The sequence below is a fragment of the Coregonus clupeaformis genome, unplaced genomic scaffold (assembly GCF_020615455.1).
Source record: "Coregonus clupeaformis isolate EN_2021a unplaced genomic scaffold, ASM2061545v1 scaf0028, whole genome shotgun sequence".
Classification (NCBI taxonomy): domain Eukaryota; kingdom Metazoa; phylum Chordata; class Actinopteri; order Salmoniformes; family Salmonidae; genus Coregonus; species Coregonus clupeaformis.
The window spans coordinates 1,092,395-1,164,483 of record NW_025533483.1 but is presented as its reverse complement, the minus strand read 5'-3'; the positions used below and the strand labels follow the sequence as shown (position 1 = coordinate 1,164,483).

At 43.9% G+C, this 72,089-nt stretch overlaps 2 protein-coding genes across 2 annotated transcripts in view; one reads left to right on the top strand and one right to left on the bottom strand.

The window, feature by feature from the left end:
* nit2 (nitrilase family, member 2) overlaps positions 1 to 16,644 on the top strand; it is a 38,707-nt gene extending 22,063 nt beyond the window's left edge. Inside the window, exons 9-10 of the mRNA XM_041889513.2 lie at positions 2,314 to 2,369; positions 15,915 to 16,644. Coding sequence (XP_041745447.1) covers positions 2,314 to 2,369; positions 15,915 to 16,009 — 151 coding nt within the window. The 3' untranslated portion in view covers positions 16,010 to 16,644. The remainder of the gene's footprint in view (positions 1 to 2,313; positions 2,370 to 15,914) is intronic.
* A 13,469-nt stretch (positions 16,645 to 30,113) lies between these two features.
* plcxd1 (phosphatidylinositol-specific phospholipase C, X domain containing 1) lies at positions 30,114 to 60,354 on the bottom strand. Its single transcript, XM_045212598.1, has 6 exons — positions 60,350 to 60,354; positions 60,072 to 60,258; positions 58,956 to 59,084; positions 58,601 to 58,648; positions 34,313 to 34,493; positions 30,114 to 30,654 (listed from the first exon to the last, which is right to left on the bottom strand). Exons 1-6 carry the CDS (start codon positions 60,352 to 60,354, stop codon positions 30,386 to 30,388), a joined length of 819 nt encoding a protein of 272 aa, XP_045068533.1. The 3' UTR covers positions 30,114 to 30,385.
* Positions 60,355 to 72,089: the final 11,735 nt, after the last annotated feature.

Below are 72,089 nucleotides of genomic sequence, written 5' to 3'. Positions count from 1 at the left end.
TCGTTAGCCCCTGGTGAGTACTAAGGAGAGTCTGGGGTCACAGCACTGTCGTTAGCCCCTGGTGAGTACTAGAGAGCCTGGGGTCACAGCACTGTTGTTAGCCCCTGGTGAGTACTAGACAGCCTGGGGTCACAGCACTGTCGTTAGCCCCTGGTGAGTACTAGAGAGCCTGGGGTCACAGCACTGTCGTTAGCCCCTGGTGAGTACTAGAGAGCCTGGGGTCACAGCACTGTCGTTAGCCCCTGGTGAGTACTAGAGAGCCTGGGGTCACAGCACTGTCGTTAGCCCCTGGTGAGTACTAAGGAGAGTCTGGGGTCACAGCACTGTCGTTAGCCCCTGGTGAGTACTAGAGAGCCTGGGGTCACAGCACTGTCGTTAGCCCCTGGTGAGTACTAAGGAGAGCCTGGGGTCACAGGTCGTTAGCCCCTGGTGAGTACTAGAGAGCCTGGGGTCACAGCACTGTCGTTAGCCCCTGGTGAGTACTAGAGAGCCTGGGGTCACAGCACTGTCGTTAGCCCCTGGTGAGTACTAGAGAGCCTGGGGTCACAGCACTGTCGTTAGCCCCTGGTGAGTACTAAGGAGAGTCTGGGGTCACAGCACTGTCGTTAGCCCCTGGTGAGTACTAGAGAGCCTGGGGTCACAGCACTGTCGTTAGCCCCTGGTGAGTACTAAGGAGAGTCTGGGGTCACAGCACTGTCGTTAGCCCCTGGTGAGTACTAGAGAGCCTGGGGTCACAGCACTGTCGTTAGCCCCTGGTGAGTACTAAGGAGAGCCTGGGGTCACAGCACTGTCGTTAGCCCCTGGTGAGTACTAAGGAGAGCCTGGGGTCACAGCACTGTCGTTAGCCCCTGGTGAGTACTAGACAGCCTGGGGTCACAGCACTGTCGTTAGCCCCTGGTGAGTACTAGACAGCTTGGGGTCACAGCACTGTCGTTAGCCCCTGGTGAGTACTAGAGAGCCTGGGGTCACAGCACTGTCGTTAGCCCCTGGTGAGTACTAAGGAGAGTCTGGGGTCACAGCACTGTCGTTAGCCCCTGGTGAGTACTAGAGAGCCTGGGGTCACAGCACTGTTGTTAGCCCCTGGTGAGTACTAGACAGCCTGGGGTCACAGCACTGTCGTTAGCCCCTGGTGAGTACTAGAGAGCCTGGGGTCACAGCACTGTCGTTAGCCCCTGGTGAGTACTAGAGAGCCTGGGGTCACAGCACTGTCGTTAGCCCCTGGTGAGTACTAGAGAGCCTGGGGTCACAGCACTGTTGTTAGCCCCTGGTGAGTACTAGACAGCCTGGGGTCACAGCACTGTTGTTAGCCCCTGGTGAGTACTAGAGAGCCTAGGGTCACAGCACTGTCGTTAGCCCCTGGTGAGTACTAAGGAGAGTCTGGGGTCACAGCACTGTCGTTAGCCCCTGGTGAGTACTAGAGAGCCTGGGGTCACAGCACTGTCGTTAGCCCCTGGTGAGTACTAGAGAGCCTGGGGTCACAGCACTGTTGTTAGCCCCTGGTGAGTACTAGAGAGCCTAGGGTCACAGCACTGTCGTTAGCCCCTGGTGAGTACTAAGGAGAGTCTGGGGTCACAGCACTGTCGTTAGCCCCTGGTGAGTACTAGAGAGCCTGGGGTCACAGCACTGTTGTTAGCCCCTGGTGAGTACTAGACAGCCTGGGGTCACAGCACTGTCGTTAGCCCCTGGTGAGTACTAGACAGCCTGGGGTCACAGCACTGTCGTTAGCCCCTGGTGAGTACTAAGGAGAGCCTGGGGTCACAGCACTGTCGTTAGCCCCTGGTGAGTACTAGAGAGCCTGGGGTCACAGCACTGTCGTTAGCCCCTGGTGAGTACTAGAGAGCCTGGGGTCACAGCACTGTCGTTAGCCCCTGGTGAGTACTAGAGAGCCTGGGGTCACAGCACTGTCGTTAGCCCCTGGTGAGTACTAAGGAGAGCCTGGGGGTCACAGCACTGTCGTTAGCCCTGGTGAGTACTAAGGAGAGCCTGGGGTCACAGCACTGTCGTTAGCCCCTGGTGAGTACTAGAGAGCCTGGGGTCACAGCACTGTCGTTAGCCCCTGGTGAGTACTAAGGAGAGTCTGGGGTCACAGCACTGTCGTTAGCCCCTGGTGAGTACTAGACAGCACATACTGTAGTGTGTAATGCCACGTGCAGTGTCTGTAATCACACTGTATTTCCTGTAGGTGCCAATATTTTTTCTCTCTGTGGTTTTCACATTGCCATGGAGGCCAGTCATGTCCTGTGTACAGAATGTGTTTTATTGGATGTGTGATGTGATTGAAAGCATTTATAACGGTAACATCTATCATGACAGGGGAGAGGTGATATCTAAGGCAGGGTCTGAAGAGGCTGTTGTTTACGCAGACATTGGTGAGTGGTGCCAGAGTGGTCCTAAACCTCTTTGTGAGTGGTTCAGTGTGGTTGAGTGGTCCTTAACCTCTTTGTGAGTGGTTCAGTGTGGTTGAGTGGTCCTTAACCTCTTTGTGAGTGGTTCAGTGTGGTTGAGTGGTCCTAAACCTCTTTGTGAGTGGTTCAGTGTGGTTGAGTGGTCCTTAACCTCTTTGTGAGTTGTTCAGTGTGGTTGAGTGGTCCTAAACCTCTTTGTGAGTGGTTCAGTGTGGTTGAGTGGTCCTAAACCTCTTTGTGAGTGGTTCAGTGTGGTTGAGTGGTCCTTAACCTCTTTGTGAGTGGTTCAGTGTGGTTGAGTGGTCCTTAACCTCTTTGTGAGTGGTTCAGTGTGGTTGAGTGTTCCTTAACCTCTTTGTGAGTGGTTTAGTGTGGTTGAGTGGTGCTTAACCTCTTTGTGAGTGGTCAGTGTGGTTGAGTGGTCCTTAACCTCTTTGTGAGTTGTTCAGTGTGGTTGAGTGGCCCTTAACCTCTTTGTGAGTGGTTCAGTGTGGTTGAGTGGTCCTAAACCTCTTTGTGAGTGGTTCAGTGTGGTTGAGTGGTCCTAAACCTCTTTGTGAGTGGTTCAGTGTGGTTGAGTGGTCCTAAACCTCTTTGTGAGTGGTTCCGTGTGGTTGAGTGGTCCTAAATCTCTTGTGACTAATGTAACTGTAGTTTGAGCCAGCACTATTGTCCACTGTGACTAACGTAACTGTAGTTTGAGCCAGCACTAATATCCACTGTGACTAAAGTAACTGTAGTTTGAGCCAGCACTATTATCCACTGTGACTAACGTAACTGTAGTTTGAGCCAGCACTATTGTCCACTGTGACTAACGTAACTGTAGTTTGAGCCAGCACTAATATCCACTGTGACTAAAGTAACTGTAGTTTGAGCCAGCACTATTATCCACTGTGACTAACGTAACTGTAGTTTGAGCCAGCACTATTATCCACTGTGACTAACGTAACTGTAGTTTGAACCAGCACTAATATCCACTGTGACTAATGTAACTGTAGTTTGAGCCAGCACTAATATCCATTGTGACTAACGTAACTGTAGTTTGAGCCAGCACTAATATCCACTGTGACTAACGTACCTGTAGTTTGAGCCAGCACTATTATCCACTGTGACTAACGTAACTGTAGTTTGAACCAGCACTAATATCCACTGTGACTAACGTAACTGTAGTTTGAGCCAGCACTAATATCCATTGTGACTAACGTAACTGTAGATTGAGCCAGCACTAATGTCCACTGTGACTAACGTAACTGTAGTTTGAGCCAGCACTAATATCCACTGTGACTAACGTAACTGTAGTTTGAGCCAGCACTATTATCCACTGTGACTAACGTAACTGTAGTTTGAGCCAGCACTATTATCCACTGTGACTAATGTAACTGTAGTTTGAGCCAGCACTAATATCCACTGTGACTAACGTAACTGTAGTTTGAGCCAGCACTAATATCCACTGTGACTAACGTAACTGTAGTTTGAGCCAGCACTATTATCCACTGTGACTAACGTAACTGTAGTTTGAGCCAGCACTATTATCCACTGTGACTAACGTAACTGTAGTTTGAACCATCACTAATATCCACTGTGACTAATGTAACTGTAGTTTGAGCCAGCACTAATATCCGTTGGACTAACGTAACTGTAGATTGAGCCAGCACTAATGTCCACTGTGACTAACGTAACTGTAGATTGAGCCAGCACTAATATCCACTGTGACTAACGTAACTGTAGTTTGAGCCAGCACTAATATCCATTGTGACTAACGTAACTGTAGTTTGAACCAGCACTAATATCCACTGTGACTAATGTAACTGTAGTTTGAGCCAGCACTAATATCCACTGTGACTAACGTAACTGTAGTTTGAGCCAGCACTAATATCCATTGACTAATGTAACTGTAGTTTGAACCAGCACTAATATCCACTGTGACTAACGTAACTGTAGTTTGAACCAGCACTAATATCCACTGTGACTAACGTAACTGTAGTTTGAGCCAGCACTATTATCCACTGTGACTAATGTAACTGTAGTTTGAGCCAGCACTAATATCCACTGTGACTAACGTAACTGTAGTTTGAGCCAGCACTAATATCCATTGACTAATGTAGCTGTAGTTTGAGCCAGCACTATTATCCATTGACTAATGTAGCTGTAGTTTGAGCCAGCACTAATATCCATTGACTAATGTAGCTGTAGTTTGAGCCAGCACTAATATCCATTGACTAATGTAGCTGTAGTTTGAGCCAGCACTATTATCCACTGTGACTAACGTAACTGTAGTTTGAGCCAGCACTAATATCCACTGTGACTAACGTAACTGTAGTTTGAGCCAGCACTAATATCCATTGACTAATGTAGCTGTAGTTTGAGCCAGCACTATTATCCATTGACTAATGTAGCTGTAGTTTGAGCCAGCACTAATATCCATTGACTAATGTAGCTGTAGTTTGAGCCAGCACTAATATCCACTGTGACTAACGTAACTGTAGTTTGAGCCAGCACTATTATCCATTGACTAATGTAGCTGTAGTTTGAGCCAGCACTAATATCCATTGACTAATGTAACTGTAGTTTGAACCAGCACTAATATCCACTGTGACTAACGTAACTGTAGTTTGAACCAGCACTAATATCCATTGACTAATGTAGCTGTAGTTTGAGCCAGCACTAATATCCATTGACTAATGTAACTGTAGTTTGAACCAGCACTATTATCCATTGACTAATGTAGCTGTAGTTTGAGCCAGCACTAATATCCACTGTGACTAACGTAACTGTAGTTTGAGCCAGCACTAATATCCACTGTGACTAACGTAACTGTAGTTTGAGCCAGCACTAATATCCATTGTGACTAACGTAACTGTAGTTTGAACCAGCACTAATATCCACTGTGACTAACGTAACTGTAGTTTGAGCCAGCACTAATATCCATTGTGACTAACGTAACTGTAGTTTGAGCCAGCACTATTATCCACTGTGACTAACGTAACTGTAGTTTGAGCCAGCACTATTATCCATTGTGACTAATGTAACTGTAGTTTGAGCCAGCACTAACATCCACTGTGACTAACGTAACTGTAGTTTGAGCCAGCACTAACATCCACTGTGACTAACGTAACTGTAGTTTGAGCCAGCACTAATATCCATTGTGACTAACGTAACTGTAGTTTGAACCAGCACTAATATCCACTGTGACTAACGTAACTGTAGTTTGAACCAGCACTAATATCCACCGTGACTAACGTAACTGTAGTTTGAGCCAGCACTAATATCCATTGTGACTAACGTAACTGTAGTTTGAGCCAGCACTAATATCCACTGTGACTAATGTAACTGTAGTTTGAGCCAGCACTAATATCCACTGTGACTAATGTAACTGTAGTTTGAGCCAGCACTATTATCCATTGACTAATGTAACTGTAATTTGAGCCAGCACTATTATCCATTGACTAATGTAACTGTAGTTTGAACCAGCACTAATATCCATTGACTAATGTAACTGTAATTTGAGCCAGCACTATTATCCATTGACTAATGTAGCTGTAGTTTGAACCAGCACTAATATCCATTGACTAATGTAGCTGTAGTTTGAGCCAGCACTAATATCCATTGACTAATGTAGCTGTAGTTTGAACCAGCACTATTATCCATTGACTAATGTAGCTGTAGTTTGAACCAGCACTATTATCCATTGACTAATGTAGCTGTAGTTTGAACCAGCACTAATATCCACTGTGACTAACGTAACTGTAGTTTGAACCAGCACTAATATCCACTGTGACTAACGTAACTGTCAGTTTGAACCAGCACTAATATCCACTGTGACTAACGTAACTGTAGTTTGAGCCAGCACTAATATCCATTGTGACTAACGTAACTGTAGTTTGAGCCAGCACTAATATCCACTGTGACTAACGTAACTGTAGTTTGAACCAGCACTAATATCCACTGTGACTAACGTAACTGTAGTTTGAGCCAGCACTAATATCCATTGTGACTAACGTAACTGTAGTTTGAACCAGCACTAATATCCACTGTGACTAACGTAACTGTAGTTTGAACCAGCACTAATATCCACTGTGACTAACGTAACTGTAGTTTCGAACCAGCACTAATATCCACTGTGACTAACGTAACTGTAGTTTGAGCCAGCACTAATATCCACTGTGACTAACGTAACTGTAGTTTGAGCCAGCACTAATATCCACTGTGACTAATGTAGCTGTAGTTTGAACCAGCACTAATATCCACTGTGACTAACGTAACTGTAGTTTGAACCAGCACTAATATCCACTGTGACTAACGTAACTGTAGTTTGAGCCAGCACTAATATCCATTGACTAATGTAACTGTAGTTTGAACCAGCACTAATATCCACTGTGACTAACGTAACTGTAGTTTGAACCAGCACTAATATCCACTGTGACTAACGTAACTGTAGTTTGAGCCAGCACTATTATCCACTGTGACTAATGTAACTGTAGTTTGAGCCAGCACTAATATCCACTGTGACTAATGTAACTGTAGTTTGAGCCAGCACTAATATCCACTGTGACTAATGTAACTGTAGTTTGAGCCAGCACTATTATCCATTGACTAATGTAACTGTAATTTGAGCCAGCACTATTATCCATTGACTAATGTAGCTGTAGTTTGAGCCAGCACTATTATCCATTGACTAATGTAACTGTAATTTGAGCCAGCACTAATATCCACTGTGACTAACGTAACTGTAGTTTGAACCAGCACTAATATCCATTGACTAATGTAGCTGTAGTTTGAGCCAGCACTAATATCCATTGACTAATGTAACTGTAGTTTGAACCAGCACTATTATCCATTGACTAATGTAGCTGTAGTTTGAGCCAGCACTAATATCCACTGTGACTAACGTAACTGTAGTTTGAGCCAGCACTAATATCCACTGTGACTAACGTAACTGTAGTTTGAGCCAGCACTAATATCCATTGTGACTAACGTAACTGTAGTTTGAACCAGCACTAATATCCACTGTGACTAACGTAACTGTAGTTTGAGCCAGCACTAATATCCATTGTGACTAACGTAACTGTAGTTTGAGCCAGCACTATTATCCACTGTGACTAACGTAACTGTAGTTTGAGCCAGCACTATTATCCATTGTGACTAATGTAACTGTAGTTTGAGCCAGCACTAACATCCACTGTGACTAACGTAACTGTAGTTTGAGCCAGCACTAACATCCACTGTGACTAACGTAACTGTAGTTTGAGCCAGCACTAATATCCATTGTGACTAACGTAACTGTAGTTTGAACCAGCACTAATATCCACTGTGACTAACGTAACTGTAGTTTGAACCAGCACTAATATCCACTGTGACTAACGTAACTGTAGTTTGAGCCAGCACTAATATCCATTGTGACTAACGTAACTGTAGTTTGAGCCAGCACTAATATCCACTGTGACTAATGTAACTGTAGTTTGAGCCAGCACTAATATCCACTGTGACTAATGTAACTGTAGTTTGAGCCAGCACTATTATCCATTGACTAATGTAACTGTAATTTGAGCCAGCACTATTATCCATTGACTAATGTAACTGTAGTTTGAACCAGCACTAATATCCATTGACTAATGTAACTGTAATTTGAGCCAGCACTATTATCCATTGACTAATGTAGCTGTAGTTTGAACCAGCACTAATATCCATTGACTAATGTAGCTGTAGTTTGAGCCAGCACTAATATCCATTGACTAATGTAGCTGTAGTTTGAACCAGCACTATTATCCATTGACTAATGTAGCTGTAGTTTGAACCAGCACTATTATCCATTGACTAATGTAGCTGTAGTTTGAACCAGCACTAATATCCACTGTGACTAACGTAACTGTAGTTTGAACCAGCACTAATATCCACTGTGACTAACGTAACTGTAGTTTGAACCAGCACTAATATCCACTGTGACTAACGTAACTGTAGTTTGAGCCAGCACTAATATCCATTGTGACTAACGTGAACTGTAGTTTGAGCCAGCACTAATATCCACTGTGACTAACGTAACTGTAGTTTGAACCAGCACTAATATCCACTGTGACTAACGTAACTGTAGTTTGAGCCAGCACTAATATCCATTGTGACTAACGTAACTGTAGTTTGAACCAGCACTAATATCCACTGTGACTAACGTAACTGTAGTTTGAACCAGCACTAATATCCACTGTGACTAACGTAACTGTAGTTTGAACCAGCACTAATATCCACTGTGACTAACGTAACTGTAGTTTGAGCCAGCACTAATATCCACTGTGACTAACGTAACTGTAGTTTGAGCCAGCACTAATATCCACTGTGACTAATGTAGCTGTAGTTTGAACCAGCACTAATATCCACTGTGACTAACGTAACTGTAGTTTGAACCAGCACTAATATCCACTGTGACTAACGTAACTGTAGTTTGAGCCAGCACTAATATCCACTGTGACTAATGTAGCTGTAGTTTGAACCAGCACTAATATCCACTGTGACTAACGTAACTGTAGTTTGAACCAGCACTAATATCCACTGTGACTAACGTAACTGTAGTTTGAGCCAGCACTAATATCCATTGACTAATGTAACTGTAGTTTGAACCAGCACTAATATCCACTGTGACTAACGTAACTGTAGTTTGAACCAGCACTAATATCCACTGTGACTAACGTAACTGTAGTTTGAGCCAGCACTATTATCCACTGTGACTAATGTAACTGTAGTTTGAGCCAGCACTAATATCCACTGTGACTAATGTAACTGTAGTTTGAGCCAGCACTAATATCCACTGTGACTAATGTAACTGTAGTTTGAGCCAGCACTATTATCCATTGACTAATGTAACTGTAATTTGAGCCAGCACTATTATCCATTGACTAATGTAGCTGTGAGTTTGAGCCAGCACTATTATCCATTGACTAATGTAACTGTAATTTGAGCCAGCACTAATATCCACTGTGACTAACGTAACTGTAGTTTGAACCAGCACTAATATCCATTGACTAATGTAGCTGTAGTTTGAGCCAGCACTAATATCCATTGACTAATGTAACTGTAGTTTGAACCAGCACTATTATCCATTGACTAATGTAGCTGTAGTTTGAGCCAGCACTAATATCCACTGTGACTAACGTAACTGTAGTTTGAGCCAGCACTAATATCCACTGTGACTAACGTAACTGTAGTTTGAGCCAGCACTAATATCCATTGTGACTAACGTAACTGTAGTTTGAACCAGCACTAATATCCACTGTGACTAACGTAACTGTAGTTTGAGCCAGCACTAATATCCATTGTGACTAACGTAACTGTAGTTTGAGCCAGCACTATTATCCACTGTGACTAACGTAACTGTAGTTTGAGCCAGCACTATTATCCATTGTGACTAATGTAACTGTAGTTTGAGCCAAGCACTAACATCCACTGTGACTAACGTAACTGTAGTTTGAGCCAGCACTAACATCCACTGTGACTAACGTAACTGTAGTTTGAGCCAGCACTAATATCCATTGTGACTAACGTAACTGTAGTTTGAACCAGCACTAATATCCACTGTGACTAACGTAACTGTAGTTTGAACCAGCACTAATATCCACTGCTGACTAACGTAACTGTAGTTTGAGCCAGCACTAATATCCATTGTGACTAACGTAACTGTAGTTTGAGCCAGCACTAATATCCACTGTGACTAATGTAACTGTAGTTTGAGCCAGCACTAATATCCACTGTGACTAATGTAACTGTAGTTTGAGCCAGCACTATTATCCATTGACTAATGTAACTGTAATTTGAGCCAGCACTATTATCCATTGACTAATGTAACTGTAGTTTGAACCAGCACTAATATCCATTGACTAATGTAACTGTAATTTGAGCCAGCACTATTATCCATTGACTAATGTGGCTGTAGTTTGAACCAGCACTAATATCCATTGACTAATGTAGCTGTAGTTTGAGCCAGCACTAATATCCATTGACTAATGTAGCTGTAGTTTGAACCAGCACTATTATCCAGTGACTAATGTAGCTGTAGTTTGAACCAGCACTATTATCCATTGACTAATGTAGCTGTAGTTTGAACCAGCACTAATATCCACTGTGACTAACGTAACTGTAGTTTGAACCAGCACTAATATCCACTGTGACTAACGTAACTGTAGTTTGAACCAGCACTAATATCCACTGTGACTAACGTAACTGTAGTTTGAGCCAGCACTAATATCCATTGTGACTAACGTAACTGTAGTTTGAGCCAGCACTAATATCCACTGTGACTAACGTAACTGTAGTTTGAACCAGCACTAATATCCACTGTGACTAACGTAACTGTAGTTTGAGCCAGCACTAATATCCATTGTGACTAACGTAACTGTAGTTTGAACCAGCACTAATATCCACTGTGACTAACGTAACTGTAGTTTGAACCAGCACTAATATCCACTGTGACTAACGTAACTGTAGTTTGAACCAGCACTAATATCCACTGTGACTAACGTAACTGTAGTTTGAGCCAGCACTAATATCCACTGTGACTAACGTAACTGTAGTTTGAGCCAGCACTAATATCCACTGTGACTAATGTAGCTGTAGTTTGAACCAGCACTAATATCCACTGTGACTAACGTAACTGTAGTTTGAACCAGCACTAATATCCACTGTGACTAACGTAACTGTAGTTTGAGCCAGCACTAATATCCATTGACTAATGTAACTGTAGTTTGAACCAGCACTAATATCCACTGTGACTAACGTAACTGTAGTTTGAGCCAGCACTATTATCCATTGACTAATGTAACTGTAATTTGAGCCAGCACTATTATCCATTGACTAATGTAGCTGTAGTTTGAGCCAGCACTATTATCCATTGACTAATGTAACTGTAATTTGAGCCAGCACTATTATCCATTGACTAATGTAGCTGTAGTTTGAACCAGCACTAATATCCATTGACTAATGTAGCTGTAGTTTGAGCCAGCACTAATATCCATTGACTAATGTAGCTGTAGTTTGAACCAGCACTATTATCCATTGACTAATGTAGCTGTAGTTTGAACCAGCACTAATATCCACTGTGACTAATGTAGCTGTAGTTTGAACCAGCACTAATATCCACTGTGACTAACGTAACTGTAGTTTGAACCAGCACTAATATCCACTGTGACTAACGTAACTGTAGTTTGAGCCAGCACTAATATCCATTGACTAATGTAGCTGTAGTTTGAGCCAGCACTAATATCCATTGACTAATGTAGCTGTAGTTTGAGCCAGCACTAATATCCATTGTGACTAACGTAACTGTAGTTTGAGCCAGCACTAATATCCATTGTGACTAACGTAACTGTAGTTTGAGCCAGCACTAATATCCACTGTGACTAACGTAACTGTAGTTTGAACCAGCACTAATATCCACTGTGACTAACGTAACTGTAGTTTGAGCCAGCACTAATATCCATTGTGACTAACGTAACTGTAGTTTGAACCAGCACTAATATCCACTGTGACTAACGTAACTGTAGTTTGAACCAGCACTAATATCCACTGTGACTAACGTAACTGTAGTTTGAACCAGCACTAATATCCACTGTGACTAACGTAACTGTAGTTTGAGCCAGCACTAATATCCACTGTGACTAACGTAACTGTAGTTTGAGCCAGCACTAATATCCATTGACTAATGTAGCTGTAGTTTGAGCCAGCACTAATATCCACTGTGACTAACGTAGCTGTGGTTTGAACCAGCACTAATATCCACTGTGACTAACGTAACTGTAGTTTGAACCAGCACTAATATCCACTGTGACTAACGTAACTGTAGTTTGAGCCAGCACTAATATCCATTGACTAATGTAACTGTAGTTTGAACCAGCACTAATATCCACTGTGACTAACGTAACTGTAGTTTGAACCAGCACTAATATCCACTGTGACTAACGTAACTGTAGTTTGAGCCAGCACTATTATCCACTGTGACTAATGTAACTGTAGTTTGAGCCAGCACTAATATCCACTGTGACTAACGTAACTGTAGTTTGAGCCAGCACTAATATCCATTGACTAATGTAGCTGTAGTTTGAGCCAGCACTATTATCCATTGACTAATGTAGCTGTAGTTTGAGCCAGCACTAATATCCATTGACTAATGTAGCTGTAGTTTGAGCCAGCACTAATATCCATTGACTAATGTAGCTGTAGTTTGAGCCAGCACTATTATCCACTGTGACTAAAGTAACTGTAGTTTGAGCCAGCACTAATATCCACTGTGACTAACGTAACTGTAGTTTGAGCCAGCACTAATATCCAGTGACTAATGTAGCTGTAGTTTGAGCCAGCACTATTATCCATTGACTAATGTAGCTGTAGTTTGAGCCAGCACTAATATCCATTGACTAATGTAGCTGTAGTTTGAGCCAGCACTAATATCCACTGTGACTAACGTAACTGTAGTTTGAGCCAGCACTATTATCCATTGACTAATGTAGCTGTAGTTTTGAGCCAGCACTAATATCCATTGACTAATGTAACTGTAGTTTGAACCAGCACTAATATCCACTGTGACTAACGTAACTGTAGTTTGAACCAGCACTAATATCCATTGACTAATGTAGCTGTAGTTTGAGCCAGCACTAATATCCATTGACTAATGTAACTGTAGTTTGAACCAGCACTATTATCCATTGACTAATGTAGCTGTAGTTTGAGCCAGCACTAATATCCACTGTGACTAACGTAACTGTAGTTTGAGCCAGCACTAATATCCACTGTGACTAACGTAACTGTAGTTTGAGCCAGCACTAATATCCATTGTGACTAACGTAACTGTAGTTTGAACCAGCACTAATATCCACTGTGACTAACGTAACTGTAGTTTGAGCCAGCACTAATATCCATTGTGACTAACGTAACTGTAGTTTGAGCCAGCACTATTATCCACTGTGACTAACGAACTGTAGTTTGAGCCAGCACTATTATCCATTGTGACTAATGTAACTGTAGTTTGAGCCAGCACTAACATCCACTGTGACTAACGTAACTGTAGTTTGAGCCAGCACTAACATCCACTGTGACTAACGTAACTGTAGTTTGAGCCAGCACTAATATCCATTGTGACTAACGTAACTGTAGTTTGAACCAGCACTAATATCCACTGTGACTAACGTAACTGTAGTTTGAACCAGCACTAATATCCACTGTGACTAACGTAACTGTAGTTTGAGCCAGCACTAATATCCATTGTGACTAACGTAACTGTAGTTTGAGCCAGCACTAATATCCACTGTGACTAATGTAACTGTAGTTTGAGCCAGCACTAATATCCACTGTGACTAATGTAACTGTAGTTTGAGCCAGCACCATATTATCCATTGACTAATGTAACTGTAATTTGAGCCAGCACTATTATCCATTGACTAATGTAACTGTAGTTTGAACCAGCACTAATATCCATTGACTAATGTAACTGTAATTTGAGCCAGCACTATTATCCATTGACTAATGTGGCTGTAGTTTGAACCAGCACTAATATCCATTGACTAATGTAGCTGTAGTTTGAGCCAGCACTAATATCCATTGACTAATGTAGCTGTAGTTTGAACCAGCACTATTATCCATTGACTAATGTAGCTGTAGTTTGAACCAGCACTATTATCCATTGACTAATGTAGCTGTAGTTTGAACCAGCACTAATATCCACTGTGACTAACGTAACTGTAGTTTGAACCAGCACTAATATCCACTGTGACTAACGTAACTGTAGTTTGAACCAGCACTAATATCCACTGTGACTAACGTAACTGTAGTTTGAGCCAGCACTAATATCCATTGTGACTAACGTAACTGTAGTTTGAGCCAGCACTAATATCCACTGTGACTAACGTAACTGTAGTTTGAACCAGCACTAATATCCACTGTGACTAACGTAACTGTAGTTTGAGCCAGCACTAATATCCATTGTGACTAACGTAACTGTAGTTTGAACCAGCACTAATATCCACTGTGACTAACGTAACTGTAGTTTGAACCAGCACTAATATCCACTGTGACTAACGTGAACTGTAGTTTGAACCAGCACTAATATCCACTGTGACTAACGTAACTGTAGTTTGAGCCAGCACTAATATCCACTGTGACTAACGTAACTTTGTAGTTTGAGCCAGCACTAATATCCACTGTGACTAATGTAGCTGTAGTTTGAACCAGCACTAATATCCACATGTGACTAACGTAACTGTAGTTTGAACCAGCACTAATATCCACTGTGACTAACGTAACTGTAGTTTGAGCCAGCACTAATATCCATTGACTAATGTAACTGTAGTTTGAACCAGCACTAATATCCACTGTGACTAACGTAACTGTAGTTTGAACCAGCACTAATATCCACTGTGACTAACGTAACTGTAGTTTGAGCCAGCACTATTATCCACTGTGACTAATGTAACTGTAGTTTGAGCCAGCACTAATATCCACTGTGACTAATGTAACTGTAGTTTGAACCAGCACTAATATCCACTGTGACTAACGTAACTGTAGTTTGAGCCAGCACTATTATCCACTGTGACTAATGTAACTGTAGTTTGAGCCAGCACTAATATCCACTGTGACTAATGTAACTGTAGTTTGAGCCAGCACTAATATCCACTGTGACTAATGTAACTGTAGTTTGAGCCAGCACTATTATCCATCGACTAATGTAACTGTAATTTGAGCCAGCACTATTATCCATTGACTAATGTAGCTGTAGTTTGAGCCAGCACTATTATCCATTGACTAATGTAACTGTAATTTGAGCCAGCACTATTATCCATTGACTAATGTAGCTGTAGTTTGAACCAGCACTAATATCCATTGACTAATGTAGCTGTAGTTTGAGCCAGCACTAATATCCATTGACTAATGTAGCTGTAGTTTGAACCAGCACTATTATCCATTGACTAATGTAGCTGTAGTTTGAACCAGCACTAATATCCACTGTGACTAATGTAGCTGTAGTTTGAACCAGCACTAATATCCACTGTGACTAACGTAACTGTAGTTTGAACCAGCACTAATATCCACTGTGACTAACGTAACTGTAGTTTGAGCCAGCACTAATATCCATTGACTAATGTAGCTGTAGTTTGAGCCAGCACTAATATCCATTGACTAATGTAGCTGTAGTTTGAGCCAGCACTAATATCCATTGACTAATGTAGCTGTAGTTTGAGCCAGCACTAATATCCATTGACTAATGTAGCTGTAGTTTGAGCCAGCACTAATATCCATTGACTAATGTAGCTGTAGTTTGAGCCAGCACTAATATCCATTGACTAATGTAGCTGTAGTTTGAGCCAGCACTAATATCCATTGACTAATGTAGCTGTAGTTTGAGCCAGCACTAATATCCATTGACTAATGTAGCTGTAGTTTGAGCCAGCACTAATATCCATTGACTAATGTAGCTGTAGTTCACTTTAGCTTATCAGTGTCCTGACCTCTCCCTATGTTGTCTGTGCGTTTTTTCAGACCTGCAGTATTTGGCCAACGTTCGTCAACAGATCCCCATCACAGCCCAACGCCGCAGTGACATCTACACAGTGAACGCAGTGCAGGAGGGATGAACTTTAACCCCTGAACCCTGACCTCTTAGCTATGATACAAACTGAGCCAATCTGAGCCAATCAGGAGTTACAGTAAACAGACCTGTCTATTCTTGGTGTGAAACACATGCCTCTGTAATGTGGAGAAATTGATGGATGAAGAATATGAGTGTTGGCTACACAGCTGTTCGTGCCTACAATACATGATTCAGCTGTGACTGACAATGCAGTAGTAGTAGTAGTAGCAGTAGCAGTAGCAGTAGTAGTGGTGGTAGTGGTAGTAGTAGTAGTAGTAGGAGTAGTAGTAGTAGTAGTAGTAGTAGTAATAGTAGCAGCAGCAGTAGTAGTAGTAGTAGTAGTAGTAGTGGTAGTAGTAGTAGTAGTAGTAGTAGTAGCGGTAGTAGTAGTAGTAGTAGTAGTAGTAGTAGCAGCAGAAGCTGTGGAATCAGTGAGATATTCTGTCACAATCACTAATCACTAATCAGTAAATGCAGTCAGAGGTGATTTTGAAGGTGTGTGTAATAAAGCACATCATCTTAGATGGACCCATCTTACACCACAGGATGCCCTCTAATTTACACAAAGCTTTATATTCTTTGTATAACACGTCTCATCAGTTCCCAAATCTACATTCAAATAAATCTAGTTGAATTCAATTCATTTTTGCCAAGAAATACTCCTTGTGTCTGCTCTGTTGTTCTCCTTGTTCTGTGAGTTAGACAGACAACCTGGTTTAAAACATCAGCTATTCTGACCATCACCAGTGGCTGTTGACTATTTCAAAGTAATGACAAATAATAATATGCCATTTAGCAGATGCTTTTTCTTTTGTTAAATTTTTTGTGTATGGGTGCTCCCGGGGAATCGAACCCACTACCTTGGCGTTACAAGTGCTGTGCTCTACCAGCTGAGCTACAGATGACCACAAATAATCTCAAGCTGTTTCAATCTCTTCATCATGACAAGATCAAAACACGTCAACCATACAGACGAGATGAGATACATCACAACTGGTTTGTCTCTTCTTTTATTGCTGCAGGAAACACTTATCTGTCTATAACAAAGATCCTTATTGCTGCAAGAGGTATTGACTGACCTTCATGTCTTAAAGTACGGTAATGATGGACTGTCGTTTCTCTTTGCTTATTTGAGCTGTTCTTGCCATAATATGGACTTGGTCTTTTACTAAATAGGGCTATCTTCTGTATACCCCCCCTACCTTGCCACAACACAACTGATTGGCTCAAATGCATTAAGAAGGAAAAAAATTCCACAAATTAACTTTTAAGAAGGCACACCTGTTCATTTTTGTATTTGTATTTATTAAGGATCCCCGTTAGCTGCGGCCAAGGCAGCAGCTACTCTTGGTGACTACCTCATGAAGCTGGTTGAGAGAATGCCAAGAGTGTGCAAAGCTGTCATCAAGGCAAAGGGTGGCTATTTGAAGAATCTCAAACATAAAATATATTTAGATTTTTTTAAACACTTCTTTGGTTACTACATGATTCCATATGTGTTATTTCATAGTTTTGATGTCTTCACTATTATTCTACAATGTAAAAAAATAGAAAAAATAAAGAAAAACCCTTGAATGAGTAGGTGTGTCCAAACTTTTGACTGGTAGTGTATGTATGTATATATGTACAGTGAGGGAAAAAATGTATTTGATCCCCTGATGATTTTGTATGTTTGCCCACTGACAAAGAAATGATCAGTCTATCATTTTAATGGTAGGTTTATTTGAACAGTGAGAGACAGAATAACAACAACAAAATCCAGAAAAACGCATGTCAAAAATGTTATAAATTGATTTGCATTTTAATGAGGAAAATAAGTATTTGACCCCCTCTCAATCAGAAAGATTTCTGGCTCCCAGGTGTCTTTTATACAGGTAACAAACAGATTAGGAGCACACTCTTAAAGGGAGTGCTCCTAATCTCAGTTTGTTACCTGTATAAAAGACACCTGTCCACAGAAGCAATTAATCAATCAGATTCCAAACTCTCCACGGTGGGGATGGTGTTCTTGGGGTCATAGGCAGCATTCCTCCTCCTCCAAACACGGCGAGTTGAGTTGATGCCAAAGAGCTCGATTTTTTTTCACTGCATAGTGTGTTACCAATTGTTTTCTTGGTGACTATGGTCCCAGCTGCCTTGAGATCATTGACAAGATCCTCCCGTGTAGTTATGGGCTGATTCCTCACCGTTCTCATGATCATTGCAACACCACGAGGTGAGATCTCGCATGGAGCCCCAGGCCGAGGGAGATTGACAGTTATTTTGTGTTTCTTCCATTTGCAAATAATCGCACCAACTGTTAACTGTTGTCACCTTTTCACCAAGCTGCTTGGCGATGGTCTTGTAGCCCATTCCAGCCTTGTGTAGGTCTACAATCTTGTCCCTGACATCCTTGGAGAGCTCTTTGGTCTTGGCCATGGTGGAGAGTTTGGAATCTGATTGATTGCTTCTGTGGACAGGTGTCTTTTATACAGGTAACAAGCTGAGATTAGGAGCACTCCCTTAAGAGTGTGCTCCTAATCTCAGCTCATCCTGTATAAAAGACACCTGGGAGCCAGAAATCTTTCTGATTGAGAGGGTCAAATACTTATTTCCCTCATTAAAATGCAAATCAATTTATAACATTTTTGACATGCGTTTTTCTGGATTTTTTTGTTGTTATTCTGTCTCTCACTGTTCAAATAAACCTACCATTAAAATGATAGACTGATCATTTCTTTGTCAGTGAGCAAATGTACAAAATCAGCAGGGGATCAAATACTTTTTTTCCCTCACTGTATACACATACACATACACACATATATACATACATACATACAAACACATAAATCAAATAAAATCAAATAAAATTGTATTGGCCACATGCGCCGAATACAAGAGGTGCAGACATTACAGTGAAATGCTTACTTACAGCCCTTAACCAACAGTGCATTTATTTTTTATAAAAAAGTAGAATAAAACAACAAAAAAGTGTTGAGAAAAAAGCAGAAGTAAAATAAAATAACAGTATGGAGGCTATATACAGGGGGGTACCGTTGCAGAGTCAATGTGCGGGGGCACCGGCTAGTTGAGGTAGTTGAAGTAATATGTACATGTGGGTAGAGTTAAAGTGACTATGCATAAATAATTAACAGAGTAGCAGCAGCGTAAAAAGATGGGGTGGGGGGGCAGTGCAAATAGTCTGGGTAGCCATGATTAGCTGTTCAAGAGTCTTATGGCTTGGGGGTAGAAGCTGTTGAGAAGTCTTTTGGACCTAGACTTGGCACTCCGATACGCTTGCCGTGGCGGTAGCAGAGAGAACAGTGTATGACTAGGGTGGCTGGAGTCTTTGACAATTTTGAGGGCCTTCCTCTGACACCGCCTGGTATAGAGGTCCTGGATGGCAGGAAGCTTGGCCCTAGTGATGTACTGGGCCGTACGCACTACCCTCTGTAGTGCCTTGCGGTCGGAGGCCAAGCAGTTGCCATACCAGGCGGTGATGTAACCAGTCAGGATGCTCTCGATGGTGCAGCTGTGCAGAATTTTTTGAGGATCTGAGGACCCATGCCAAATCTTTTCAGTCTCCTGAGGGGGAATAGGCTTTGTCGTGCCCTCTTCACGACTATCTTGGTGTGTTTGGACCATGATAGTTTGTTGGTGATGTGGACACCAAGGAACTTGAAGCTCTCAACCTGTTCCACTACAGCCCGTCGATGAGAATGGGGGCGTGCTCAGTCCTCTTTTTTTCCTGTAGTCCACAATCATCTCCTTTGTCTTGGTCACGTTGAGGGAGAGGTTGTTATCCTGGCACCACACGGCCAGGTCTCTGACCTCCTCCCCTATAGGCTGTCTCATCGTTGTCGGTGATCAGGCCTACCACTGTTGTGTCGTCGGCAAAGCTTAATGATGGTGTTGGATTCGTGCCTGGCCATGCAGTCATGGGTGAACAGGGAGTACAGGAGGGGACTGAGCACGCACCCCTGAGGGGCCCCCATGTTGAGGATCAGTGTGGCAGATGTGTTGTTACCTACCCTTACCACCTGGAGGCGGCCCGTCAGGAAGTCCAGGATCCAGTTGCAGAAGGAGGTGTTTAGTCCCAGGATCCTTAGCTTAGTGATGAGCTTTGAGGGCACTATGGTGTTGAACGCTGAGCTGTAGTCAATGAATAGCATTCTCACATAGATGTTCCTCTTGTCCAGGTGGGAAAGGTGTGGAGTGCAATAGAGATTGCATCATCTGTGGATCTGTTGGGGCGGTATGCAAATTGGAGTGGGTCTAGGGTTTCTGGGATAATAGTGTTTACATTTACATTTACATCATTTAGCAGACGCTCTTATCCAGAGCCACTTACAAATAGGTGCATTCACCTTATGATAGCCAGTGGGATAACCACTTTACAAATGTTTATTTTTATTTTTTTATTTTTTTAGGGGGGGGTAGAAGGATTACTTTATCCTATCCCAGGTATTCCTTAAAGAGGTGGGGTTTCAAATGTCTCCGGAAGGTGGTGAGTGACTCCGCTGTCCTGGCGTCGTGAGGGAGCTTGTTCCACCATTGGGGTGCCAGAGCAGCGAACAGTTTTGACTGGGCTGAGCGGGAACTATGCTTCCGCAGAGGAAGGGAGCCAGCAGGCCAGAGGTGGATGAACGCAGTGCCCTCGTTTGGGTGTAGGGACTGATCAGAGCCTGAAGGTACGGAGGTGCCGTTCCCCTCACGGCTCCATAGGCAAGCACCATGGTCTTGTAACAGATGCGAGCTTCAACTGGAAGCCAGTGGAGTGTGCGGAGGAGCGGGGTGACGTGAGAGAACTTGGGAAGGTTGAACACCAGACGGGCTCTGCGGCATTCTGGATGAGTTGTAGGGTTTAATGGCACAGGCAGGGAGCCCAGCCAACAGCGAGTTGCAGTAATCCAGACGGGAGATGACAAGTGCCTGGATTAGGACCTGTGCCGTGTTGATGTGAGCCATGACCAGCCTTTCAAAGCACTTCATGGCTACAGACGTCAGTGTTACGGGTTGGTAGTCATTTAGGCAGGTTATCTTAGAGTCCTTGGGCACGGGGACTATGGTGGTCTGCTTGAAACATGTTGGTATTACAGACTCAGTCAGGGACATGTTGAAAATGTCAGTGAAGACACTTGCCAGTTGGTCAGCACATGCTCTGAGTACACGTCCTGGTAATCCGTCTGGCCCTGCGGCCTTGTGAATGTTGACCTGCTTAAAAGTCTTACTCACATCAGCTACGGAGAGCGTGATCACATAGTCATCCGGAACAGCTGGTGCTCTCATGCATGCTTCAGTGTTGCTTGCATCGAAGCGAGCATAGAAGTGGTTTAGCTCGTCTGGAAGTCTTGTGTCACTGGGCAGCTCACGGCTGTGCTTCCCTTTGTAGTCTGTAATAGTTTTCAAGCCCTGCCACATCCGACGAGCGTCAGAGCCGGTGTAGTACGATTCAATCTTAGTCCTGTATTGACTCTTTGCCTGTTTGATGGTTCATCGGAGGGCATAGCGGGATTTCTTATAAGCGTCCGGGTTAGAGTCCCGCTCCTTGAAAGCGGCAGCTCTACCCTTTAGCTCAGTGCGGATGTTTCCTGTAATCCATGGCTTCTGGTTGGGGTATGTACGTACGATCACTGTGGGGACGACATCATCGATGCACTTATTGATGAAGCCAGTGACTGATGTGGTGTACTCCTTAATGCTATCTGAAGAATCCCGGAACATGTTCCAGTCTGTGCTAGCAAAACAGCACATACATATCCTTTAAGAAAATATATATATTCCCCTTTATTACTTTCCAACCCCGCCACCCTTTCCCCACTTGGAGTAAACTAGTGAACAACAACGCTTAGGCCTCTACTTCCAGCCCATACCCACTATCTACATTTTATGGACACAGTCAATTTTACAATAATTACATTTTGTTTGTTCTTTCTCCTGAACTTCTTCTACTCTCAATATCTCCGATAATTTTTATAATGTCCATCCGGTTTGCATCTATATGCCATATCTTTCTAACTGTGCTCCTTCACAAAAGCTCCCAACCTACAACCCATACACTTATTATGGACACAGCGTGCCTACATTATTAGTTATCTTGTTATTGTTTGTTGTTAGTTGTTATTAGTCCCATCCTTCAATTCCATTCAACACCTCCCATCTATCTTTTAACACCATCCATATAGGATTTCAACTTGCTAAATATATTTCAACTGTACTGTGATGTCTTGTGATGTCGTGTCTGTCTGAGTGTTAGTAGTGCGTTGTTTAAAGGTCTGCATGACCTGTCCTGTCTGAGCGTTAGTAGTGCGTTGTTTAAAGGTCTGCATGACCTGTCCTGTCTGAGCGTTAGTAGTGTGTTGTTTAAAGGTCTGCATGACCTGACCTGTCTGTCTGAGTGTTAGTAGTGCGTTGTTTAAAGGTCTGCATGACCTGACCTGTCTGAGTGTTAGTAGTGCGTTGTTTAAAGGTCTGCATGACCTGACCTGTCTGAGTGTTAGTAGTGTGTTGTTTAAAGGTCTGCATGACCTGTCCTGTCTGAGCGTTAGTAGTGCGTTGTTTAAAGGTCTGCATGACCTGACCTGTCTGTCTGAGTGTTAGTAGTGCGTTGTTTAAAGGTCTGCGTGACCTGACCTGTCTGAGTGTTAGTAGTGCGTTGTTTAAAGGTCTGCATGACCTGACCTGTATGTCTGAGTGTTAGTAGTGTGTTGTTTAAAGGTCTGCGTGACCTGACCTGTCTGAGTGTTAGTAGTGTGTTGTTTAAAGGTCTGCATGACCTGACCTGTCTGAGTGTTAGTAGTGCGTTGTTTAAAGGTCTGCATGACCTGTCCTGTCTGAGTGTTAGTAGTGCGTTGTTTAAAGGTCTGCATGACCTGACCTGTCTGTCTGAGTGTTATTAGTGCGTTGTTTAAAGGTCTGCATGACCTGACCTGTCTGTCTGAGTGTTAGTAGTGTGTTGTTTAAAGGTCTGCATGACCTGACCTGTCTGTCTGAGTGTTAGTAGTGCGTTGTTTAAAGGTCTGCATGACCTGACCTGTCTGAGTGTTAGTAGTGCGTTGTTTAAAGGTCTGCATGACCTGACCTGTCTGAGTGTTAGTAGTGTGTTGTTTAAAGGTCTGCATGACCTGACCTGTCTGAGTGTTAGTAGTGCGTTGTTTAAAGGTCTGCGTGACCTGACCTGTCTGAGTGTTAGTAGTGTGTTGTTTAAAGGTCTGCATGACCTGACCTGTCTGAGTGTTAGTAGTGCGTTGTTGAAAGGTCTGCATGACCTGACCTGTCTGAGTGTTAGTAGTGCGTTGTTTAAAGGTCTGCATGACCTGACCTGTCTGAGTGTTAGTAGTGTGTTGTTTAAAGGTCTGCATGACCTGACCTGTCTGAGTGTTAGTAGTGCGTTGTTTAAAGGTCTGCATGACCTGACCTGTCTGAGTGTTAGTAGTGTGTTGTTTAAAGGTCTGCGTGACCTGACCTGTCTGAGTGTTAGTAGTGTGTTGTTTAAAGGTCTGCATGACCTGACCTGTCTGAGTGTTAGTAGTGCGTTGTTTAAAGGTCTGCATGACCTGACCTGTCTGAGTGTTAGTAGTGTGTTGTTTAAAGGTCTGCATGACCTGACCTGTCTGTCTGAGTGTTAGTAGTGCGTTGTTTAAAGGTCTACATGACCTGACCTGTCTGAGTGTTAGTAGTGTGTTGTTTAAAGGTCTGCATGACCTGACCTGTCTGTCTGAGTGTTAGTAGTGCGTTGTTTAAAGGTCTACATGACCTGTCCTGTCTGTCTGAGTGTTAGTAGTGCGTTGTTTAAAGGTCTACATGACCTGTCCTGTCTGTCTGAGTGTTAGTAGTGCGTTGTTTAAAGGTCTACATGACCTGACCTGTCTGTCTGAGCGTTAGTAGTGCGTTGTTTAAAGGTCTGCATGACCTGACCTGTCTGTCTGAGTGTTAGTAGTGTGTTGTTTAAAGGTCTACATGACCTGTCCTGTCTGTCTGAGTGTTAGTAGTGTGTTGTTTAAAGGTCTACATGACCTGACCTGTCTGTCTGAGTGTTAGTAGTGCGTTGTTTAAAGGTCTACATGACCTGACCTGACCTGTCTGAGTGTTAGTAGTGCGTTGTTTAAAGGTCTACATGACCTGACCTGTCTGTCTGAGTGTTAGTAGTGCGTTGTTTAAAGGTCTGCATGACCTGTCCTGTCTGAGTGTTAGTAGTGCGTTGTTTAAAGGTCTACATGACATGACCTGTCCTGTCTGAGTGTTAGTAGTGCGTTGTTTAAAGGTCTACATGACCTGACCTGTCTGTCTGAGCGTTAGTAGTGTGTTGTTTAAAGGTCTGCATGACCTGTCCTGTCTGAGCGTTAGTAGTGCGTTGTTTAAAGGTCTGCATGACCTGACCTGTCTGAGCGTTAGTAGTGCGTTGTTTAAAGGTCTGCATGACCTGACCTGTCTGTCTGAGTGTTAGTAGTGTGTTGTTTAAAGGTCTGCGTGACCTGACCTGTCTGTCTGAGTGTTAGTAGTGCGTTGTTTAAAGGTCTGCATGACCTGACCTGTCTGAGCGTTAGTAGTGCGTTGTTTAAAGGTCTGCATGACCTGACCTGTCTGTCTGAGTGTTAGTAGTGCGTTGTTTAAAGGTCTGCATGACCTGACCTGTCTGAGTGTTAGTAGTGCGTTGTTTAAAGGTCTGCATGACCTGACCTGTCTGAGTGTTAGTAGTGCGTTGTTTAAAGGTCTGCATGACCTGACCTGTCTGAGTGTTAGTAGTGCGTTGTTTAAAGGTCTGCATGACCTGTCCTGTCTGTCTGAGCGTTAGTAGTGCGTTGTTTAAAGGTCTGCATGACCTGTCCTGTCTGTCTGAGCGTTAGTAGTGCGTTGTTTAAAGGTCTGCGTGACCTGACCTGTCTGTCTGAGCGTTAGTAGTGCGTTGTTTAAAGGTCTACATGACCTGACCTGTCTGTCTGAGCGTTAGTAGTGCGTTGTTTAAAGGTCTACATGACCTGACCTGTCTGAGTGTTAGTAGTGCGTTGTTTAAAGGTCTACATGACCTGACCTGTCTGTCTGAGCGTTAGTAGTGCGTTGTTTAAAGGTCTACATGACCTGACCTGTCTGTCTGAGTGTTAGTAGTGCGTTGTTTAAAGGTCTGCATGACCTGACCTGTCTGAGTGTTAGTAGTGCGTTGTTTAAAGGTCTGCATGACCTGTCCTGTCTGTCTGAGCGTTAGTAGTGCGTTGTTTAAAGGTCTGCATGACCTGTCCTGTCTGTCTGAGCGTTAGTAGTGCGTTGTTTAAAGGTCTGCATGACCTGTCCTGTCTGTCTGAGCGTTAGTAGTGCGTTGTTTAAAGGTCTGCATGACCTGTCCTGTCTGTCTGAGCGTTAGTAGTGTGTTGTTTAAAGGTCTGCGTGACCTGACCTGTCTGTCTGAGTGTTAGTAGTGCGTTGTTTAAAGGTCTACATGACCTGACCTGTCTGTCTGAGCGTTAGTAGTGCGTTGTTTAAAGGTCTGCATGACCTGACCTGTCTGAGTGTTAGTAGTGCGTTGTTTAAAGGTCTACATGACCTGACCTGTCTGTCTGAGCGTTAGTAGTGCGTTGTTTAAAGGTCTACATGACCTGACCTGTCTGTCTGAGCGTTAGTAGTGCGTTGTTTAAAGGTCTGCATGACCTGACCTGTCCTGTCTGAGTGTTAGTAGTGCGTTGTTTAAAGGTCTGCATGACCTGTCCTGTCTGTCTGAGTGTTAGTAGTGTGTTGTTTAAAGGTCTGCATGACCTGACCTGTCTGAGTGTTAGTAGTGCGTTGTTTAAAGGTCTGCATGACCTGACCTGTCTGTCTGAGTGTTAGTAGTGCGTTGTTTAAAGGTCTGCATGACCTGACCTGTCTGTCTGAGTGTTAGTAGTAGTCCTGACCTGTCTGAGGCCTTCTGTGGTTTTATTGTTCTATTCCGGGGGAACTCATTCCATGGAGGGCCTTAGTGTCTGCTGGTTTTTGTTTTTTCCTTTCGATAAAGACAACCAGGTGAGGGGAGTTACTTACTAATCAGTGACCTTAATTCATCAATCAAGTACAAGTGAGGAGCGAAAACCCGCAGACACTCGGCCCTCCGTGGAATGAGTTTGACACATATTGTAATCTATTGTAATCTATTGTAATCTGTTGTAATCTATTGTAATCTGTTGTAATCTATTGTAATCTATTGTAATCTGTTGCAATCTATTGTAATCTGTTGTGATCTATTGTAATCTATTGTAATCTGTTTTGATCTATTGTAATCTATTCCCTTTGACAGACCGCTGACTTGCTATTTTTAGAACTCCGTGATCTCTGAATTGGAAGCATGAATTAAAATATTTTTTTCAGACCAAACATGTTTTATTTATTTTTTACATTGGTTAATTTCATTTGAAACCTGTAAGGTGAAAGATTCTGTAGATTGATTCTCTATTCAATATGCTCATCCTGTCTTCTGGAAAGGCTCATCTTGTCCACAGAGGTGCAGGTCTTTTCAGTAGTAATGAAGACATGCTTCTAAAAGGGTTAAGGGTCAAAGGTCATAACTCAGCTGTAGAACAGTCATAGGAGGTCATAAGTCATGCTCAGAGTTGTGCGTCTGATATCATGCAGTGGTTCATATAGGTTTGATCTGCATCCCAATGGGCCCTGGTCTCAAAGTAGTGCATTACATAGGGAATAGGGTGCCATTCTCTGGTCTAAAGTAGTGCACTATATAGGGAATAGGGTGCCATTATCTGGTCTAAAGTAGTGTACTATATAGGGAATAGGGTGCCATTCTCTGGTCTAAAGTAGTGCACTATATAGGGAATAGGGTGCCATTCTCTGAGTCTAAAGTAGTGCACTACATAGGGAATAGGGTGCCATTCTCTGGTCTAAAGTAGTGCACTATATAGGGAATAGGGTGCCATTCTCTGGTCTAAAGTAGTGCACTATATAGGGAATAGGGTGCCATTCTCTGGTCTAAAGTAGTGCACTATATAGGGAATAGGGTGCCATTCTCTGGTCTAAAGTAGTGCACTATATAGGGGAATAGGGTGTCATTCTCTGGTCTAAAGTAGTGCACTATATAGGGAATAGGGTGTCATTCTCTGGTCTAAAGTAGTGCACTATATAGGGAATAAGGGTGCCATTCTCTGGTCTAAAGTAGTGCACTATATAGGGAATAGGGTGCCATTCTCTGGTCTAAAGTAGTGCACTATATAGGAATAGGGTGCCATTCTCTGGTCTAAAGTAGTGCACTATATAGGGAATAGGGTGCCATTCTCTGAGTCTAAAGTAGTGCACTATATAGGGAATAGGGTGCCATTCTCTGGTCTAAAGTAGTCACTATATAGGGAATAGGGTGCCATTCTCTGGTCTAAAGTAGTGCACTACATAGGGAATAGGGTGTCATTCTCTGGTCTAAAGTAGTGCACTATATAGGGAATAGGGTGCCATTCTCTGGTCTAAAGTAGTGCACTATATAGGGAATAGGGTGCCATTCTCTGGTCTAAAGTAGTGCACTATATAGGAATAGGGTGCCATTCTCTGGTCTAAAGTAGTGCACTATATAGGAATAGGGTACCATTCTCTGGTCTAAAGTAGTGCACTATATAGGGAATAGGGTGCCATTCTCTGGGTCTAAAGTAGTGCACTATGTAGGGAATAGGGTGCCATTCTCTGGTCTAAAGTAGTGCACTATATAGGGAATAGGGTGCTGTTTGGGCCGCAGCCCTGTTCTTCAGTTGGTACAGCATTAACGTTATAACTAGGGCGATATTCCTAACCACAGATACTGGATATCTAATGGAAATTCATTGTAGGTGCTTTTTCTAACCTCAAGTGTGCTAACCATTTGTAAAATGTGGTTTGTGCCATATGGCACCCTATTCCCTCCTTTTGACCAGGCTCATAGGGTCTGGTCAAAAGTAGTGCACTATTTAGGATCTGCTGCCCTTTGGGACACAACCATAGATTGGTGCTCTATGGAAGTGGCTCTACTGTATACTTGTTAGTCTAAGACGGCTACAGAGGTTTTAGACAGAACATTAGTCATATCATTATTGCTTAGGTCAAAGGAACATTTTAAAACATGTGGCCACATTGCCTGATATATGAAAATACATACAGTACCAGTCAAAGGTTTGGACACACCTACTCATTCAAGCGTTTTTCTTTATTTTTACTATTTTCTACATTGTAGAATAATAGTGAAGACATCAAAACTATGAAATAACACATATGGAATCATGTAGTAACCAAAAAAGTGTTACACAAATCAAAATATATTTTATATTTGAGATTCTTAAAAGTAGCCACCCTCTCAACCAGCTTCAAGAGGTAGTCACCTGGAATGCATTTCAATTAACAGGTGTGCCTTGTTAAAAGTTAATTTGTGGAATTTCTTTCCTTCTTAATGCGTTTGAGCCAATCAGTTGTGTTGTGACAAGGTAGGGGGGGATATACAGAAGATGGCCCTATTTGGTAAAAGACCAAGTCCATATTATGGCAAGAACAGCTCAAATACGCAAAGAGAAACGACAGTCCATCATTACTTTAAGACATGAAGGTCAGTCAATACGGAACATTTCAAGAACTTGGTACGTTTCTTCAAGTGCAGTCGCAAAAACCATCAAGCACTATGATGAAACTGGCTCTCATGAGGACCGCCACAGGAAGACCCAGAGTTACCTCTGCTGCAGAGGATACGTTCATTAGAGTTACCACCCTCAGAAATTGCAGCCCAAATAAATGCTTCACAGAGTTCAAGTAACAGACACATCTCAACATCAACTGTTCAGAGGAGACTGTGTGTATCAGGCCTTCATGGTCGAATTGGTGCAAAGAAACCACTACTAAAGGACACCAATAATAAGAAGAGACCTGCTTGGGCCAAGAAACACGAGCAATGGACTTTAGACCGGTGGAAATCTGTCCTTTGGTTCTGATGAGTCCAAATTTGAGATTTTTGGTTCCAACCGCCGTGTCTTTGTGAGACGCAGAGTAGCTGAACGGATGATCTCCGCATGTGTGGTTCCCACCGTGAAGCATGGAGGAGGAGGTGTGATGGTGCTTTGCTGGTGACACTGTCTGTGATTTATTTAGAATTCAAGGTACACTTAACCAGCATGGCTACCACAGCATTCTGCAGGCCATCCCATCTGGTTTGGGCTTAGTGGGACTATCATTTGTTTTTCAACAGGACAATGACCCAAAACGCACCTTCAGGCTGTGTAAGGGCTATTTGACCAAGAAGGAGAGTGATGGAGTGCTGCATCAGATGACCTGGCCTCCACAATTACCTGACCTCAACCCAATTGAGATGGTTTGGGATGAGTTGGACCGCAGAGTGAAGGAAAAGCAGCCAACAAGTGCTCAGCATATGTGGGAACTCCTTCAAGACTGTTGGAAAAGCATTCCAGGTGAAGCTGGTTAAGAGAATGCCAAGAGTGTGCAAAGCTGTCATCAAGGCAAAGGGTGGCTACTTTGAAGAAGCTAAAATATAACATATATTTTTAATATTTTTAACACCTTTTTGGTTACTACATGATTCCATATGTGTTATTTCATAGTTGTGATGTCTTCACTACTATTCTACAATGTAGATAATAGTAAAAATAAAGAAAAACCCTGGAATGAGGAGGTGTTCTAAAACTGGTTATGGTTAGAGGGTTAGGGTTAGAGGGTTAGGGTTAGGGTTATGGTTAGGGTTAGGGTTATGGTTAGAGGGTTAGGGTTAGAGGGTTAGGGTTAGGGTTATGGTTAGGGTTAGGGTTATGGTTAGAGGGTTAGGGTTAGAGGGTTAGGGTTAGGGTTATGGTTAGGGTTAGGGTTATGGTTAGGGTTAGGGTTAGGGGGTTAGGGTTAGGGTTAGGGTTAGGGTTAGGGTTAGGGTTAGGGTTAGGGGGTTAGGGTTAGCTACATTGCATCAAGAGAGGAGTAAAGATAACAAAAGCCCAAAGTAAACAGATAAATAAATCAGTGCAAGTCAGGAAGAGAAGAGAGCAGCTCAACACAGGAAGAGAAGAGAGCAGCTCAACACAGGAAGAGAAGAGAGCAGCTCAACACAGGAAGAGAAGAGAGCAGCTCAACACAGGAAGAGAAGAGAGGAGCTCAACACAGGAAGAGAAGAGAGCAGCTCAACACAGGAAGAGAAGAGAGCAGCTCAACACAGGAAGAGAAGAGAGCAGCTCAACAGAAACATTTCACTGTTGGCAATTGTGCAAATATATCCTATCAGAATCTATTGTTCAAGTTAGTTTTTTTTTTTACAAGCAAAGTTCTATTACATCACGCTGCAGTTCCATCCTCTTCTTCAGCGTAGTTAAAACATGATATTCTGTGCAAGAAGATGTGTCAGATAATGCATCCCCACTCTATTCCCTCCACAGTGCACTACTTTGGGACACTACTTTGGGACACAGCAGATGAGTCAGTTTTCTCTGCTAACATCCCGAGGACCAGCGCAGTGGATTAAATGTTGATTCAGTGCGATGACGGTGGGTACGAAGTGGCTCTCTGAGACAAAGTCACCAGCTATTATGTTGAGGGAGTGGGTATCGGAGCCGGGGCTCTGACCCCTGACCCAGGCGAGCAGGGCGGGGTAGGTAGACATCACCAGGTCCTTCAGAGACTCAGTGGGGTGAGAACAGATGTACTTCAGATCCTCTGTCAGGTTGATGCCCGTCACAAAGAACCCTCCTGACAAAAACCACGAGATCATATCATTCAATGTTCTGTTTGATTCTGTTACAAAAAACACTCATTACAACACATCCCCTCCCACAAACAAATGTTATTCATTGAAAATATTGGTGAGAAATGATGCCGTAGACGGTGTTAGATAACTCTGCACAATATTACAGATACATTCTAATCACGTTATAAGAGTGTATAACTGTTTTACTACACCTCAATTTAATTCCCTCATAATTCCACCACCTTTACGAGAGAGGAAAACATGAATAAGGTTTAGCAAACCAACCGGTTCCAAGTGGAAAAAGCTACAAGATCAGAGTTTTTTTTAAATCTACCAATTGATGCTGAAACAGACTAATATGCATCTACAGTGGGGGGAAAAAGTATTTAGTCAGCCACCAATTGTGCAAGTTCTCCCACTTAAAAAGATGAGAGAGGCCTGTAATTTTCATCATAGGTACACATCAACTATGACAGACAAAGTGTGGAAAAAAAATCCAGAAAATCACATTGTAGGATTTTTAATGAATTTATTGCAAATTATGGTGGAAAATAAGTATTTGGTCAATAACAAAAAGTTTCTCAATACTTTGTTATATACCCTTTGTTGGCAATGACACAGGTCAAACGTTTTCTGTAAGTCTTCACAAGGTTTTCACACACTGTTGCTGGTATTTTGGGCCCATTCCTCCATGCAGATCTCCTCTAGAGCAGTGATGTTTTGGGGCTGTCGCTGGGCAACACAGACTTTCAACTCCCTCCAAAGATTTTCTATGGGGTTGAGATCTGGAGACTGGCTAGGCCACTCCAGGACCTTGAAATGCTTCTACGAAGCCACTCCTTCGTTGCCCGGGCGGTGTGTTTGGGATCATTGTCATGCTGAAAGACCCAGCCACGTTTCATCTTCAATGCCCTTGCTGATGGAAGGAGGTTTTCACTCAAAATCTCACGATACATGGCCCCATTCATTCTTTCCTTTACACGGATCAGTCGTCCTGGTCCCTTTGCAGAAAAAACAGCCCCAAAGCATGATGTTTCCACCCCCATGCTTCACAGTAGGTATGGTGTTCTTTGGATGCAACTCAGCATTCTTTGTCCTCCAAACACGACGAGTTGAGTTTTTACCAAAATGTTCTATTTTGGTTTCATCTGACCATATGACATTCTCCCAATCCTCTTCTGGATCATCCAAATGCACTCTAGCAAACTTCAGACGGGCCTGGACATGTACTGGCTTAAGCAGGGGGACACGTCTGGCACTGCAGGGTTTGAGTCTCTGGCAGCGTAGTGTGTTACTGATGGTAGGCTTTGTTACTTTGGTCCCAGCTCTCTGCAGGTCATTCACTAGGTCCCCCCGTGTGGTTCTGGGATTTTTGCTCACCATTCTTGTGATCATTTTGACCCCACGGGGTGAGATCTTGCGTGGAGCCCCAGATCGAGGGAGATTATCAGTGGTCTTGTATGTCTTCCATTTCCTAATAATTGCTCCCACAGTTGATTTCTTCAAACCAAGCTGCTTACCTATTGCAGATTCAGTCTTCCCAGCCTGGTGCAGGTCTACAATTTTGTTTCTGGTGTCCTTTGACAGCTCTTTGGTCTTGGCCATAGTGGAGTTTGGAGTGTGACTGTTTGAGGTTGTGGACAGGTGTCTTTTATACTGATAACAAGTTCAAACAGGTGCCATTAATACAGGTAACGAGTGGAGGACAGAGGAGCCTCTTAAAGAATAAGCTACAGGTCTGTGAGAGCCAGAAATCTTGCTTGTTTGTAGGTGACCAAATACTTATTTTCCACCATAATTTGCAAATAAATTCATAAAAAATCCTACAATGTGATTTTCTGGCAAAAAAATGCTCAATTTGTCTGTCATAGTTGACGTGTACCTATGATGAAAATTACAGGCCTCTCTCATCTTTTTAAGTGGGAGAACTTGCACAATTGGTGGCTTACTAAATACTTTTTTCCCCACTGTATTTAGATAGCTTTCTTTCATTGATCCCTAATATTCTGAACCTGCTCTCTCGATATATATATTGATTTTTTGAATTAAAAAAAAAACCTTTATTTAACTAGGCAAGTCAGTTAAGAACAAATTCTTATTTACAATGACGGCCTACCAAAAGGCAAAAGGCCTCCTGCGGGGACGGGGACGGGGGCTGGGATAAAAATATATATATATATATAAATATATAAATATAGGACAAACACACATCACAACAAGAGAGATGCCACAACACTGCATAAAGAGAGACGCCACAACACTACATAAAGAGAGACGCCACAACACTACATAAAGAGAGACGCCACACCACTACATAAAGAGAGACGCCACAATACTACATAAAGAGAGACACCACAACACTACATAAAGAGAGACACCACAACACTACATAAAGAGAGACACCACAACACTACATAAAGAGAGACACCACAACACTACATAAAGAGAGACACCACAACACTACATAAAGAGAGACACCACAACACTACATAAAGAGAGACACTACAACACTACATAAAGAGAGACGCCACAACACTACATAAAGAGAGACACCACAACACTACATAAAGAGAGACACCACAACACTACATAAAGAGAGATGCCACAACACTACATAAAGAGAGACGCCACAACACTACATAAAGAGAGACACCACAACACTACATAAAGAGAGACACCACAACACTACATAAAGAGAGACGCCACAACACTACATAAAGAGAGATGCCACAACACTACATAAAGAGAGACGCCACAATACTACATAAAGAGAGACACCACAACACTACATAAAGAGAGACGCCACAATACTACATAAAGAGAGACACCACAACACTACATAAAGAGAGACACCACAACACTACATAAAGAGAGACACCACAACACTACATAAAGAGAGACACCACAACACTACATAAAGAGAGACACAACACTACATAAAGAGAGACACCACAACACTACATAAAGAGAGACGCCACAACACTACATAAAGAGAGACACCACAACACTACATAAAGAGAGACACCACAACACTACATACAGAGAATGTGACTGTCAGAACGGGTGTTGTATGTGGAGGATGAGGGCTGCAGTAGGTATCTCAGATAGGGGGGAGTGAGGCCAAAGAGGGTTTTAGAAATAAGCATCAACCAGTGGGTCTTACGACGGTTATCCAGCGATGACCAGTTTACAGAGGAGTGTATAGATGTGTTCTAGTTTTCTATTTGAGTCTGTCAACAAAATTCTAACTAAAAGGTACAGCGGTCTAAGGCGGCGTCACTACAGCCCAAAATTCAAAATATGAAAAGGTACACAGTATTTAAAGGGATGGCTTAAGATAGATGTACTAAAAACCTTATTGAATGAAAACTCCACGAGAAAATCTGTTGGCCAGCAAGTGGGAGGGGTTACAGTGGTTGAATTACATTTATTCTGAGCGCATAAGGTAACTTAAGGTAGCCATAAGATACGTCTGAATACCAAATACTGAGAAGTGCGTAGGAAAGGGGGGCATAGAAAAGGCGTACATTTCCGAAGTCTGAATCGGCCCCTAAAAGTGCACAGCAGCACTTCTATTTCAAAATTATTTGCATAGGCAGTGTTAGATAATCCTTACTCTGCACAATATTTCATAGCAAAATGTGGCCATCTGCAGGTTACCTGGGCGGCCATGTTGTTTCCTGTGTTCGAACTCCTCGATCAGAGCCTCAGCTTTACACTTGTTGGCCCACCAGTAGGGGATGTGAGGCCAAAGGTCGCTGTAGAGGCGGACCACGCAGTGCTCATAGGAGACAATCACCTGGTAACCCAGCGACCACAGGTTCCTCAGTGTCACCACTTCCTGGAACACAGAGGATCATGGGAATGTTGGGATCAGGGAATGGAATCACGGGAAATTATGGCTCATGCCATGCTAGGAAACATTGTGGTAACACTATATCATTTATTTATTTATTTTTATAATACACAACATACACATACAAACCACAACATACAGACGCACACAAACATCCACGACATCCCACCTGACCACACCCCCATCTCCAGATCAACAACATCCCACCTGGCCACACCCACCTGACCACACCCCCATCTCCAGCGCCAGCTTCACTCTCTGCCACATGGCTTCAAACCACACCATTTTGTTTCTCTGTCGCCCACGCACTTTCAACATTTAGATAATAAAGCATTTGACCTTTCCATTGTGTTAACGTTGAAGGATTGGTTGATTCCCAGTTTTTAAGTATAAATTTTTTCAAGATAACTGACGAGAAAAGTTAACGTCCAACCCATCGGGTATCTCACTGCACCCTCATATGCTATATCTTGAAATATGCTGACAGACAGATTAAAAGTACATTTACATTGTAATACTTCTGACAGCCAAGTTTCTAACTCTGCCCACTGGATTAAGCTTACATTTGTCTTAACTGTCATTTCGTTAGTTCTGTCCCAACCTCCATCTTCTGCCAATATCAGTTCTTTTTAAGTCTTGGTTCCAGTAGTTATACTTTTTTCGAAGAGATTGTAAATTGTACAGGTTTTCTGCAAGGTTTGGTATATCTTACCTATCATATGAACATCATTTTCTAACTCAAATAGGATTCCCTCAAGATTGCTCTGATGTCCAAAAGATTTCAGATCAAAATGTTGTTATATGAAACTTTTAAGTTGCATGTATTGGAAAACATCTACATTGGTCAGTCCAAAATTGCTTTTTAATTCTGTCATGGAAATACATTTATTTCCTATTACCAAGTCATTTACGGTATTTATGCCTTTAGTTTTCCATCTGGGCCAATTTATCTGTGAATTCTGAAAAGTTATCCAAGGATTGTTCCATAGGGGTGTGTTTTCAGGGAGTGATATTGGTTCTTGTAGAATACTTTTCATTTTCTTCCGGATTGTTATAGTGTTCTTAACAATTAAGTTGTTAATGTTCTTAGCTTTATCCTTTGAAAATAGACACGTGAAAAGATTCTAGGGGTTAGCATACGCATCTTCAATATGTACCCATTGTTCCTTTTTAGTGCATTTAACTATATGTCGCACCCTCAGACTTAGGAAGATGTAAAGCTTTCCTTTTTATTCTATGAGTTTTATTTGTCCATATAAAGTCTTATGACTAAGTATACTTTTTTTTTTAAGAATGTCTTTGGTGGGGTAATTGGTATTACCAAGAATACATATAAAACCTTTTGGAGTCATGCCATTCTGAAGACGTTTACTCTACCTGTAAGATTTATGGGAAGATTGTTCCATTTAATTAGATCTGCTTTCATATTGTTGAGTAATGGGATAAAGTTATCTTTATATATATTGTTGTCACTTATTAAGCACCTAAGTATTTTATATTTTGTGGTCCACCTAAAGCATTGCTGTAGATCATATGAGTTATTATTTTTCATTTTCCAATTGCCATTATTTTGTTTTTTATGTCCTGAGATTTTTGAGTATTCTGAAACATTTTTTTTATCAAGGGGGGCATTGACTTTTCAATATTGGTCAGGTATATCAGGAGATCATATGCAAATAAGTTCAGTTTTATATTCATGTTTACCAATACTGATACCTGTCACGTTTGGGTACCGTCTAATTCTTCCTAGAAGCGGTTCAAATTGCCAGTGCAAACAGGAGGGGGATAGAGGACATCCCTGTCTTGTGCCCCTTTGTAATGTAATTTCTTCAGATAATGTATTATTTGCGTATATTTTTGCTTTAGGTTATTTATATAATATTATTATTAAATTTATTATTTCAGCTGGAAAGTTGAAAGCTTCCAAAGTTTTGAATAGAAAAGGCCACTCAAAACAGTCGAAAGCCTTTTCGGCATCAACAGCCATTATTGATCAATCTATATCTTGTTTTTTAGCGTATTGTGTTAAACTGAAACATGTTCTTTTATTTGTATGAAAGTGTTTATTTCATATAAACCCTGTTTGATATGTATCAAGTCTGGTAAGACTTTTGCCATTCTGTTGCTTATGAGCTTTGTTATTATTTTACTGTCCCAATTTATTAAACGTATGGGTCTGTAATCAGCAGGGGACACTCCAGGTTTTATTGTTTTTAATATAACTGAAATAACTGTTTGATACATGGAACTAGGAAGCACTGAATTGAGTGACGTGTGATGTCATATGTGTAAATAGGGGTGCTACTTTGTCCCAGAATGTTAATAGAATTATATGGGAAAGCTTCCATTCCTGGTGCCATTCATTTTAACCATGTCTAGTATTTCTTCTTGGGTGATCTCTGTTTTTAGTGATTATTTTTTGTCTGCTGATAATTGCTTCAGGGGTTGTTGATTCTAAGAAGGCTGTAGGATCCGTCCAACTGTTGTTAAATTCTGATTTATATACACTACCAGTCAAAAGTTTGGACACACCTACTCATTCAAGGGTTTTTCTTTATTTTTACTATTTTCTACATTGTAGAATAATAGTTAAGACATCAAAACTATGAAATAACACATATGGAATCATGTAGTAACCAAAAAAGTGTTAAACAAATCAAAATATATTTCATATAAAAAAATCTTTAAGAGGTAAAGAAGAAAAAATTAATCTGAATTTAAGCAGGAATATGATATTTTACTTTTGAAGAGAGACAAAAACTACAGGCTAAACTCAATTAAAGCATACTACTTAATGGAAGATAAACCTGGTAAACATCTCGCAGCCCTCACAAAGCGAATATTCACCAAACCAGTTATAATTATGAAAGATAAAGACTTCAACAAGTCGGAGGCGCAGGACATACTGCTCACCCCGGACCACTAATCTCCTCGACTCTGAAAAGAAAAAGGCAGCGTAAGTGAGGCTGACGTGAGGGCGCCCTGACGAAACTACGTTGGAGAGTACATAAACTGCCTCTACCCTCTGTTCTATTGGAGAGTACATAAACTGCCTCTACCCTCTGTTCTATTGGAGAGTACATAAACCGCCTCTACCCTCTGTTCTATTGGAGAGTACATAAACCGCCTCTACCCTCTGTTCTATTGGAGAGTACATAAACCGCCTCTACCCTCTGTTCTATTGGAGAGTACATAAACTGCCTCTACCCTCTGTTCTATTGGAGAGTACATAAACTGCCTCTACCCTCTGTTCTATTGGAGAACTAACTGGATGAGCTCCGTTCGAGACCATCCGATCAACGGGACCTGAAGAACTGTAATATCCTATGTTTCTGCAATATTCTATCCTCTGTCATGGCTGAACAAGGACATGGATAATATACATGTAAATGTTTTTTCTATTCATCGGCAGGACAGAACAGCAACGTCGGGAAAGCTCAAGAGGGGAGGTGTGTGTATTTGTTAACAATCTCTAATATTAAGGAAGTCTCGAGGTTCTCCTCGCCTGAGTTAGAATCCCTAATGTTAAGCTGTAGACAACACTATTTACCAAGAGAGTTTATTTATATTTTTCATAGCGGTCTATTTACTACCACAAACCAATGCTGGCACTAAGACCGCACTCAACGAGCTGTATAGGGTCATAAGCAACAAGAAAATGCTCATCCAGAGGCAGCACTCCCAGTGGCTGGTTATTTTAATGCAGGGAAACTGAAATATTGAAAAAAGTAAGGGGCCTAGACAGCTGCCCTGGGGAATTCCTGAGTCTACCTGGATTATGTTGGAGACGCTTCCATTAAAGAACACCCTCTGTGTTCTGTTAGACAGGTAACTCTTTATCCACAATATAGCAGGAGGTGTAAAGCCATAACACATACGTTCTTCCAGCAACAGACTATTATCGATAATGTCAAAAAACGCACTGAAGTCTAACAAAACAGCCCCCACAATCTTTTTGTCATCAATTTCTCTCAGCCAATCATCAGTCATTTGTGCAAGTGCAGTGCTTGTTGAATGTCCTTCCCTATAAGCGTGCTGAAAGTCTGTTGTCAATTTGTTTACTGTTAAATAGCATTGTATCTGGTCAAACACCATTTTTTTCAAAAGTTTACTAAGGGTTGGTAACAGGCTGATTGGTCGGCTATTTGAGCCAGTAAAGGGGGCTTTACTATTCTTAGGTAGCGGAATGACTTTTGCTTCCCTCCAGGCCTGAGGGGGCACACTTTCTAGTAGGCTTAAATTGAAGATATGGCAAATAGGAGTGGCAATATCGTCCGCTATTATCCTCAGTAATTTTCCATCCAAGTTGTCAGACCCCGGTGGCTTGTAATTGTTGATAGACAACAATAATTTTTTCACCTCTTCCACACTCACTTTACGGAATTCAAAAGTACAATGCTTGTCTTTCATAATTTGGTCAGATATACAGTGGGGAAAAAAAGTATTTAGTCAGCCACCAATTGTGCAAGTTCTCCCACTTAAAAAGATGAGAGGCCTGTAATTTTCATCATAGGTACACGTCAACTATGACAGACAAATTGAGGAAAAAAACCCAGAAAATCACATTGTAGGATTTTTAATGAATTTATTTGCAAATTATGGTGGAAAATAAGTATTTGGTCAATAACAAAAGTTTCTCAATACTTTGTTATATACCCTTTGTTGGCAATGACACAGGTCAAACTTTTTTTGTAAGTCTTCACAAGGTTCACACACACTGTTGCTGGTATTTTGGCCCATTCCTCCATGCAGATCTCCTCTAGAGCAGTGATGTTTTGGGGCTGTCGCTGGGCAACACGGACTTTCAACTCCCTCCAAAGATTTTCTATGGGGTTGAGATCTGGAGACTGGCTAGGCCACTCCAGGACCTTGAAATGCTTCTTACTGAAGCCACTCCTTCGTTGCCCGGGCGGTGTGTTTGGGATCATTGTCATGCTGAAAGACCCAGCCACGTTTCATCTTCAATGCCCTTGCTGATGGAAGGAGGTTTTCACTCAAACTCTCACGATACATGGCCCCATTCATTCTTTCCTTTACACGGATCAGTCGTCCTGGTCCCTTTGCAGAAAAAACAGCCCCAAAGCATGATGTTTCCACCCCCATGCTTCACAGTAGGTATGGTGTTCTTTGGATGCATCTCAGCATTCTTTGTCCTCCAAACACGTCGAGTTGAGTTTTTACCAAAAAAGTTCTATTTTGGTTTCATCTGACCATATGACATTCTCCCAATCCTCTTCTGGATCATCCAAATGCACTCTAGCAAACTTCAGACGGGCCTGGACATGTACTGGCTTAAGCAGGGGGACACGTCTGGCACTGCAGGATTTGAGTCCCTGGCGGCGTAGTGTGTTACTGATGGTAGGCTTTGTTACTTTGGTCCCAGCTCTCTGCAGGTCATTCACTAGGTCCCCCGTGTGGTTCTGGGATTTTTGCTCACCGTTCTTGTGATCATTTTGACCCCACGGGTGAGATCTTGCGTGGAGCCCCAGATCGAGGGAGATTATCAGTGGTCTTGTATGTCTTCCATTTCCTAATAATTGCTCCCACAGTTGATTTCTTCAAACCAAGCTGCTTACCTATTGCAGATTCAGTCTTCCCAGACTGGTGCAGGTCTACAATTTTGTTTCTGGTGTCCTTTGGCAGCTCTTTGGTCTTGGCCATAGTGGAGTTTGGAGTGTGACTGTTTGAGGTTGTGGACAGGTGTCTTTTATACTGATAACAAGTTCAAACAGGTGCCATTAATACTGGTAACGAGTGGAGGACAGAGGAGCCTCTTAAATAAGAAGTTACAGGTCTGTGAGAGCCAGAAATCTTGCTTGTTTGTAGGTGACCAAATACTTATTTTCCACCATAATTTGCAAATAAATTCATAAAAAATCCTACAATGTGATTTTCTGGACATTTTTTTCTCAATTTGTCTGACATAGTTGACGTGTACCTATGATGGAAATTACAGGCCTCTCTCATCTTTTTAAGTGGGAGAACTTGCACAATTAGTGGCTGACTAAATACTTTTTTTCCCCACTGTATGCTACTGCCCCGACTGTTGATCTGGCTGTGTCAAAACCAGTGGAGGCTCCTCAGAGGAGGAAGGAGAGGACCATCCTCCTCAGTGGATTTCATAATAATAAAAACAGTAAAACATAAAAAAAGTTATCCTTTTTAGATAAAACTATACTAAATACAGTTGAAGTCGGAAGTTTACATACACCTTAGCCAAATACATTTCAACTCAGTTTTTCACTATTCCTGACATTTAATCCTAGTACAAATTCCCTGTCTTAGGTCAGTTAGGATCACCACTTTATTTTAAGAATGTGAAATGTCAGAATAATAGTAGAGAGAATGATTTATTTCAGCTTTTATTTCTTTCATCACATTCCCAGAGGGTCAGAAGTGTACATACACTCAATTAGTATTTGGTAGCATTGCCTTAACTTAACCTTAACTTGGGTCAAACATTTCGGGTAGCCTTCCACAAGCTTCCCACAATAAGTTGGGTGAATTTTGGCCCATTCCTCCTGACAGAGCTGGTGTAACTGAGTCAGGTTTGTAGGCCTCCTTGATCGCACACGCTTTTTCAGTTCTGCCCACACATTTTCTATAGGATTGAAGTCAGGGCTTTGTTATGGCCACTCCAATACCTTGACTTTGTTGTCCTTAAGCCATTTTGCCACAATTTTGAAAGTATGCTTGAGGTCATTGTCCATTTAGAAGACCCATTTGCGACCAAGCTTTAACTTCCTGACTGATGTCTTGAGATGTTGCTTCAATATATCCACATAATTTTCCTTCCTCATGATGCCATCTATTTTGTGAAGTGCACCAGTCCCTGCTGCAGCAACGCACCCCCACAGCATGATGCTGCCACCCCCGTGCTTCACGGTTGGGATGGTGTTCTTCAGCTTGCAAGTCTTCCCCTTTTTCCTCCAAACATAGCGATGGTCATTATGGCCAAACAGTTCTATTTTTGTTTCATCAGACCAGAGGACATTTCTCCAAAAAGTACGATCTTTGTCCCCATGTGCAGTTGCAAACCGTAGACTGGCTTTTTTTATGGCGGTTTTGGAGCAGTGGCTTCTTCCTTGCTGAGCGGCCTTTCAGGTTATGTCGATGTAGGACTAGTTTTACTGTGGATATAGATAATTCTGTACATGTTTCCTCCAGAATCTTCACAAGGTCCTTTGCTGTTGTTCTGGGATTGATTTGCACTTTTCGCACCAAAGTACGTTCATCTCTAGGAGACAGAACGCATCTCCTTCCTGAGCGGTATGACGGCTGCGTGGTCCCATGGTGTTTATACTTTTAAAAAAAAATAAAATAAAAAATTTTAAAAAAATACTTGCATACTATTGTTTGTACAGATGAACGTGGTACCTTGAGTCGTTGGAAATTGCTCCCAAGGATGAACCAGACTTTTGGAGGTCTACAATTTTTTATCCTGAGGTCTTGGCTGATTTCTTTTGATTTTCCCATGATGTCAAGGAAAGAGGCACTGAGTTTGAAGGTAGGCCTTGAAATACATCCACAGGTACACCTCCAATTGACTCAAATGATGTCAATTAGCCTATCAGAAGCTTCTAAAGCCATGACATCATTTCCTAGAATTTTCCAAGCTGTTTAAAGGCACAGTCAACTTAGTGTATGTAAACTTCTGACCCACTGGAAATGTGATACAGTGAATTAAAAGTGAAATAATCTGTCTGTAAACAATTATTGGAAAAATTACTTGTGTCATGCACAAAGTAGATGTCCTAACCGACTTGCCAAAACTATAGTTTGTTAACAAGAAATTTGTGGAGTGGTTGAAAAACGAGTTTTAATCAAATCAAATTTTATTTGCCACATGCGCCGAATACAACAGGTGTAGAGTAGACAGTGAAATGATCTACAGTCCTCATTAAAATGCAAATCAATTTATAACATTTTTGACATGCGTTTTTCTGGATTTTGTTGTTGTTATTCTGTCTCTCACTGTTCAAATAAACCTACCATTAAAATTATAGACTGATCATTTCTTTGTCAGTGGGCAAACATACAAAATCAGCAGGGGATCAAATACTTGTTTCCCCCCCTGTATATAGCCTCCCTACTGTCTCTGTAGATCCCCTCCCTGTATATAGCCTCCCTACTGTCTCTGTAGATCCCCCCTGTATATAGCCTCCCTACTGTCCCTGTATATCCCTCCCTGTATATAGCCTCCCTACTGTCCCTGTAGATCCCCTCCCTGTATATAGCCTCCCTACTGTCCCTGTAGATCCCCTCCCTGTATATAGCCTCCCTACTGTCCCTGTAGATCCCCTCCCTGTATATAGCCTCCCTACTGTCCCTGTAGATCCCCTCCCTGTATATAGCCTCCCTGTAGATCCCCTCCCTGTATATAGCCTCCCTACTGTCCCTGTAGATCCCCTCCCTGTATATAGCCTCCCTGTATATAGCCTCCCTGTATATAGCCTCCCTGTATATAGCCTCCCTGTATATAGCCTCCCTGTATATAGCCTCCCTACTGTCCCTGTAGATCCCCTCCCTGTATATAGCCTCCCTGTATATAGCCTCCCTGTATATAGCCTCCCTACTGTCCCTGTAGATCCCCTCCCTGTATATAGCCTCCCTGTATATAGCCTCCCTGTATATAGCCTCCCTACTGTCCCTGTATATAGCCTCCCTACTGTCCCTGTATATAGCCTCCCTGTATATAGCCTCCCTGTATATAGCCTCCCCTACTGTCCCTGTAGATCCCCTCCCTGTAGATCCTCCCTGTATATAGCCTCCTGTATATAGCCTCCCTACTGTCCTGTATATAGCCTCCTGTATATAGCCTCCCTACTGTCCTGTAGATCCCCTCCTGTAGATCCTCTCCTGTATATAGCCTCCCTGTATATAGCCTCCCTGTATATAGCCTCCCTGTATATAGCCTCCCTACTGTCCCTGTAGATCCCCTCCCTGTATATAGCCTCCCTGTATATAGCCTCCCTGTATATAGCCTCCCTGTATATAGCCTCCCTGTATATAGCCTCCCTGTATATAGCCTCCCTGTATATAGCCTCCCTGTATATAGCCTCCCTGTATATAGCCTCCCTGTATATAGCCTCCCTACTGTCCCTGTAGATCCCCTCCCTGTATATAGCCTCCCTACTGTCCCTGTATATAGCCTCCCTGTATATAGCCTCCCTGTATATAGCCTCCCTGTATATAGCCTCCCTGTATATAGCCTCCCTGTATATAGCCTCCCTGTATATCTGTATATAGCCTCCCTGTATATAGCCTCCCTACTGTCCCTGTATATAGCCTCCCTGTATATAGCCTCCCTGTATATAGCCTCCCTGTATATAGCCTCCTGTAGATCCCCTCCTGTATATAGCCTCCTGTATATGCCTCCCTGTAGATCCCCTCCCTGTATATAGCCTCCCTGTATATAGCCTCCCTGTATATAGCCTCCCTACTGTCCCTGTATATAGCCTCCCTGTATATAGCCTCCCTGTATATAGCCTCCCTGTATATAGCCTCCCTGTATATAGCCTCCCTACTGTCCCTGTATATAGCCTCCCTGTATATAGCCTCCTGTATATAGCCTCCTGTATATAGCCTCCCTGTAGATCCCCTCCCTGTATATAGCCTCCCTGTATATAGCCTCCCTGTATATAGCCTCCCTGTATATAGCCTCCCTGTATATAGCCTCCCTGTATATAGCCTCCCTGTATATCTGTATATAGCCTCCCTGTATATAGCCTCCCTACTGTCCCTGTATATAGCCTCCCTGTATATAGCCTCCCTGTAGATCCCCTCCCTGTATATAGCCTCCCTGTATATAGCCTCCCTGTATATAGCCTCCCTGTATATAGCCTCCCTACTGTCCCTGTATATAGCCTCCCTACTGTCCCTGTATATAGCCTCCCTGTATATAGCCTCCCTGTAGATCCCCTCCCTGTATATAGCCTCCCTACTGTCCCTGTATATAGCCTCCCTACTGTCCCTGTATATAGCCTCCCTGTATATAGCCTCCCTGTATATAGCCTCCCTACTGTCCCTGTATATAGCCTCCCTGTATATAGCCTCCCTGTATATAGCCTCCCTGTATATAGCCTCCCTACTGTCCCTGTATATAGCCTCCCTGTATATAGCCTCCCTACTGTCCCTGTAGATCCCCTCCCTGTATATAGCCTCCCTGTATATAGCCTCCCTGTATATAGCCTCCCTACTGTCCCTGTATATAGCCTCCCTACTGTCCCTGTATATAGCCTCCCTGTATATAGCCTCCCTGTATATAGCCTCCCTACTGTCCCTGTAGATCCCCTCCCTGTAGATCCCCTCCCTGTATATAGCCTCCCTGTATATAGCCTCCCTACTGTCCCTGTATATAGCCTCCCTGTATATAGCCTCCCTACTGTCCCTGTAGATCCCCTCCCTGTAGATCCCCTCCCTGTAGATCCCCTCCCTGTATATAGCCTCCCTACTGTCCCTGTAGATCCCCTCCCTGTATATAGCCTCCCTACTGTCCCTGTAGATCCCTCCTATATAGCCTCCCTACTGTCCCTGTAGATCCCCTCCCTGTATATAGCCTCCCTACTGTCCCTGTAGATCCCCTCCCTGTATATAGCCTCCCTACTGTCCCTGTAGATCCCCTCCCTGTATCAATCAATCAATCAATTTTATTTTATATAGCCCTTCGTACATCAGCTAATATCTCGAAGTGCTGTACAGAAACCCAGCCTAAAACCCCAAACAGCTAGTAATGCAGGTGTAGAAGCACGGTGGCTAGGAAAAACTCCCTAGAAAGGCCAAAACCTAGGAAGAAACCTAGAGAGGAACCAGGCTGTGAGGTGGCCAGTCCTCTTCTGGCTGTGCCGGGTGGACGATTATAACAGAACCATGCCAAGATGTTCAAAAATGTTCATAAGTGACAAGCATGGTCAAATAATAATCGGGAATAAATCTCAGTTGGCTTTTCATAGCGATCATTAGAGTTGAAAACAGCAGGTCTGGGACAGGTAGGGGTTCCATAACCGCAGGCAGAACAGTTGAAACTGGAATAGCAGCAAGGCCAGGCGGACTGGGGACATCAAGGAGTCACCACGGCCGGTAGTCCCGACGTATGGTCCTAGGGCTCAGGTCTCTCAGTTGGCTTTTCATAGTATATGCCTCCCTGTAGATCCCCTCCCTGTATATAGCCTCCCTACTGTCCCTGTAGATCCCCTCCCTGTATATAGCCTCCCTGTATATAGCCTCCCTGTATATAGCCTCCTGTATATAGCCTCCCTGTATATAGCCTCCCTACTGTCCCTGTGATCCCTCCCTGTATATAGCCTCCCTGTATATAGCCTCCCTACTGTCCCTGTATATAGCCTCCCTGTATATAGCCTCCCTACTGTCCCTGTATATAGCCTCCCTGTATATAGCCTCCCTACTGTCCCTGTATATAGCCTCCCTGTATATAGCCTCCCTGTATATAGCCTCCCTGTATATAGCCTCCCTACTGTCCCTGTAGATCCCCTCCCTGTATATAGCCTCCCTGTATATAGCCTCCCTACTGTCCCTGTATATAGCCTCCCTACTGTCCCTGTATATAGCCTCCCTGTATATAGCCTCCCTGTATATAGCCTCCCTACTGTCCCTGTGAGATCCCCTCCTGTAGATCCCCTCCCTGTATATAGCCTCTCTGTATATAGCCTCCCTACTGTCCCTGTATATAGCCTCCCCTGTATATAGCCCTCCCTACTGTCCTGTAGATCCCCTCCTGTGATCCCCTCCCTGTATATAGCCTCCTGTATATAGCCTCCCTACTTCCCTGTAGATCCCCTCCCTGTAGATCCCCTCCCTGTAGATCCCCTCCCTGTATATAGCCTCCCTGTATATAGCCTCCCTGTATATAGCCTCCCTGTATATAGCCTCCCTGTATATAGCCTCCCTGTATATAGCCTCACTACTGTCCCTGTAGATCCCCTCCCTGTATATAGCCTCCCTGTATATAGCCTCCCTGTATATAGCCTCCCTGTATATAGCCTCCCTGTATATAGCCTCCCTACTGTCCCTGTAGATCCCCTCTGTATATAGCCTCCCTGTATATGAGCCTCCTGTATATAGCCTCCCTACTGTCCCTGTATATAGCCTCCTGTATATAGCCTCCCTGTATATAGCCTCCCTGTATATAGCCTCCTACTGTCCCTGTATATAGCCTCCTGCATATAAGCCTCCTGTACATAGCCTCCCTGTATATAGCCTCCCTGTATATAGCCTCCTACTGTCCCTTGTATATAGCCTCCTGCATATAGCCTCCCCTGTATATAGCCTCCCTGTATATAGCCTCCTGTATATAGCCTCCCTGTATATAGCCTCCCTGTATATCTGTATATAGCCTCCTGTATATAGCCTCCCTACTGTCCCTGTATATAGCCTCCCGTATAGCCTCCTGTATATAGCCTCCTGTATATAGCCTCCCTACTGTCTCTGTAGATCCCTCCTGTATATAGCCTCCTGTATATAGCCTCCCTACTGTCCCTGTATATAGCCTCCCTACTGTCCCTGTATATAGCCTCCTGTATATAGCCTCCTGTATATGCCTCCTGTTTAGCCTCCCTGTATACTGGCCTCCTGTATATGCCTCCTGTATATAGCCTCCTGTATATAGCCTCCCTACTGTCCTGTATATAGCCTCCCTACTGTCCCTGTATATAGCCTCCCTGTATATAGCCTCCCTGTATATAGCCTCCCTACTGTCCCTGTATATAGCCTCCCTGTATATAGCCTCCCTACTGTCTCTGTAGATCCCCTCCCTGTATATAGCCTCCCTACTGTCTCTGTAGATCCCCTCCCTGTATATAGCCTCCCTGTATATAGCCTCCCTACTGTCTCTGTAGATCCCCTCCCTGTATATAGCCTCCCTGTATATAGCCTCCCTACTGTCCCTGTATATAGCCTCCCTACTGTCCATGTAAATAGCTTCCCTACTGTCCCTGTATATAGCCTCCCTGTATATAGCCTCCCTACTGTCCCTGTAGATCCCTCCTGTCTATAGCCTCCCTCTGTCCCTGTAGATCCCCTCCTGTATATAGCCTCCTGTATATAGCCTCCCTACTGTCCCTGTAGATCCCTCTCCACTGTATATAGCCTCCCTGTATATAGCTCTCCCTACTGTCCCTGTATATAGCCTCCCTACTGTCCTGTAGATCCCCTCCCTGTACAGTGGGAAAAAAGTATTTAGTCAGCCGCCAATTGTGCAAGTTCTCCACTTAAAAACATGAGAGGCCTGTAATTTTTCATCATAGGTACACGTCAACTATGACAGACAAATTGAGAAAAAAAATCCAGAAAATCCCATTGTAGGATTTTTATGAACTTATTGACAAATTATAATGAAAATAAGTATTTGGTCACCTACAAACAAGCAAGATTTCTGGCTCTCACAGACCTGTAACTTCTTATTTAAGAGGCTCCTCTGTCCTCCACTCGTTACCTGTATTAATGGCAACTGTTTGAACTTGTTATCAGTATAAAAGACACCTGTCCACAACCTCAAACATTCACACTCCAAACTTCACAATGGCCAAGACCAAAGAGCTGTCAAAGGACACCAAAAACAAAATTGTAGACCTGCACCAGGCTGGGAAGACTGAATCTGCACATCGGTAAGCAGCTTGGTTTGAAGAAATCAACTGTGGGAGCAAATTATTAGGAAATGGAAGACATACAAGACCACTGATAATCTCCCTCGATCTGGGGCTCCACGCAAGATCTCACCCCGTGGGGTCAAAATGATCACAAGAACGGTGAGCAAAAATCCCAGAACCACACAGGGGGACCCTAGTGAATGACCTGCAGAGAGCTGGGACCAAAGTAACAAAGCCAACCATCAGTAACACCTACGCTGCCAGGGACTCAAATCCTGCAGTGCGAGATGTATCCCCCTGCTTAAGCCAGTACATGTCCAGGCCCATCTGAAGTGCATTTGGATGATCCAGAAGAGATTGGGAGAATGTCATATGGTCAGATGAAACCAAAATATAACTTTTTGGTAAAAACTCAACTTGTCATGTTTGGAGGACAAAGAATGCTGAGTTGCATCCAAAGAACACCATACCTACTGTGAAGCATGGGGTTGGAAACATCCTGCTTTGGGGCTGTTTTTTCTGCAAAGGGACCAGGACGACTGATCCGTTAAAGGAAAGAATGAATGGGGCCATGTATCGTGAGATTTTGAGTGAAAACCTCCTTCCATCAGCAAGGGCATTGAAGATGAACGTGGCTGGGTCTTTCAGCATGACAATGATCCCAAACACACCGCCCGGGCAACGAAGGAGTGGCTTCGTAAGAAGCATTTCAAGGTCCTGAGTTGGCCTAGCCGTCTCCAGATCTCAACCCCATAGAAAATCTTTGGAGGGAGTTGAAAGTCTGTGTTGCCCAGCACAGCCCCAAAACATCACTGCTCTAGAGGAGATCTGCATGGAGGAATGGTCCAAAATACCACAAAGTGTGTAAAACCTTGTGAAACTTACAGAAAATGTTTACCTGTCCTCATTACCACAGTATATAACAAAGTATTGAGAAAATTTTGTTATTGACCAAATACTTATTTTCCACCATCATATGCCAATAAATTCATTAAAATTCCTACAAATGTGATTTTCTGATTTTTTTTCTCATTTTGTCTGTCATAGTTGCTTACCTATGATGAATTACAGCCTCTCTCATCTTTTTAATACTTCACATTTTACTAATACTTTTTTTCCCCACTGTTATATCCTTTTGCCTCTTATCATCCTCCCTACTCTTCCCTGTCCTCCCTACTTCCTTAATCCCCTCCTTATATACCTCCCTACTTCCTGTAATCCCCTCCCTGTATATCCTCCCTACTGTCCCTGTAGATCCCCTCCTTATATGCCTCCCTACTGTCCCTGTGATCCCTCCCTGTATATCTCCTCTTGTCCTAATCCTCCTTATATACTCCCTACTGTCCCTGTAAGTCCCCTCTGTATATCTCCTTTATAGCCTCCCTGTATATAGCCTCCCCTGTATATAGCCATCCTGTATTCCTCCTACTTCCCTCTCCTGTATATACCTCCCTCTATATAGCCTCCCTACTGTCCTCTATATACCTCCTACTGTCCCTGATTCTCCTCCCTATTCCTTATTATCCTGTATATACCTCCTGTATATAGCCTCCTTATATCTCCATTATATACCTTCCCTATACCTCCCTGTATATCCTCCCTGTATATAGCCTCTTTATATTCCTCCCCTCTGTCTCTGTAATCCCTCCCTGTATATACTCCCTGTATATACCTCCCTTATATACCTCCCTATCTCTCTGTACCCTCCCTGTATTAGCCTCCTGTTTAGCCTCCCTACTGTCCCTGTATATAGCCTCCCTACTGTCCCTGTATATAGCCTCCCTACTGTCCCTGTATATAGCCTCCTGTATATAGCCTCCCCTACTGTCTCTGTGAGATCCCCCTCCTGTATATAGCCTCCCTACTGTCTCTGTAGATCCCCTCCCTGTATATAGCCTCCCTGTATATAGCCTCCCTGTATATAGCCTCCCTACTGTCTCTGTAGATCCCCTCCCTGTATATAGCCTCCCTGTATATAGCCTCCCTACTGTCCCTGTATATAGCCTCCCTACTGTCCCTGTATATAGCCTCCCTGTATATAGCCTCCCTACTGTCTCTGTAGATCCCCTCCCTGTATATAGCCTCCCTGTATATAGCCTCCCTACTGTCCCTGTATATAGCCTCCCTACTGTCCCTGTATATAGCCTCCCTGTATATAGCCTCCCTACTGTCCCTGTAGATCCCCTCCCTGTATATAGCCTCCCTGTATATAGCCTCCCTGTATATAGCCTCCCTACTGTCCCTGTAGATCCCTCCCTGTATATGGCCTCCCTGTATATAGCCTCCCTACTGTCCTGTAGATCCCCTCCTGTATATAGCCTCCTGTATATAGCCTCCCTACTGTCCCTGTATATAGCCTCCCTCTGTCCCTGTATATAGCCTCCTACTGTCCCTGTAGATCCCCTCCTGTATATAGCCTCCTGTATATAGCCTCCCTACTGTCCCTGTATATAGCCTCCTACTGTCCCTGTATATAGCCTCCTGTATATAGCCTCCCTACTGTCCCTGTAGATCCCCTCCTGTATATAGCCTCCCTGTATATAGCCTCCTGTATATAGCCTCCCTACTGTCCCTGTAGAGTCCCCTCCTGTATATAGCCTCCCTGTATATGCGCCTCCCTGTATATAGCCTCCCTACTGTCCCTGTAGATCCCCTCCCTGTATATAGCCTCCTGTATATAGCCTCCTGTATATAGCCTCCCTACTGTCCCTGTAGATCCCCCTGTATATAGCCTCCCTACCGTAGATCCCTCCCTGTATATAGCCTCCCTGTATATAGCCTCCTACTGTCCCTGTATATAGCCTCCCTACTGTCCCTGTGTATGGCCTCCTGTATATAGCCTCCCTACTGTCCCTGCTAGATCCCTCCTGTATATAGCCCTCCTGTATATAGCCTCCCTACTGTCCCTGTAGATCCTCTCCTGTATATAGCCTCCCTGTGCATATAGCCTCCATACTGTCCCTGTAGATCCCCTCCTGTATATAGCCTCCCTGTATATAGCCTCCCTACTGTCCCTGCATATAGCCTCTCTACTGTCCCTGTAGATCCCCTCCTGTATATAGCCTCCCTGTATATAGCCTCCCTTATATAGCCTCCCTACTGTCCCTGTAGATCCCTCCTGTATATAGCCTCCTGTATATAGCCTCCCTACTGTCCCTGTAGATCCCCTCCTGTATATAGCCTCCCTGTATATGGCCTCCCTACTGTCCCTGTATATAGCCTCCTGTATATAGCCTCCTACTGTCCCTGTAGATCCCCTCCCTGTATATAGCCTCCCTGTATATAAGCCTCCTGTATATAGCCTCCCTACTGTCCCTGTAGATCCCCTCCCTGTATATAGCCTCCCTGTATATAGCCTCCCTGTATATAGCCTCCCTACTGTCTCTGTAGATCCCCTCCCTGTATATAGCCTCCCTGTATATAGCCTCCTGTATATAGCCTCCCTGTATATAGCCTCCCTACTGTCCCTGTAGATCCCCTCCCTGTATATAGCCTCCCTGTATATAGCCTCCCTGTATATAGCCTCCCTGTATATAGCCTCCCTGTATATAGCCTCCCTGTAGATCCCCTCCCTGTATATAGCCTCCCTGTATATAGCCTCCCTGTATATAGCCTCCCTACTGTCCCTGTAGATCCCCTCCCTTTATATAGCCTCCCTGTATATAGCCTCCCTGTATATAGCCTCCCTGTATATAGCCTCCCTGTATATAGCCTCCCTACTGTCCCTGTATATAGCCTCCCTACTGTCCCTGTATATAGCCTCCCTACTGTCCCTGTATATAGCCTCCTGTATATAGCCTCCCTACTGTCTCGAGATCCCCTCCCTGTATATAGCCTCCTGTATATAGCCTCCCTACTGTCCCTGTATATAGCCTCCCTACTGTCCTGTATATAGCCTCCCTCAGTCCCTGTATATAGCCTCCTGTATAGCCTCCTACTGTCCCTGTAGATCCCCTCCCTGTATATAGCCTCCCTGTATATAGCCTCCCTACTGTCCCTGTAGATCCCCTCCCTGTATATAGCCTCCCTGTATATAGCCTCCCTACTGTCCCTGTATATAGCCTCCCTACTGTCCCTGTAGATCCCCTCCCTGTATATAGCCTCCCTGTATATAGCCTCCCTGTATATAGCCTCCCTACTGTCCCTGTAGATCCCCTCCCCCTGTATATAGCCTCCCTACTGTCCCTGCTAGATCCCCTCCTGTATATAGCCTCCCCACTGTCCCTGTAGATCCCCTCCCTGTATATAGCCTCCTACTGTCCCTGTAGATCCCTCCCTGTATATAGCCTCCCTACTGTCCCTGTAGATCCCCTCCTGTATATAGCCTCCCTGTATATGCCTCCCCTACTGTCCCTGTAGATCCCTCCTGTATATAGCCTCCTGCTATATAGCCCTACTGTCCCTGTATATAGCCTCCCCTACTGTCCCTGTAGATCCCTCCCTGTATATAGCCTCCCTGTATAGCCTCCCTACTGTCCCTGTATAGCCTCCTACTGTCCCTGTAGATCCCCTCCTGATATAGCCTCCCTGTATATAGCCTCCCTACTGTCCCTTAGATCCCTCCCTGTATATAGCCTCCCTGTATATAGCCTCCCTACTGTCCTGTTATAGCCCTCCCTGTATATAGCCTCTACAGCCTCCGTATATAGCCTCCTGTATATAGCCTCCCTGTATATAGCCTCCTGTGATCCCTCCCTGTATATAGCCTCCCTACTGTCCCTGTAGATCCCTCCCTGTATATAGCCTCCCTACTGTCCCTGTAGATCCCCCTCCCTGTATATAGCCTCCCTACTGTCCCTGCAGATCCCCTCTTATATAGCCTCCCTGTATATAGCCTCCTGTATATAGCCTCCCTACTGTCCCTGTAGATCCTCCCTGTATATAGCCTCCCTGTATATACGCCTCCCTACTGTCCCTGTAGATCCCTCCCTGTATATAGCCTCCCTGTATATAGCCTCCCTACTGTCCCCTGTATAGCCTCCCTACTGTCCCTGTAGATCCCCTCCTGTATATAGCCTCCTGTATATAGCCTCCCTACTGTCCCTGTATATAGCCTCCCTACTGTCCCTGTAGATCCCTCCTGTATATAGCCTCCTGTATATAGCCTCCCCTACTGTCCTGTATATAGCCTCCCTGTAGATCCCCCCTCCTGTATATAGCCTCCTGTATATAGCCTCCCTGTATATAGCCTCCTGTAGATCCCTCCTTGTATATAGCCTCCTGTATATGCCTCCTGTATATAGCCTCCTGTATATGGCCTCCCTGTAGATCCTCCCTGTATATAGCCTCCTGTATATAGCCTCCCTACTGTTCCCCTCCCTGTATAGCCTCCCTACTGTCCCTGTAGATCCCCTCCCTGTATATAAGCCCTCCTGTATATAGCCTCCTGTATATAGCCTCCTGTATATAGCCTCCTGTATATAGCCTCCTGTATATAGCCTCCTGTATATAGCCTCCCTGTATATAGCCTCCCTACTGTCCCTGTATATAGCCTCCTGTATACTAGCCTCCTGCCTATAGCCTCCTGTATATAGCCTCCTACTGTCCCTGTATATAGCCTCCTGTATATAGCCTCCCTGTATATAGCCTCCCTACTGTCCTGTATATAGCCCAACCCTACTGTCCCTGTATATAGCCTCCCTACTGTCCTGTATATAGCCTCCCTGTATATAGCCTCCCTACTGTCCTGTAGATCCCCTCCTGTATATAGCCTCCCTGTATATAGCCTCCCTACTGTCCCTGTAGATCCCTCCTGTATATAGCCTCCTGTATATAGCCTCCTGTATATAGCCTCCCTACTGTTCCCTCCTGTATATAGCCTCCCTGTAGATCCCCTCCCTGTATATAGCCTCCCTACTGTCCCTGTAGATCCCTCCCTGTATATAGCCTCCCTGTATATAGCCTCCCCACTGTTCCCCTCCTGTATATAGCCTCCTGTAGATCCCCTCCGTATAAACCTCCCCACTGTCCCTGGATCCCCTCCTGTATATAGCCTCCTGTATATAGCCTCCCTACTGTTCCCCTCCCTGTATATAGCCTCCCTGTATATAGCCTCCCTACTGTCCCTGTAGATCCCCTCCCTGTATATAGCCTCCCTGTATATAGCCTCCCTGTATATAGCCTCCTGTATATAGCCTCCTCTGTCCCTGTAAGATCCCTCCCTGTATATAGCCTCCCTACTGTCCCTGTAGATCCCCTCCTGTATATAAGCCTCCCTGTATATAGCCTCCTGTATATAGCCTCCCTACTGTCCCTGTATATAGCCCCTAACCCTACTGTCCCTGTATATAGCCTCCTGTATATAGCCTCCCTGTATATAGCCTCCCTACTGTCCCTGTAGATCCCCTCCCTGTAGATCCCCTCCCTGTATATAGCCTCCCTGTAGATCCCCTCCCTGTAGATCCTCACTCCTGTATATAGCCCTCCCTGTAGATCCCCTCCCTGTATATAGCCTCCCTACTGTCCCTGTAGATCCCCTCCCTGTATATAGCCTCCCTGTATATAGCCTCCCTACTGTCCCTGTGATCCCTCCCTGTATAGCCTCCTGTATAGCCATCCTGCCTGTATAGCCTCCCTGTATATAGCCTCCCTGTATATAGCCTCCCTGTATATAGCCTCCCTGTATATAGCCTCCCTGTATATAGCCTCCCTGTATATAGCCTCCCTACTGTCCCTGTAGATCCCCTCCCTGTATATAGCCTCCTGTATTCCTGTATAGCCTCCCTGTATATAGCCTCCCTACTGTCCCTGTATATAGCCTCCTGCTATATAGCCTCCTGTATATAGCCTCCCTGTATATAGCCTCCTGTATATAGCCTCCTGTAGATCCCCTCCTGTATATAGCCTCCCTACTGTCCCTGTAGATCCCCTCCCTGTATATAGCCTCCCTGTATATAGCCTCCCTACTGTTCCCCTCCCTGTATATAGCCTCCCTGTAGATCCCCTCCCTGTATATAGCCTCCCTACTGTCCCTGTAGATCCCCTCCCTGTATATAGCCTCCCTGTATATAGCCTCCCTACTGTTCCCCTCCCTGTATATAGCCTCCCTGTATATAGCCTCCCTACTGTCCCTGTAGATCCCTCCTGTATATAGCCTCCTGTATATAGCCTCCCTACTGTCCCTGTAGATCCTCCCTGTATATAGCCTCCTGTATATAGCCTCCCTGTATATAGCCTCCTGTATATAGCCTCCTGTATATAGCCTCCCTGTATATGCGCCTCCCTACTGTCCCTGTAGAGTCCCTCCCTGTATAGCCTCCCTACTGTCCCTGTAGATCCCCTCCCTGTATATAGCCTCCCTGTATATAGCCTCCCTGTATATAGCCTCCCTACTGTCCCTGTATATAGCCTCCCTGTATATAGCCTCCCTGTATATAGCCTCCCTACTGTCCCTGTATATAGCCCTAACCCTACTGTCCCTGTATATAGCCTCCCTACTGTCCCTGTATATAGCCTCCCTGTATATAGCCTCCCTACTGTCCCTGTAGATCCCCTCCCTGTATATAGCCTCCCTGTATATAGCCTCCCTACTGTCCCTGTAGATCCCCTCCCTGTATATAGCCTCCCTGTCTATAGCCTCCTACTGTTCCCCTCCTGTATATAGCCTCCCTGTAGATCCCTCCCTGTATATAGCCTCCCTACTGTCCCTGTAGATCCCCTCCCTGTATATAGCCTCCCTGTATATAGCCTCCCTACTGTTCCCCTCCCTGTATATAGCCTCCCTGTAGATCCCCTCCCTGTATATAGCCTCCCTGTATATAGCCTCCCTGTAGATCCCCTCCCTGTATATAGCCTCCCTGTATATAGCCTCCCTACTGTTCCCCTCCCTGTATATAGCCTCCCTGTAGATCCCCTCCCTGTATATAGCCTCCCTGTATATAGCCTCCCTACTGTTCCCCTCCCTGTATATAGCCTCCCTGTATATAGCCTCCCTACTGTCCCTGTAGATCCCCTCCCTGTATATAGCCTCCCTGTATATAGCCTCCCTGTAGATCCCCTCCCTGTATATAGCCTCCCTGTATATAGCCTCCCTGTATATAGCCTCCCTACTGTCCCTGTAGATCCCCTCCCTGTATATAGCCTCCCTACTGTCCCTGTAGATCCCCTCCCTGTATATAGCCTCCCTGTATATAGCCTCCCTGTATATAGCCTCCCTACTGTCCCTGTATATAGCCCTAACCCTACTGTCCCTGTATATAGCCTCCCTACTGTCCCTGTAGATCCCCTCCCTGTATATAGCCTCCCTACTGTCCCTGTATATAGCCCTAACCCTACTGTCCCTGTATATAGCCTCCCTACTGTCCCTGTAGATCCCCTCCCTGTATATAGCCTCCCTACTGTCCCTGTAGATCCCCTCCCTGTATATAGCCTCCCTGTATATAGCCTCCCTGTATATAGCCTCCCTGTATATAGCCTCCCTACTGTCCCTGTATATAGCCCTAACCCTACTGTCCCTGTATATAGCCTCCCTACTGTCCCTGTAGATCCCCTCCCTGTATATAGCCCTAACCCTACTGTCCCTGTATATAGCCTCCCTACTGTCCCTGTAGATCCCTCCTGTATATAGCCTCCCTGCATATAGCCTCCCTACTGTCCCTGTAGAGATCCCCTCCCTGTATATAGCCTCCCTGTATATAGCCTCCCCTACTGTCCTGTATATAGCCCCTAACCCTACTGTCCCTGTATATGGCCTCCCTACTGTCCCTGTAGATCCCCCTCCTGTATATAGCCCTAACCCTACTGTCCCTGTATGTAGCCTCCCTACTGTCCCTGTATATAGCCTCCCTGTAGATCCCCTCCCTGTAGATCCCCTCCCTGTAGATCCCCTCCCTGTAGATCCCCTCCCTACTGTCCCTGTAGTTCCCCTCCCTGTAGATCCCCTCCCTACTGTCCCTGTAGATCCCCTCCCTGTAGATCCCCTCCCTACTGTCCCTGTAGATCCTTTCTGGTCAGAAATGGGGAAGTGATTGCTTCCTACAAGAGCACAAAACATTTCCATTTCCAGCCTCTTTGAAAATCGAGTCATGTAAAAAGCTTTCCTATGTCAGTGTTTGGGACAGTGTTGTATTGAGACAGGCTTGAAAAAGCTAAGGAGCCAATAGCCAGAGGTAGCATACATTTCTGATTCTTTGTTATAATAATGGTATGGGAACAACATTTTATTTTGTAAAGTGGTTTCTTGCATCAAACAACACAATACAAAAACATTTTCACCTCCTTGTCTGAGTGGATAAACAGGTTGATCCTGCCGACCAAGTGTCTGATCAGCTGCTTGGAGTAGCAGCTAGTCTAGCTGCCACTGTTTTAAATATCTGTAGTTCTGTCCTTGAGCTGTTCTTGTCTTTTAATGTTTCATGTTTTGTGTGGACTCCAGGAAGAGTAGCTGCTGCTTTTGCAACAGCTAATGGGGATCCTAATAAAATCCTGTAGGCTTTATCATAGAACAGCTAGTTTCAATTAAGCTATTTCCATGTTAAAATGTTATGAGATGAATTTTCTCCATAGTTTTGATGGTAGGCCACTCTGGTAGGCCTACATTATGATCAAATAGCCACAGTAGCCTACTTGGCCACCTGTTAAACGGTAACTAAAGCGGTACAGCCTCAGTGTTCACAGTAAACGCACTCTGGAAGTTGCACAGAAATTGCGCTCAGCAGACCTGAAATTTGCTCAGTGCCAAAAAAGATTAGAGGGAACATTGGAGGTGTCCCTACCAGTAGTTGGACAGAGCTTGAGAGGTGTCCCTACGTAGTTGGACAGAGCTTGGAGGTGTCCCTACCGTAGTTGGACAGAGCTTGAGGTGTCCCTACCAGTAGTTGGACGAGCCTGGAGGTGTCCCTACCGGTAGTTGGACGAGCCTGGAGGTGTCCCTACCGTAGTTGGACAGAGCCTGGAGGTGTCCCTACCGTAGTTGGACAGAGCCTGGAGGTGTCTCTACCGTAGTTGGACAGAGCTTGGAGGTGTCCCTACCGTAGTTGGACAGAGCTTGGAGTGTCCCTACCGTAGTTGGACAGAGCCTGGATGTCCCTCACGTAGTTGGACAGAGCTTGGAGGTGTCCCTACCCGTAGTTGGACAGAGCTTGGAGGTGTCCCTACCAGTAGTTGGACAGAGCCTGGAGGTGTCCCTACCGTAGTTGGACAGAGCTTGGAGGTGTCCCTACCGTAGTTGGACAGAGCTTGGAGGTGTCCCTACCGTAGTTGGACGAGCTTGGAGGTGTCCCTACCGTAGTTGGACAGAGCCTGGAGGTGTCCCTACGTAGTTGGACAGAGCTTGAGGTGTCCTACGTAGTTGGACAGAGCCTGGAGGTGTCCCTACCACGTAGTTGGACAGAGCCTGGAGGTGTCCCTCCGTAGTTGGACAGAGCTTGGAGGTGTCCCTACCTAGTTGGACAGAGCTTGGAGGTGAAGACGGTTCTGATGGTGGATATGAGTTCAGTGTGGAGGTCCTGGTTCTAGACCCAGGAAGTGACTGAAGAACAGAAGAACCACCTCTCTGGGATGGACGTCCAGCCAGGCTCTGATCTCCTGAAGAACGGTCTGTGGAGAACATAGACATGGGTCCAACTGGTGTAACATAATCACAGCAACACCATCACTCTGAAATCAATTATATATCCTATTTGTCATAAGGTTGTCAGATAAGAACACTAGAGTCTAGTAAATGGTACAACCTCTCTCTGTAGCTCCCTGCTAGTATAGAAGTACAGATTATACCTTTAACATTGAACGTAGTGTACAACTCTGTGGTAGTACAGAAGTATCATACCTCTACAATTAGCATAGTGTACACTCCATAGTATCATACCTCTACAGTGAGTGTAGTGTACACTCCGTAGTATCATACCTCTACAGTGAGTGTAGTGTACACTCCGTGGTAGAAGTACAGGTTAGTAGAGGTGTCGTTGGGTCGATGTGCAATCCTCAGGTCCAGATATCTGACCCCACAGTCTAGCTGCTCCTTCACTGTCGCCTCCTATAGGACATTATCAGATCAACATTATCAGATGAACAACATTATCAGATCAACATTATCAGATCTTTTTTTTTTTTAAGCAGATGCTCTTATCCAGAGCGACTTACAGGAGCAATTAGGGTTAAGTGCCTTGCTCAAGGGCACATCGACAGATTTTTCACCTAGTCAGCTCGGGGATTAGAACCAGCGACCTTTCGGTTACTGGCACAACGCTCTTAACCACTAAGCTACCTGCCGCCCCTCATCATCAACATTATCAGATTAACAACATTATCAGATTAACAACATTATCAGAGCAACAACATTATCAGAGCAACAACATTATCAGATCAACAACATTATCAGACCAACAACATTATCAGATCAACAACATTATCAGATCAACAAAATTATCAGATCAACAAAATTATCAGATCAACAACATTATCAGATCAACAACATTACGAGATGAACAACATTATCAGATGAACAACATTATCAGATGAACAACATTATCAGATCAACAAAATTATCAGACCAACAACATTATCAGATCAACAACATTATCAGATAAACAACATTACGAGATGAACAACATTATCAGATTAACAACATTATCAGATTAACAACATTATCAGATCAACAAAATTATCAGATCAACAACATTATCAGATCAACAACATTATCAGATCAACAACATTATCAGAGCAACAACATTATTAACCCAACCAGCACTGACGTACTGCCACCAGGTGTAAAGTCTGCACCTGTAGTGTTATGCCATCTAGGTCAGGGTGGTCAAACTCAATTCCTGGAGGGCTGTGTCTCTGCTGGGTTTTGTTATTTTGTTTCAATTTGAGTCCAATTAAGACCTAGCCATCCAGATGAGGGGAGTACCTAACTAATCAATGACCTTAATTGATCAATAAAGTGCAGGAGAGGAGCGAAAACCTGCAGACACTCCAGAAATGTAGTTTGACAACCCTGATCGGCTGTTAAAAATCATACCTGTGTAACTGCCCATTTATAAACAAATGGTCGAATCAGGGGCTTCATGTATTTGTCTAGCTTCTGCAGCAGATCAGGTTGGGTCAGGTCGACAGGGGAGCGGTCACTCTTATCCAGACAGTAGGTTATAGCATTATGGCTTCCTGAACAGGGAACCAAGGAAGACAGACAGATAGAAACAGAGAAACTGTATTACATGTGTATGGTCAGTGTCATGTGTCAGCCTCGTGCCCATATGATGCCCCTAAGGATCCAGTTTAAAGTTTACGTTTCTATACTACATCATTCATTAAATCCCTTACTTGACACTTAGATGCCTACAAGGGAAATGGAAAGTGTTGGCGATGACATAATGCCATCTGATTAAAGTGTTGGTGTTGTGACATCAAATCAAATTGTATTTGTCACCTGCGCCGAATACAACAGGTGTAGACCTTACAGTGAAATGCTTACTTACAAGCCCTTAACCAACCATGCAGTTTTAAGAAAAATAAGTGTTAAGTAAAAAATAGATAAGTAACAAATAAAAGCAGCAAAATAACAGTAAAAATAACAGTAGGGAGGCTATATATACAGGGGGTACCGGTACAGAGTCAATGTGCGGGGGCACCGGTTAGGCAAGGTAATATGTACATGTAGGTTTAATGTAAATGTAATAATAAACAGAGAGTAGCAGCAGCATAAAAGAGGGGGTGTGGGGGTGGGGGGTGGGGGGGGGGGCAGTGCAAATAGTCCGGGTAGCCATTTGATTAGCTGTTCAGGAGTCTTATGGCTTGGGGGTAGGAGCTGTTAAGAAGCCTTTTGGACCTAGACTTGGTGCTCCGGTACCGTTTGCCGTGCGGTAGCAGAGAGAACAGTCTATGACTAGGGTGGCTGGAGTCTTTGACAATGTTGAGGGCCTTCCTCTGACACCGCGTGGTATAGAGGTCCTGGATGGCAGGAAGCTTGGCCCCAGTGATGTACTGGGCCGTACGCACTGCCCTCTGTAGTACCCTGCAGTCGGAGGCCGAGCAGTTGACAAACCAGGCAGTGATGTAACCGGTCAGGATGCTCTCGATGGTGCAGCTGTAGAACTTTTTGAGGATCTGAGGACCCATGCCAAATCTTTTCAGTCTCCTGAGAGGGAATAGGCTTTGCCCTTTTGTCCAGGTGGGAAAGGGCAGTGTGGAGTGCAATAGAGATTGCATCATCTGTGGATCTGTTGGGGCGATATATGAATTGGAGTGGGTCTAGGGTTTCTGGGAAAATGGTGTTGATGTGAGCCATGACCAGCCTTTCAAAGCACTTCATGGCTACAGACGTGCTATGGGTCGGTAGTCATTTAGGCAGGTTATCTTAGTGTTCTTGGGCACAGGGACTATGGTGGTCTGCTTGAAACATGTTGGTATTACAGACTCAGTCAGGGACATGTTGAAAATGTCAGTGAAGACACTTGCCAGTTGGTCATCGCATGCTCGGAGTACACGTCCTGGTAATCCGTCTGGCCCTGCGGTCTTGTGAATGTTGACCTGTTTAAAGGTCTTACTCACATTGGCTATGGAGAGCGTGATCACACAGTCATCCGGAACAGCTGGTGCTCTCATGCAATACAGGACTAAGATTGAATCGTACTACACCGGCTCTGACGCTCGTCGGATGTGGCAGGGCTTGAAAACTATTACAGACTACAAAGGGAAGCACAGCCAATGACAAGAGTTTACCAGACGAGCTAAATCACTTCTATGCTCGCTTTAAGGCAAGCAATACTGAAGCATTGACGCTTTGCCTGTTTGATGGTTCGGCGGAGGGCATAGCAGGATTTCTTATAAGCGTCCGGGTTAGAGTCCCGCTCCTTAAAAGCGGCAGCTCTACCCTTTAGCTCAGTGCGGATGTTGCCTGTAATCCATGGCTTCTGGTTGGGGTATGTACGTACAGTCACAGTGGGGATGACGTCATCGATGCCCTTATTGATGAAGCCAGTGACTTTTAGATTTTTAATTTAACCTTTATTTAACTAGGCAAGTCAGTTATGAACAAATTCTTATTTACAATGACGGCCTACACCGGCCAAACCCGGACGATGCTAGGCCAATTGTGCGCCGCCCTATGGGACTCCCAATCACGGCCGATTGTGATACAGCCTGGAATCGAACCAGGGGGTCTGTAGTGACGCCTCAAGCACTGAGATGCAGTGCCTTAGACCGCTGCGCCACTGATGTGGTGTACTCCTCAATGCCATCGGAAGAAGTCCGGAACACATTCCAGTCTGTGCTAGCAAAACAGTCCTGTAGCTTAGCATCTGCTTCATCTGATTAAAGTATTGGTGTTGTGACATAATGCCAGCTGATTAAAGTGTTGGTGTTGTGACATAATGCCAGCTGATTAAAGTGTTGGTGTTGTGACATAATGCCAGCTGATTAAAGTGTTGGTGTTGTGACATAATGCCAGCTGATTAAAGTGTTGGTGTTGTGACATAATGCCAGCTGATTAAAGTGTTGGTGGTGTCTTAACTGGTATAGCTAGGTTCCTCAGGGGAACGTCCCAAAGAGCACAGGACAGGTGGTCCATCCAGGTGTCTTACCTGGTATAGCTAGGTTCCTCAGGGGAACGTCCCAAAGAGCACAGGACAGGTGGTCCATCCAGGTGTCTTACCTGGTATAGCTAGGTTCCTCAGGGGAACGTCCCAAAGAGCACAGGACAGGTGGTCCATCCAGGTGTCTTACCTGGTATAGCTAGGTTCCTCAGGGGAACGTCCCAAAGAGCACAGGGCAGGTGGTCCATCCAGGTGTCCATGGGAAGCTCCTTCAGAGACACCTGCACTTCAGACACCACCTCCGAGGACATCTGTGGGTTCTAAAGATGTACAGTCATATTTGTGCAAAGCTGTCATCAAGGCAAAGGGTGGCTACTTTGAAGAATCTCAAATATAAAATATATTTTGATTTGTTTAACACTTTTTTGGTTACTACATGTTTCCATGTGTGTTATTTCACATTTATTCAAGGGTTTTTCTTTATTTTTACAATTTTTTATCATGTAGAATAATAGTGAAGACATCAAAACTATGAAATAACAGATATGGAATCATGTAGTAACCAAAAAAGTGTTAAACAAATCAAAATATATTTCATATTTGAGATAGCTACCCTTTGCCTTGAGTTCAAGTAACAGACACATCTCAACATCAACATCAGCTGTTCAGAGGGGACTGTGTGAATCAGGCCTTTGTGGTCGAATTGCTGCAAAGAAACCACTACTAAAGGACACTAATAATAATAAGAGACCTGCTTGGGCCAAGAAACACGAGCAATGGACATTAGACTGGTGGAAATGTGTCCTTTGGTCTGGAGTCCAAATTTGAGATTTTTGGTTCAAACCGCTGTGTCATGATTTTGGAATGAGATGTTTGACGAGCAGGTGTCCACATACTTTTGTTCATGTAGTGTGTATATACATACAGCTCTGGAAGAAATTATGAGACCACTGCAAAATTATAAGTTTCTCTGGTTTTACTATTTATAGGTATTTGTTTGGGTAAAAATAACATTTTTGTTTTATTCTATAAACTACTGACAACATTTCTCCCAAATTCCAAAATAAAACATTGTCATTTAGGGCATTTATTTGCAGAAAATGACAACTGGTCAAAATAACAAAAAATATGCAGTGTTGTCAGACCTCGAATGATGCAAAGAAAATAAGTTCATGTTCATTTTTAAACAATACAATAGTAATGTTTTAACTTAGGAAGAGTTCAGAAATCTATATTTGGTGGAATAACCCTGATTTTCAATCACAGCTTTCATGCGTCTTGGCATGCTCTCCACCAGTCTTTCATATTGATGTTGGGTGACTTTATGCCACTCCTGGCGCAAAAATTCAAGCAGCTCGGCTTTGTTTGATGGCTTGTGACCATCCATCTTCCTCTTAATCACATTCCAGAAGTTTTCAATGGGGTTCAGGTCTGGAGATTGGGCTGGCCATGACAGGGTTTTGATCTGGTGGTCCTCCATCCACACCTTGATTGACCTGTCTGTGTGGCATGGCGCATTGTCCTGCTGGAAAAACCAATCCTCAGAGTTGGGGAACAATGTCAGAGCAAAAGGAAACAAGTTTTCTTCCAGGACAACCTTGTACGTGGCTTGATTCATGCGTCCTTCACAAAGACAAATCTGCCCGATTCCAGCCTTGCTGAAGCACCCCCAGATCATCACCGATCCTCCACCAAATGTCACAGTGGGTGAGAGACACTGTGGCTGGTAGGCCTCTCCAGGTCTCCGTCTAACCATTAGACGACCAGGTGTTGGGCAAAGCTGAAAATTGGACTCATCAGAGTTTTTGGCAAACCTCAGCCTGGCTCTTCTTTGCTTCTCATTGATGAAGGGCTTTTTTTCTAGCTTTTCACGACTTCAGCCCTGCCCCTAGGAGCCTGTTTCGAACCGTCTTCGCCGTGCACTTCACCCCAGCTGCCGTTTGCCATGCTTTTTGTAGGTCACTTGATGTCATCCTACAGTTGTTGAGTGACATTCGAATGAGTTGGCGATCATCCCGGTCAGTAGAAAGTCGTTTTCGCCCTCTGCCGGTCTGTAGCTTTGTTGTCCCCAATGTCTGCTGCTTGAACGAGTGGCGCAGTGGTCTAAGGCACTGTATCGCAGTACTAGCTGTGCCACTAGAGATCCTGGTTCAAATCCAGGCTCTGTCGTAGCCGGCCGCGACCGGGAGACCCATGGGGCGGCGCACAATTGGCCCAGTGTCATCCAGGGTAGGGGAGGGAATGGCCGGCAGGGATGTAGCTCAGTTGGTAGAGCATGGTGTTTGCAATGCCAGGGTTGTGGGTTTGAAAATTTTAAAAATGTATGCACTCACTTAACTGTAAGTCGCTCTGGATAAGAGCGTCTGCTAAAATGACTAAAATGTTATGAACCGCCGTCATTGACATTTTAAGGATGGAAGCAACCTGACGCTCACTGTTTCCCTCTGCCAGTAAAGCCAGAATTGAACCCTTCTTTTCCTCACTCAAAACTTTCCTTTTCAACTCTTATTTTACTTTTGAGGTACTATTAGCACTGTTTTTGCCATCCAGCTGGTCCTATTGCAAGAGGATAGTGATGACCACAGCAGTGGTTTTTATACTTTTCCTCGTTATATAAGATTTGGTTCAGGTGATCACCTAATCAGTACCTAATTCAGTAGAATGAGGTGTGCCTGTGTTGGAATTCAACAGACACTGGAATGGGAATGGCTGTCATACATGTAGATATGCTGATTTAAGAAAAATGTGCAGTGGTCTCTTCATTTTTTCCAGAGCTGTATATCCTTTTCTTAACAATTTAACCGGTTTGTTATATTTTCGTTACAATGAAACAACCAACATACTTACGTTTAAAATTATACAGCAGTAGCTGCCAGCTGCTGGCCGATCCAGTTTAAAGAGAAACCGTGGTATTGGTGACAGAAAAAGCCAAACGGGTGTACCACAAGAAGCCGTCCATTCTGATAATCCACAAAACACGGAAGGTAGGAAAGGAGAAGGTGTCAAATCAAGTGCACTTTGCGAGTACTTGTCCGATGCTTGCCTGGAAGATGCGCTGGGATCATACGGAAGCCGGTCCAGATCTTTTTTCCATCACCGGTGTCTTTATGGGCCTATCGTTTTTGCCAATATTAAACTGTACATACATGATATATTAGCGGAGACATTCTTTTTTTTTCTTCTTCAGAATAGTTATTTCCTTCCGGACCTACCGGTCCCCAGTCTACGCTAGTTTAGTGAGGGCGTGACCAGTTTTCTGCCAGCAACACAAATTATGACGTCAAGTTCGTATGGTAATGAGGAAACCTTAAAAATAAAAGCCCGCATTTCAAATCATTGCAATGTGGATAACTCATTCAAAAAGACATTGCATTTTTCATCAATGGCCATTTTTATTGTGCCAACAAGAAAAGGCATTAAGTAATTTTTGAAAACAAAATAAAAAAATATGGTTTTAAAAACCTTTTTTACATTTTACATTTACATTTTAGTCATTTAGCAGACGCTCTTATCCAGAGCGACTTACAGGAGCAATTATAATAATAATAATAATATGCCATTTAGCAGACGCTTTTATCCAAAGCGACTTACAGTCATGCGTGCATACATATATATATATTTTTTTTTTGTGTATGGGTGGTCCCGGGGATCGAACCCACTACCTTAGCGTTACAAGCGCCGTGCTCTACCAGCTGAGCTACAGAGGACCACCAATTAGGGTTAAGTGCCTTGCTCAAGGGCACATCGACAGATTTTTCACCTAGTCGGCTCGGGGATTAGAACCAGCGGCCTTTCGGTTACTGGCACAACGCTCTTAACCATTAAGACCAATAATAATACAAATACAATGTTGACACTAGTATGTTGAGAATATTAGGTTGTAGAGAACCTTTTTACCCGTCTCAGCTAAAGTGGGGTGGGAAATACTGAGTAGGGTCTCTACTAACCAAATATGATTAGTTTTGGAGGGAACTGTGTTGTACATATCCAGCAGCACTTCCTTCTCCACCCTCTCCATGGCCCCCAATGCAATACACTGTAATAGACTGTACATGGGATACATCTTGGCTTGTAGAGAAAACTTTTCTACCCGTCTCAGCTTAAGACGCGGTCACCTTGTTTCTAGCTCCTAGCCAACTAGGAGTATTTTGTTATTTTGGGGGTTCTTTCTTACATTTGCTCAGAACGTTTATTGTATTATTACCTACAGCTGAAAATAACTTTGGGACATTAGATCAGCGGTCACTCACCAGAAATTCTAGCAGAAATTCGACTTCCCTGACCTGGATCCTTTGTTTGAACTTCCCGAGGCAGCTCTATTCATCCCGGGAACTGCATCAAAACGCAGATGCCAGAGAAGAGGAAGAAGAAGTGTGTCCCTAGTCAGACTCAGGAGGCGTGCACACCATCCACCGCCTCTGAGTATATTACTCGCTAACGTTCAGTCCCTGGACAATAAAGTAGACGAGCTCAGGGCGAGGATCTCCTTCCAGAGAGACATCAGGGACTGTAACATACTGTTTACGGAATCATGGCTCTCTCCGGATATTGTCTACGTTCATTCCGCCAGTGGGGTTCTCCGTCCATCGTGCAGACCGGAAGAAGGAACTCTCCAGGAAAAAGAAAAGCGGAGGGGTTTGTTTCATGATTAACTCATGCTGTGATTGTGGAAACATCCAGGAACTAAAGTCATTTTGTTCTCCTGATCTGAAATACCTCACCATCAAATGTCGACCGCATTACCTCCAGAGATAATTTCCTTCAGCCATCGTCACAGCCGTGTACATTCCCCCCACGCCGACAGCTCTCAAGGAACTACACAGGACTATGTGCAAACTGGAAACGGCATATCTTGTAGCTGGGGACTTTAATAAATGAAATCTGAGGAAAAAGCTACCGAATATCTATCAACACATCTCCTGTGCTACACGCGCATTACGTACCCTGGATCATTACTACTCTCTCTTCCGGGATGGCTACAAGGACCTCCCCCGCACTCCCTTAGGCAAATCAGATCGCGCCTCCATTCTGCTCCTCTCCACCTATAGGCAGAAACTTAAAACAGGAACACACCATTATATACTGTCTATACTGTCTATACACACCATTATATACTGTCTATACACACCATTATATACTGTCTATACACACCATTATATACTGTCTATACACACCATTATATACTGTCTATTCACACCATTATATACTGTCTATACACACCATTATATACTGTCTATACACACCATTATATACTGTCTATACACACCATTATATACTGTCTATACACACCATTATATACTGTCTATACACACCATTATATACTGTCTATACACACCATTATATACTGTCTATACACACCATTATATACTGTCTATACACACCATTATATACTGTCTATACACACCATTATATACTGTCTATACACACCATTATATACTGCCTATTCACACCATTATATACTGTCCATACTGTCTATACACACCATTATATACTGTCTATACACACCATTATATACTGTCTATACACACCATTATATACTGTCTATTCACACCATTATATACTGTCTATACACACCATTATATACTGTCCATACACACCATTATATACTGTCTATACACACCATTATATACTGTCCATACACACCATTATATACTGTCTATATACACCATTATATACTGTCTATACTGTCTATACACACCATTATATACTGTCTATACACACCATTATATACTGTCTATACTGTCTATACACCATTATATACTGCCTATACACACCATTATATACTGTCTATACTGTCTATATACACCATTATATACTGTCTATACACACCATTATATACTGTCTATACACACCATTATATACTGTCCATACACACCATTATATACTGTCTATATACACCATTATATACTGTCTATACTGTCTATACACACCATTATATACTGTCTATACACACCATTATATACTGTCTATACACACCATTATATACTGTCTATACACACCATTATATACTGTCTATACACACCATTATATACTGTCTATACACACCATTATATACTGTCTATACACACCATTATATACTGTCTATACACACCATTATATACTGTCTATACACACCATTATATACTGCCTATACACACCATTATATACTGTCTATACTGTCTATACACACCATTATATACTGTCTATTCACACCATTATATACTGTCTATACACACCATTATATACTGCCTATACACACCATTATATACTGTCTATACACACCATTATATACTGTCTATACACACCATTATATACTGTCCATACACACCATTATATACTGTCTATACTGTCTATACACACCATTATATACTGTCTATACACACCATTATATACTGTCTATACACACCATTATATACTGTCTATACACACCATTATATACTGTCTATACACACCATTATATACTGCCTATACACACCATTATATACTGTCTATACTGTCTATACACACCATTATATACTGTCTATACACACCATTATATACTGTCTATACACACCATTATATACTGTCTATACTGTCTATACACCATTATATACTGCCTATACACACCATTATATACTGTCTATACTGTCTATACACACCATTATATACTGTCTATACACACCATTATATACTGCCTATACACACCATTATATACTGACTATACACACCATTATATACTGTCTATACACACCATTATATACTGTCTATACTGCCTATACACACCATTATATACTGCCTAAACTGTCTATACACACTGGGTGAACCTAGTTGCCTACCCTTGGTGTATGGTTGGCCACCAGAAGCAGTTCTGTGTTTTCACTGTAGGCCATCAATGACTACGTCCCAAATGGCACCCCATTCCCTATGCAGCGCACTACTGTTGAATAGAGTCTCATGGGCCCTGGTCAAAAGTAGTGCGCTGAATAGGGAACAGGCTGCTGTCCCCAGATATGGCAGGTTACTACTCGGTCTACGTTTTACATCAAACCAAAACATTCAAACAGAGCCTTTACCCATTCACATTTCTATTGGGATCTTGTTGCACAATTGTTTCCTTGCAAGTGGGGTGATGAACAACATGACGGAGTCCTGCATCGTCCCAAATGGCACCCTATTCCCTATATAGTGCACTACTTTGACCAAATCCCTGTGGGGATTGGGTGCCATTTGGGATGCCGTCTCCATGATAAATGAGGGAGGGATCGTAAATCTCAGATTGAGTAAGACTATTTGCGTGTGTAATGTTTTTTCTTACTGGAACCGGGGGCAAGGTTGCTGTTTTGGGATGAAACTGGTGACTAACGTAAGTCAGTTAGGATTGGATCAGCTGTTTTCATGCTGTTGGTCAATACACCCTGGCTGAGGCAGCAGTACACCCTGGCTGAGGCAGCAGTACACCCTGGCTGAGGCAGCAGTAACAGCACAGTACCACAGGAATAACACTAATCAGACAGGGGCTGCATACACCCTGGCTGAGGCAGCAGTAACAGCACAGTACCACAGGAATAACACTAATCAGACAGGGGCTGCGTACACCCTGGCTGAGGCAGCAGTACACCCTGGCTGAGGCAGCAGTACACCCTGGCTGAGGCAGCAGTAACAGCACAGTACCACAGGAATAACACTAATCAGACAGGGGCTGCATACACCCTGGCTGAGGCAGCAGTAACAGCACAGTACCACAGGAATAACACTAATCAGACAGGGGCTGCATACACCCTGGCTGAGGCAGCAGTAACAGCACAGTACCACAGGAATAACACTAATCAGACAGGGGCTGCATACACCCTGGCTGAGGCAGCAGTACACCCTGGCTGAGGCAGCAGTAACAGCACAGTACCACAGGAATAACACTAATCAGACAGGGGCTGCATACACCCTGGCTGAGGCAGCAGTAACAGCACAGTACCACAGGAATAACACTAATCAGACAGGGGCTGCATACACCCTGGCTGAGGCAGCAGTAACAGCACAGTACCACAGGAATAACACTAATCAGACAGGGGCTGCATACACCCTGGCTGAGGCAGCAGTAACAGCACAGTACCACAGGAATAACACTAATCAGACAGGGGCTGCATACATCCTGGCTGAGGCAGCAGTAACAGCACAGTACCACAGGAATAACACTAATCAGACAGGGGCTGCATACACCCTGGCTGGAGGCAGCAGTAACAGCACAGTACCACAGGAATAACACTAATCAGACAGGGGCTGCATACACCCTGGCTGAGGCAGCAGTACACCCTGGCTGAGGCAGCAGTAACAGCACAGTACCACAGGAATAACACTAATCAGACAGGGGCTGCATACACCCTGGCTGAGGCAGCAGTAACAGCACAGTACCACAGGAATAACACTAATCAGACAGGGGCTGCATACACCCTGGCTGAGGCAGCAGTACACCCTGGCTGAGGCAGCAGTAACAGCACAGTACCACAGGAATAACACTAATCAGACAGGGGCTGCATACACCCTGGCTGAGGCAGCAGTAACAGCACAGTACCACAGGAATAACACTAATCAGACAGGGGCTGCATACACCCTGGCTGAGGCAGCAGTAACAGCACAGTACCACAGGAATAACACTAATCAGACAGGGGCTGCATACACCCTGGCTGAGGCAGCAGTAACAGCACAGTACCACTGGAATAACACTAATCAGACAGGGGCTGCATACACCCCCTGGCTGAGGCAGCAGTAACAGCACAGTACCACAGGAATAACACTAATCAGACAGGGGCTGCATACACCCTGGCTGAGGCAGCAGTAACAGCACAGTACCACAGGAATAACACTAATCAGACAGGGGCTGCATACACCCTGGCTGAGGCAGCAGTAACAGCACAGTACCACAGGAATAACACTAATCAGACAGGGGCTGCGTACACCCTGGCTGAGGCAGCAGTACACCCTGGCTGAGGCAGCAGTAACAGCACAGTACCACAGGAATAACACTAATCAGACAGGGGCTGCATACACCCTGGCTGAGGCAGCAGAAACAGCACAGTACCACAGGAATAACACTAATCAGACAGGGGCTGCATACACCCTGGCTGAGGCAGCAGTAACAGCACAGTACCACAGGAATAACACTAATCAGACAGGGGCTGCATACACCCTGGCTGAGGCAGCAGTAACAGCACAGTACCACAGGAATAACACTAATCAGACAGGGGCTGCATACACTCCTGGCTGAGGCAGCAGTAACAGCACAGTACCACTGGAATAACACTAATCAGACAGGGGCTGCATACACCCTGGCTGAGGCAGCAGTAACAGCACAGTACCACAGGAATAACACTAATCAGACAGGGGCTGCATACACCCTGGCTGAGGCAGCAGTAACAGCACAGTACCACAGGAATAACACTAATCAGACAGGGGCTGCATACACCCTGGCTGAGGCAGCAGTACACCCTGGCTGAGGCAGCAGTAACAGCACAGTACCACAGGAATAACACTAATCAGACAGGGGCTGCATACAC

Coding starts and splice junctions, on each gene's coding strand:
- plcxd1 (XM_045212598.1), bottom strand. Junction 59,085..60,071: donor ATAAATGGGCAGTTACACAG/GTATGATTTTTA, acceptor AATGTCCTATAG/GAGGCGACAGTGAAGGAGCA. Junction 58,649..58,955: donor ACACTACACTCACTGTAGAG/GTATGATACTAC, acceptor TGTTCTCCACAG/ACCGTTCTTCAGGAGATCAG.